Consider the following 72,089-nt stretch of genomic DNA (forward strand, 5'->3'; position numbering starts at 1 on the left):
AACTGTTAAATTTAAGATATTTGACACAATTAGAGCGGCTGCTGATAAGCCACACATAACGCCAGTAAACGCCAAACGACGCCTCGCTTGGTATAAGGAGCGTAAGCATTGGACGACTGAACAGTGGAAAAATGTTGTGTGGAGTGACAAATCACGGTACACAATGTGTCGATCCGATGGCAGGATGTGGTTATGGCGAATCCCGGTGAACGTTATCTGCCAGCGTGTGTAGTGCCAACAGTAAAATTCGGAGGCGGTGGTGTTATGATGTAGTCGTGTTTTCCATGGAGGGGGCTTGCACCCCTTGTTGTTTTGCGTGGCTCTATCACGGCGCAGGCCTAGATTGATGTTTTAAGCACCTTCTTGCTTCTCACTGTTGAAGAGCAATTTGGGGATGGCGATTGCATCTTTCAACACGATCGAGCACCTGTTCATAATGTATGGCCCGTGGCGGAGTGGTTACACGACAATAGCATCCCTATGATGGACTGGCCTGCACAGAGTCCTGACCTGAATCCTATAGGACACCGTTGGGATGTTTTGGAACGCCAACTTCGTGCTAGGCCTCATCGACCGACAACGTTATCTCTCCTCAGTGCAGCACTCCGTGAACAATGGGCTGCCATTCCACAAGAAACCTTCCAGCCCCTGATTGAACGTATGCCTGCCAGAGTGGAAGCTGTCATCAAGGCAAAGGGTGGGCCAACACCATATTGAATTCCATCATTACCGATGGAGGGCGCTTCGAACTTGTAAGAAATTTTCAGCCAGGTGTCCGGATACTTTTGATCACATAGTGTATATGATTCCCTGTACAAACTAAACTTTTATTTAATTCGCCAGGAATGCTCAGAAAATGATTGTTAAATACTGTAAGTATATCTGATTTGTCAGTAACAGAAGTATTTTTGCTACGAACTGACTTTATATCGGCGACGTTGTGCTACTGACCAAACACTTCCTTCACAACTGACCATATGGTTTTAATTTTATCCTGTGAATTAGCTATTCTATTTGCATACCACATACTCTTTGTCTTCCTAATAAAATTTTTAAGCATCTTACAGTGCTGTTTGTAATGAGCTACTGTAGCTAGATTGTGACTGCTTCTAACATTTTGATATAATTCCCACTTTGTTCTACGTGATATCATTATCCCACTAGTCAGCCACCTGGGCTGCCTTTTACTACTAGTACCCCGTATAGAATGTTCCAATGGAAAGCAACTCTAAAAGTGCATGAGAAATGTGTTAAGGAAAGCATTGTATTTGTCATCTATGCTATCGGCACTATAAACAACCTGCCATTCTTGTTCTTTGACGAGGTTTAAAAAACTCTCTATTGCTGTTGGATTAACTTTCCTACATAGTTTGTAATTATATGTGACGTTTGTTTGAGTACAAAAGCCTTTTAGTGTTAAAATTTGTGCATCATGGTCTGAAAGGCCATTCCCCCTTTTACTAACAGAATGCCCATCTAGTAATGAAGAATGAATAAAATTAGCCGCGCGGTATTAGCCAAGCGGTCTAGGGCGCTGCAGTCATGGACTGTGCGGCTGATCCCAGCGGAAGTACAAGTCCTCCCTTGGGCATGGGTGTGTGTGTTTGTCTTTAGGATAATTTAGGTTAAGAAGTGTGTAAGCTTAGGGACTGATGACCTTAGCAGTTAAGTCCCATAACATTTCACATACATTTGAACATTTTTGAATAAAAGTATTGTCTGTGGCTGTGCTACTGTTCCCCTACAACTTAGTTGGGAAGAAACACAGTCTGAATCAGATCATACGAATTTAGGAGTCCTCCCAACATCCTTTTTCTTGCACCTTCATGTATAATTTAATTGAAGTCACCACATATAGCTAATTTCTTGTAATTCCTATAAAGTGAATCAAGGACCCTCTTTAGCTTGAGCAGAAATGCTCTAAAGTCACAGTTGGGGACCTATAAACAATAACAATTAGAAGTTTAGTTTCACTAAATGCCCTGATACGTCTACGGACTCAAATGAGATACTGTTTTCTATATACTTGGTCACTTCCCCCCCCCTCCACCCCCCCAACTACTACAGGAATTTTTCCATGAAGAGCTCTACTCGATCTACTGATAGAAAACTCGATCTACTGATAGACTCATCTAGCATCACTGAAATGTGACTCATGCACTCTGCCTTCAGTGCCCTCTCCAGCCCTATGTTAATGCGCCTAACAGCCGCACTAAGATGATGCCGATCTTGACGCTGAAACAGTTGCACGAAACACACACTAGTACCACCAGTTTGGGTAGCTATCTTTGCCTACATCATATTCCCCATCCCTAGCAAGACTGTTCCCTGCTCCACCCACTGTCACTATCTGATCCTCTTTCGTAAGATTCCTACATAACTCCCCTATGCTGCCAGTCATCTGAGCCAACCCTGCAGTAGGCTTCACAATGCTGGTGACCTGATACTCACTCCCCAACACTTCCCGCAACTGCTGGCCCACACCTCTACCATGCGAACTACCTAGCAGCAGAACCTTCTTCTTTCTGTTAGATTTAGCAACTGAACTAAGTCTCCTAAATGCTGAGGACTGCTGTATGTTCCCTACACCTACAGCTACAATAAGTTCCTCTCCACTCAACTCTCACAGTTGGTAAAATCTATTGCATATATGTAAAGTATAACTATCTGAATACCTCCTCCTCCTAGTTGCCTTCTTGCCAACTGCCAGTTCCAGTTCCGCAACACCCTTCATCTCCCTCAACCTATCTACACTCCTGGAAATTGAAATAAGAACACCGTGAATTCATTGTCCCAGGAAGGGGAAACTTTATTGACACATTCCTGGGGTCAGATACATCACATGATCACACTGACAGAACCACAGGCACATAGACACAGGCAACAGAGCATGCACAATGTCGGCACTAGTACAGTGTATATCCACCTTTCGCAGCAATGCAGGCTGCTATTCTCCCATGGAGACGATCGTAGAGATGCTGGATGTAGTCCTGTGGAACGGCTTGCCATGCCATTTCCACCTGGCGCCTCAGTTGGACCAGCGTTCGTGCTGGACGTGCAGACCGCGTGAGACGACGCTTCATCCAGTCCCAAACATGCTCAATGGGGGACAGATCCGGAGATCTTGCTGGCCAGGGTAGTTGACTTACACCTTCTAGAGCACGTTGGGTGGCACGGGATACATGCGGACGTGCATTGTCCTGTTGGAACAGCAAGTTCCCTTGCCGGTCTAGGAATGGTAGAACGATGGGTTCGATGACGGTTTGGATGTATCGTGCACTATTCAGTGTCCCCTCGACGATCACCAGTGGTGTACGGCCAGTGTAGGAGATCGCTCCCCACACCATGATGCCGGGTGTTGGCCCTGTGTGCCTCGGTCGTATGCAGTCCTGATTGTGGCGCTCACCTGCACGGCGCCAAACACGCATACGACCATCATTGGCACCAAGGCAGAAGCGACTCTCATCGCTGAAGACGACACGTCTCCATTCGTCCCTCCATTCACGCCTGTCGCGACACCACTAGAGGCGGGCTGCACGATGTTGGGGCGTGAGCGGAAGACGGCCTAACGGTGTGCGGGACCGTAGCCCAGCTTCATGGAGACGGTTGCGAATGGTCTTCGCCGATACCCCAGGAGCAATAGTGTCCCTAATTTGCTGGGAAGTGGCGGTGCGGTCGCCTACGGCACTGTGTAGGATCCTACGGTCTTGGCGTGCATCCGTGCGTCGCTGCGGTCCGGTCCCAGGTCGACGGGCACGTGCACCTTCCGCCGACCACTGGCGACAACATCGATGTACTGTGGAGACCTCACGCCCCACGTGTTGAGCAATTCGGCGGTACGTCCACCCGGCCTCCCGCATGCCCACTATACGCCCTCGCTCAAAGTCCGTCAACTGCACATACGGTTCACGTCCACGCTGTCGCGGCATGCTACCAGTGTTAAAGACTGCGATGGAGCTCCGTATGCCACGGCAAACTGGCTGACACTGACGGCGGCGATGCACAAATGCTGCGCAGCTAGCGCCATTCGACGGCCAACACCGCGGTTCCTGGTGTGTCCGCTGTGCCGTGCGTGTGATCATTGCTTGTACAGCCCTCTCGCAGTGTCCGGAGCAAGTATGGTGGGTCTGACACACCGGTGTCAATGTGTTCTTTTTTCCATTTCCAGGAGTGTAGTTCATCCTTTGCGTGTTTGTTGTGTACATAGTTCTGCGTAGTCAGCACGTACACAACTTTCCCACTAGAGCGCGCCACGCTAAGCACAACAGTGCAGGTGCAGTGCTCGACCGTCTCCGCACTACGAGATGGCGCTGTCTTAGAGACGGAGCAAATTCTGCTTCCGCCGATCCGCGTATTAATACGTAACGCAGCCAATGAGATTGCTACTAACGTAGAACCTTTTCTCCTCGCGGATCACACTCGCGTAGTGATACCTGAACGCGCTAGGTATTATAACGAGTGTACAGACCTCCGATTAGTCAGTCTGCATCAGTCTGCATTAGTCTGCATTTGTCTGTAGTCAAGTTTCAGTCTGCACCTAACAAGATTATCATACTCCTGTACATAGTCGTGAAGAGAAATGTATAGACACTTTGTCAAGTATCAGAGATATGTGAGAATAAGATTAACGTACCAAGACCAAAGGAACTTCAGATTGTCAATTGTAAACAGCATCCAGAATCAAGTTACGTAATATCTATGATTTTTATTATTTTAATAAATGTGTGTGAAAATTAATCAAGTTCTGTTTAAAGTTGGTCGCCGTCAATCCGCTACTCTAAGCGTGCAAGTGGCATTTCTATCGTCTGACCTAACGGCAGAAGATAAACACGCCACGATAAGACCACGAGACATATTGCTGACACTCGCCTACTTCGCCAGAGCGACAAGTCAAATAACCTGATGGTGTGTGTTCTGAAGGTCTTACAGTACGCACACCACAGTGTTCTAACTGCACCTGAAGGGCACAGAACTTAGGCTCCTGCTCCTCTATCAACTTATTTCTACTACAGATTCTGCATTCCCAGGAGAGGATCTCTCTAGAATGTCCACTGGCTTCCCCACTGCATTCCTCCCAATGAAAACACTTTGAACAAATCCCACACTGTAATCCACTACTCACAAATCTACAACGTAATAATTTTATTTTAAATCTAGATTTAAAATGTTACGTAAACTGCCTTACAAATAATTTTAAAGAGATTAGACAGAAGACATAATGGCAGTATGGCACATGTATCGATTTTTTAAAATGTTATTTAAATTGTCTTAAAAATAATTTTAATGGGATTGGAGAGAAGACATAATAGCAGTGTGGCACATGTATCGAAATTGATCGATTATCGGGCACCACTGTGTAAACAAAGGTATACTCACTTACCTGTAAAAATATTACAATAGCCAAGTCGCCACTGCAGCGTCTAGCAAATAGCGAATAGCGAATAGCGTGTGTGGTATTTTATTTGTGAAACGCTGATGTTCTTTTTCGCTTATTACAATATGACGCAACATCATTGTATGACTTTCAGTGTATGTTACAAGGTACGTCCTAATGTTGCATTAGTGTACGCAGTGATTATTTGAAATCCTATATGTTCGAACCGACTTCACTTGGTACAGCGTAGATCTGTCGAAACCGGTAGTAGTAATAAAAAGAATTACTACTGATTATTAGGAAACTTGATTCTTCAAGAATAATATAACTTTCAGATCGTCCCCAACGATCGGTACAATGTCAAACATATATGGGGTGAATCACCTATAACTGCACCGCAAATACTGCGGAAATGGAAAAGGGTTATTGACGTAGGGTTTCGATAGAATGGGTCGATAGTCAGGGTCTAGTAACGTCAGCCAATCAACAGTCTGCAATAATACTTAGGTGTATTTTTGTGCAAACATACATTTTTTTTAAACTGAAAAATTCCTGTTGACATCAACAGACTGATAGTAAGGTAAATTAGAATGTCAGCGGTGTTTGTTGCCGGAGTCTAGTTTGAGTCGTTTAGGAGACGTCGTATTTTGAAAAGTTTTCACACCGACAGTTGTTTTGCCGTTCAACCTGCATTGTTGCTATGTACGATGTTGTTATGTTTGCTTACAGTGTCCTCGTGTGTTCCTTAAGCGCAATGCGACTTGCTAGTAGGTTAGTGTGTGACAGTCCAAGCAGTAGGCTGTGACTGGATGATGGGATTTACCACTTCAGAAAAAGCCGACATGCTCATGGTGTATGGAGAGTGTAGGAAGAATGCAGTTCGTCCTTGAACGGTGTATACGGCGAGGCATCCCAATAGACTTTAACCAAGTCGGCAATTATTTATCAACATCTTCACCCAGTTATGTGAAAGTGGTGTTGTAACACCTAGATAACGTAACAAAAAGAAACAAGTGACGACAGAAGAACGGGAAATTAATGATCTTGCTGCCGTTGCAGTTGATCCACATTTTAGCTCCCGCGCAATTGCACGATAAAATGGAATGAGTCAGGCATGTGTCCTAAACACTTCCCATCGTCATAGGTTCCAGCCCTATCACATTTTGTTTCATCAAGAGCTGCGTGGAAGCGACTAAGAGAATCGTGCTAACTTCTGTACAAGGGCATTAACGCTCGATATTCCAGATGTATCACGTATCTTGTTAAGTGACAAAGCCACATTTACCAATCATGCTCAGTTAGACCGCCGAAATGCGCACTGTTGGTCTTTTGACAATCCCCCTTGGCTTCGTTAGGTGGACCGTCAAGAGTTCATTGAATGTAAGCGTGTGGTGTGGGATAGTGAACCGAGTTCATAGGCCTGTTTTTCATAGACGCCACACTGAACGTGTTCAAGTATCGTAGTCTTCCAACAGATCATCTTCCGCGGATGCCAGAAGACGTTCCTCTGCAGACTAGGAGGAACCTGTGGCACCAAAATGATGGCCGTCCACCCCAGAGAACATGAAATACCACAAGTCCACGAATTGTTTCAAAATCGTTGGAATGGATTGGATGCAGGGGACCTGTACCTTAGCCGGCCCATTTTCCGGATTTGACGCCTGTTGACTTTTTCTGTGGGGAAAGCTGAAAGACGCTGTCCATAGGGACATACAAACTATACCGGATGATACGCAAAAACGTATTGCTGCAGCCTTCTCAGACATCTCCACTGAAATACTAGTACGTGTGTAGCAGTCGTTCCATGCAAGACTGGAAGCGTGTTTTGCCGCTGCCGGTGGTCGTTTTGAACACAACCCGTGATTGTCCATTGCCTCATTACTGGTCAGCATCCACATAACTAGTGTACGCAGTTGCGTTGTTCTATAGTGTGTGCTACCACAGGTATTGTACAATTGTCAGTTTGGGAACTTTTCAGAATACGATATTTCGTAAACGAGTCGCACAAGAGTCCTGCAACAAACATCACTGACATTCTAATTTACACTTTTAGTTTATTAATATCAATAAGCGTTGTTCCATTTAAAAAAAGTGCATGTTTGCACAAAATTACACTTTCTAAGCCTATTGATTGGCTAACAATACGAGCCACTGACTACCAATCCATTCTGTGAAAAGCGCACATCAATAGCACTTTCCATTTATGCAATATTTGCGGTGAAACTTTTTGGTGATTCATCCTGTACGTCGGTTTAGTATCAGAAAGTATTTTCGGAAGATATTTGTCTGGAGTGTAGCGTCTTACAAAGTGAAATGTGGGAGGTAAGCATTTCAGAACAGAAGAGATTAGAAGCTCTTGAAATAAGCTGCTACAGAAGACTGCTGAAAATTAGATGAGTAGATAGAATACCTAATGGCGAAGTGCTGAATCGAATTCTGGAAGAAAAAAATTTATGCCATAACTTGACCAAAAGAAGGGAACAGTTGATAGCACACATAGCATTGAGGTATCAAGGAATATTCAGTTTGATAATTGGAGAATGTGTGTGAGGGAAAAATTTTGGAGAGAGAAATTTAGAGAGATACTTTGGTGTGAATTCAGTAAAAATGTTCAGGTGGACGAAGTTCGCAGTAGTTATTTTCAGATGAGGAGGTCTCCACAGGATAAACTAGCATGGAGAGCTGTATCAAGCCAATATTCGGAGTGCAGACCACAAAAACAACATATCTTTGTATCACAATGTTCTGAAATTTATCATCTTCCAATAACACGCCGCAAAAACAGTGTGGTTTCTAAAGTTCCTGTTCTTGACCGTTTTCCAAACATTTGGTGCAGCCGCTAGAGTCGCCATTGCGTGAGATTCCACGATCCACTGCTACCTCTTAATCCTACCAAAAACAGGACTACAGATGTAAGAGGAAATAGCACCTGGATGTACAAAGCTATCAATGATACATAAGCAGCCAGGGCTGAAAAAATTGTGGAAACTCGTGAGTAGTGCGCAATTTTGGAGCATTTAGGGTCGCAACATTCATCATTGGTCTGAGTGATTCGGAATCTCGGAGCATATATCAGTGCCACTTTGCGTGCTGATCACAAACAAAAAAAGTCTTAATTCCAGTATTGCCATTTTGAAGTCAGCCTGTGCGTCTTCTAATGCATTCAAGTATATATAGTGGAATTCACTGAATCTCAATGATGTTTTCGGGGGCGGTTTGTGAGCAGCCCATTCACATTTCTTCTCTACATAGATATTCGTTGAGATGGTTATCTTATGGGTACTAACAACTGAGTAGCATGAGTTAAAATTCTGTATAGATGCTGAAATCATCATATACTTCAGGCCCGTTCTAAGACAGAAATAATTGCTTGTAAATGATGCTTGTACGGGGAACTCTGCCATCAACTAATCTTTATTTGTGACAGAAAATAGGATATATACAGTGTATTACTTAAAAACATCACTGCCGTTAAAGCAAGGCGAATTGTATCTCTGCTAATTTACTGAATATTGCTCGTTCATATTCATTACGTTTTACAAAATCTAAGGTAGTTTGCATTTAATCCTGTACGTATCGTACTAGACACAGTAAGTTAGTTGGGGTCAAGAGTAGGGTGCCAACAGCGCTGCTAAATTGTTATTTCCAGGCAAAGTGTAAACACACAATAAGGAGCTCAGTACTGTTCAGTGAAGATATTCAAATAAATTAAAGCAGTTATAATATACTAATCCATCTCAGAATCCTGGAATTGGATTTTGGGGAAATTATCTGGAATCTTACACTACATTACTATTTTCTTCTTCTTCTTCTTCTACACTTCTTGGATTAGACATTGAGATTTTTATGTGTTCACAGTATGTCTGTCTGTCTTTTCTTGGTCTTCCAACATATCTTCTTTCTTTCATTGATTGGCGACTCCATGTTGTCTTGTGCACTACGACCAGGTAATAGGTATACTTGAAAAAAGAGACAGCATTGGTCGTATATTTTTCTATTGCAAAATCGATTTTCTGTCACTGAGTGACCATCTTCAGTGCTATATTGTATAACAAATTGGGATGCACCGTTGTCACTAAGCTTACGGCAATCACATAGACTGTTTGTAATCTAAGGCTAATTTGCAAAGTAGTTTACTGTCCATCCTTTGCACGCGTTGGCAAAAGATGTTGGGGTGTTTGGTTATTCTGCTCTCAGTTCGCTCTTCTTTAAGTTCTTGTCGCACTGATTCGTTTTTTGCGTGGTCTGTTTTAGAGTAGACTCTTGTTGTTCCTAGAAATTTCATTTCTATGTTTTGTATTTTAGCTAATGTTGTTTTAGTAGGTACCCACATTTACTCCCATAAAGAAGAGCTGGAAGAGCTATAGTTCTATAAAATTTTACTATCATTCATTTTCTGTTCTTATTTCTAAATACACTATGAAAGTTGCCACATTTATTTCTAACATAATTCCAGCCAGTTTTACATTTAGACCTTTATATTACTATTTGGGCCAATTTGACGTCCCATATAAGTGACAGACGATACTTTTCCTAAAATCACATTATCCACACTGATTTTTGTATCAGTACGGACTTTTGCCCCAGAAAGTCATCACTCTAGTCTTGGTTTTAGAACTCTCAATATCGAATTGTTTGCAAAGATAATTCAGATTGAAAAGTACATGTTGTTAGTCGTCTTCTTTTTCTTGCGATATCAAGATATCGTCTACATAGAATAAAATATTTAACGTCGTCTCTTTTGATACTTTAATAACTTTTCATATGTGTTGTCTCAATTTAAGATAATGTAATTAACATAAAGATTAAGGAGAGTGGTCATATGTGTACTCTTGTCGTGCTCCTTATTTATTAAAATTTCTTCTGTTCTTGTGGTGGTAGTGGCTTTCACAGAGAAATCAACTATTCTTCTTTACAGGTTTGCAAGTCTGTATTACTTTTGATAAGGATATTACATCACAATAAAACAGCAGCGAGTACAGAAGCAGATACATCCATTTTTAATCCTCCTTGAAATTTCGAAGAATGGCGAAGAATGAGTAAGAGAGGTTTAGGATCTGAAAAAGAAGATATAGCTTGTAAGCATCTATTATAAACAAATAAATCACATTTCACCGCTTGACAGTTGTCTGTATTTTACTGTATCACACAAAACATACACATATAAGCATTAAATTAGTCACATGTGTCCTCACATAACAGCCTGATAACAGTGCTGATTCATCGTGGCCCAAATTTTACAAACCTCTAAAAACGGTACAGATTTATAAATTTATGTTTTTTACAGCCTGTTGCTAACGTCTACTTTTCATGCTAGTTGGGCAGCTGATACATCAACATAAATGTTTATTAAATCAGTTCTTATTCGGTATCACAATGTTGAGTGCACCTCTTCTACACCTTACATCAGAGGCTCTGTGAAAGTATTTCACATGTGTTACAGCACAAACTTCGAGCGGATTTCTATTGGCGACTTGACTCTTATGCACTGGTTACGAGCTCAAGGTGCAACCGTAGAAAGACATCTCACGTTATAGAAAGAGTAGACATAGAGTTTTTGTATCCTTTTTCACTATCTTATTTCTCTCATTTATGAACAAGGTGTACAACTTTGCTTCCGCCGTTTTTTTCCGCAGCATTTGAGGCTTTAATGAAACAAATTGGTTACACATGTATCATTCAAAGTATTTCCCGTTGCTGGCCACTACTGTCTCTCATCTTTCGGGCAGTGTACGAATCCCGCGTCGAAAAAAAATGTTCATCCTTTGAAGCGATCCACGAATCGATCCAATTTGTGACTTCTTCATGAGATCGGAAGTGTTGGTCAGCCAGACCATGCGCCATTGATCTAAACAGGTGATAGTCAGAGGGAGCAATGTCTGGAGAATACGGCGGGTTGGGTAGGACTTCCCATTCTAACGTTTCCAATTACGTTTTGACCTCTTTTGCAACGTGGGGTCGAACGTTGTCGTGCTGCAAAGTCACTTTATCGTGCCTCTCGCTGTATTGCAGTCGTTTGTCTTTTAATGCTCTGCTCAGACGCATTAATTGCTTTCGGTAACGAGCACCTGTGATTGTTTCACTTGGTTTTAACACCTCATAGTACACGACGCCGAGCTGGTCCCACCAAATGCGGAGCATGATCTTGGAACCGTGAATATTCGGTTTGGCCGTCGACGTGGAGGCATGGCCGGGATATCCCCATGATTTTTTACGTTTAGGGTTATCGTAATGAACCCATTTTCTCGTCTCCGGTCACAATGCGATGCAGAAATCCCTTCCGTGTTTGCTTCTGGAGCAACCGTTCACAAAGACACAAACGCCGCTCAACGTCTCTTGGTTTCAGATCACACGGGACCCAAGTTACTTCTTCTGAATCATGCCCATAACCTTGAAACGTTTTGAAATGGCTTGCTGTGTCACCCCCACTAATCATGCCAATTCTTCTTGACTTTGACGCGAGGTTTCTCCAATTCTGCATCTTCGAAAACACTCTCTTCCACCACTATGTCGGTTTATGACGTTAAAATCGTCGTTCTTGAAGCGTTGAAACCACTCACGACATGTTCTTTCACTAATAGCGTTCTTACCATACGTACTTGATAACATTCGATAAGACTCAGCCGCTGTTTTCTTCATACTGAAATAAAACAGTAACATCTCCCGCAAATGACGAGAATTATGCTCGTAAACTGACATTTTCAATCAAGAACAACTTTATGATGCAGACACAAATCGACTAATGTTTGAATGAGGTTTGTTCACCGAGGTCCAAGCTAACTGCCTGACGTCTGCGATCTGTTTCTTTCGACCGCTACTTCCGTTGTTTCCACCTATCGGCAAACGGCGGAAGCAGAGTTGTACACCTTGTAATTAAATGGTTTAACATGATTAGTTTGAGAATTCAAAATGGATGACTTTCAGGTTAAGACACAACAGAACGTAATGTCAGACGTTGACTTTCTTTTATGAACATGAACACATATTAACAGGTAAGATATGTACATTTCGTTACTGGAAGGAATGCGTTCCGTTAAGTCTCTGTGTGTAAATTTGTAAGATCATAATGCTTATCTCGCCATCGTGGACAACGAATAAAACACCTGAAGATTCGATTACTACTGATCAAAGATCTGAAATTCGTACTATAAACAGATTCTCGACTGGGTTTTAATATGCAGAGTTTTGTGCCCATGGAAGTACGATAAACTCATCCTGGTGCTTTTCGAACCACGCACGTGCACTGCGAGCTGTGTACGAATTGCACTGTCCTGCTGGAAGACGCCATCGTGCCGACGAAAAACAAACTGCATTTAGAGATAGATATGGACCCCTCGGAGGGATGCATACTTGTGTTGTTCTATTGTGCCTTCCAAAATGACGAGATCACTCACAGAATGCCACGAAAACATTCCCCAGACCTTAACGCTCCCTCCTTTGACCTGGACCCTTCCGGCCATCATTGCAGGGCGTTTACTTTCAGCCGGCCATCTGTCCGATGGAGCATAAAATGTGATTCTCTGTAAAGTCCATCTGTCGCCACTCAGTGGGAGCGCAGCTGCGGTATCGGCATGCAAATTCCAGCCTTCGTCGCTGATGAACAGCAGTCAGCATGGGTGCATGGACCAGACTCCTGCTGCAGAGGCCCGTGTACAGGCAGCAACGTCCGCTGGACGGTCGTTGGGGAGACACTGTCGGTGTCCCCTTGGCTCTTTTGGGCGTTCAGTTGCTCAGCTGTTTCATGTCTATTAGCCTGTACGCAGCTCCTCAACCGTCGTCCACCCCTGTCATCTGTGGTCCGTGGTGCTCAACAATTGACGCTGGTTTTGGATAGCGCCATTTTGTCATCCGCGGTATTCTTCAACCATGACGGCGCGCGAAGTCTTAACCGTTATGAAATTCTTCCACCTATGGCCCGAAAGCCAATGATCATGCACTTGTATACGGCACATAAATAGTTCCACTTCCACTTTATGACAACGATAGCACTGTTTCCCGCGCCTCAACACGCATTATGTACCCACCACTCCTAGTGCTGTGCTGCCGACTGAGTGATGTTTGCACATTGACGTCGAGCGTAGGCAGTTGTCTCGTTAATGTGACTTGACCATCTATGAATTTAACATTATTATTCACCAACAACCGTTCTATTTCTCTGCTCCGTGAATCGACCTGTTAAAACGGCTAGACTATGCAAAAATCGCACTCCCTGTTGGGGAATGATTCCTGCAGCAACACTACAAACGATTTCAAAAGATGCCATTTCGCTGTGTCTCCCTGTAGTGGCGCACAACTAATTCTATAACATTTGTGTGGTTGTACACACGAAGAAATATGCTCACCGCCACGAAGGACTCCCTGGAGAGAGGGAAGAATCCGGCGGCACTGATGCACAGCGGCCGCTGAGACCTCAGCATGAGCAGCAGCAGCGACCGTTTGATGGATGTGGAGCATTCGTGTAGTGACGTAGCCGCATCGTATACCGCCAGCGTCAGATTCTCGCACTGAAGCACCAGACCAGCGCTTACAATTATCTCTTCCGTAGAGAAAGAATAACCACATACGACAATAACACTATGCATAAAAATACTTTAAGTATATCCATCTACATGTAGACGCAGAAAGCCACCTTACGGTGTGTAGCGAAGAGTACTCTATGCACGCTGGCCGCTGTGGAGGAGCAGTTCTAGGCGCTTCAGTCCGGAACCGCGCTGCTGCTACGGTGGCAGGTTCGAATCATGCCTCGGGCATGGATGTGTGTGATGTCCTTAGGTTAGTTAGGTTTAAGTAGTTCTAAATCTAGGGGACTGATGAGCTCAGATGTTAAGTCCCATAGTGCTTAGAGCCATTTGAACCATTTTGAACTCTATGTACCACATTTCCTGTTTCAGTCGCGAATGGTCCGCGAGAAGAACAGTGGTTGGTAAGCTTCTGCATCAGCTCGAACCTCTCTCATTTTGCACTCGTGGGCCTTTCGCGAGCTATACGTAGCAGGAAGCAATACATTGGTTGACTCTTCTAGGAATGTACGTTCTGGGAATTTAACAGGAAAGCACACCGTGGTACAGAACGTGCCCTCCGGGAAATTAAGAGGACACCACACTGTGAAACAGAACGCCTCTGTCGTTTCCGATCTCTCACAGCGTGTGCCACTGGAGTTAGCTTAGCACCTACGTGACGAGTTCGCCGTTACTAAATGAAACTGTAACGGAACGCGCTGCTCTTCTTAGGTTCCTCTCACTTCCTCTACCAATTCTACCTGGTACGGATCCCAGACTGTCGTCCAATTTCAAATATCAGTCGAATGAGGGTTTTGTAAGCTTTTTCGTTTCTGCGTGGACGACTCTTTGAGCGTTCTTCCAATTAATCTCAGTCTAGCATCTACTTTACCTGAAGCTACTTTCATATGATCGTTCTACTTTAAATTGTTCTGTATGCGTACTGCTAGATATTTAATGGAGATTACTGCCTCCGGTGATTCCTTTGCAATTGTGTAATCTCACAATAAATGCCCTTTCTACCTATCTATCGCAGGACAAATATATCTTCTGAGTGAAATTCGTGTTGCCAGATTCTAGCAAGATACATCGCGTTCTAAAGAATATCTCCAGCAATTGGAGCAACGACAACTCGCTTCGGTCATTTCACGTTTCTGTATCCCTGAGTATTACACTTTCAGTCTGGAGGACCAGTGATTCATCCGAATCATGTATTGTGGTGTCAGTGCTTTCTGGGTTCGAATTCCGGTCTGGCACAAACTTCAACTTTGCCCATTGAATTACATCAGTGCCCACTGGCAGCCAATGTCTGGAATTCCTTTGCATTTGAGTCACCTCGGTTCAGCAGGTGTCCTGTTGCCTCGTAGGTACAGGTCCGCCATGGGATCTGAAAACTTGTTCCACGTGTGATGACATCGACGCGCATCAGGCGCAAATGGCGTGCTGTGGCACAGCCATCCATGCTGCATTCATCTGGATCCAAAGTTTATCTGTGGTGGTTGGCACTGCACCCGTCGCTTCACCATATCCACACATTTTCGATTGGTGACAAGTCAGGGGACCTGGCCGGCCAGGGCAAAAGGCTGATATCCTCTGGCACCAAGAACTTGCGTAATCGTGCAGTACATGTGATCGTGCATTGTCTTGCTGAACAGTGGCTCCTGGGGTGTCGTGCAGAAAGGATATACCTACGGGTCGCAGGATATCATTCACTTAGGTGACATTGGTCACAGTGCCCAGGACATTCACCAACTGTGATTTGAGGTTTTACCCAGTAGCAGCCGACATATAAGGCCTTGAGTTGGCGCTCTATGTTTTGTGCGAATGCAGTCACTGTGATGCCGCTCCCCCTGTCTGTGGCAAATCAAAATGCATCAATCATTTTCACACCAATAGTACCTGGATTGGTCCGAAAATACTACCTGATGTCATTCCTGTCCTCAGTGACATCGTTCCACATACCGTTCCCGTTTCTTACTCCTGCACTTACATGCTTTGTGACCTACTTGTCCACTATCGTAGCATTTCGGCTGAGGACAATGTTGTTGGACGCGGCCCCTACATTTAATAACTATTGTTAACCCAATTTTTACCAGAAGAAGCGAGTGTTGTTCTGCTTATGATTTTGCTGTCGTGACCCCTCAGCTAGCTGTTTGAATTTTAGTGCATTCCGAAAGATCTCATGGTAAGTAACGTACGCCTTAGTCTCTCCAGTCAACCGCAAATTGGTCATTGAAAGCAAGTTTCGACAGACCAATCGCCCAACTAAGCTGCAGCTGACACTTCGTTGACAAACGCATTTGTGACCTCTGTTGCCTTGCCAGAAGAAGGTGACATCAAGTTCGATGCTGCAGTCTCGATGGAAGGAGAACATACTCTCGGTATAGACGTAACGTCGTCAAGTTGGCCTAGTACATGTTGCTCCTCAGCATGCAGTACCTCTGCGTGGTCCTTGTAATGTTTTAATTCCCCAGCTTTCTGTTCAAATTCTGCTTGTAGCCTAACAATCTGCTCCATCACAGCGGCAATACAATCACTCGTAATAGCGATGTGTTTTTCTGTCGACATACTGTACTGCTCAAACTATAGAGAAATACACAATACGAAAGGGAATGGCACCATGTTCACACTATAAAGTACACAAACACAACACTAGTTCTCACAGTGTATCATAGTCTACTTACATTCACTATAATATGCCAAATGAGCCCAACATTGATAAGTGAAACATGTTACTGGAACAGCCTACGTGTATGGCAACTTGTGCCCAGAAAGACGGCAAAATGCGGTTAACATAACATCCGACAGTTACCATTTAAGTAGACAAGTGATGAGGTTACCACAGGTGTGTAACGGGTACTTTTAGATTAGAAGAATGTTCCCACAGTCCACCATGCTCAACAAATTACACAATGAAAACGGCCAGTTACAAGGTAAACAAAATGTTTCCCACACATCGTCCTGCATTCTACGGGATGTGGCTGCAAGATGAGTGAACCTGCCGTGGTGATGACGGTGATACAGAAACTGGCGGCAGGCGTAGCTGTGTCAACTGTAAAACCGGTGGTGTGAGACTAATTTGAGGCAACCAGGTGTCACATCGATCAGCCACTTCTGATACTAGCTGTAGCGTCGGCATGAGCCCCGCTTCTTGACATCTGCTGTAGTGGTCACCCCTCGGATCAGGGCTTTTAATAGGCATGGGGGCTGAGCAGTTGAGGAGATAACGCTAGTGGTGCAGGAGGTTGAAATCAAGAGCTGGTTTGGGTGGTTATCATATTCTCTACGCTGTCACTGAAACAGCGTTAACTGGAATCGAATTTACACTACTGGCCATTAAAATTGCTACACCACGAAGATGACGTGCTACAGACGCGAAATTTAACCGACAGGAAGAAGATGCTATGATATGCAAATGATTAGCTTTTCAGAGCATTCACACAAGGTTGGCGCCGGTGGCGACACCTACAACGTGCTGACATGAGGAAAGTTTCCAACCGATTTCTCATACACAAACAGCAGTTGACCAGCGTTGCCTGGTGAACCGTTGTTGTAATGTATAAGGAGACGAAATGCGTCCCATCACGTTTCCGACTTTGATAAAGGTCGGATTGTAGCCTATCGCGATTGCGGTTTATCGTATCGCGACATTGCTGCTCGCGTTGGTCGAGATCCAATGACTGTTAGCAGAATAAGGAATCGGTGTGTTCAGGAGGGTAATACGGAACGCCGTGCTGGATCCCAACGGCCTCGTACCACTAGCAATCGAGATGACAGGCATCTTATCCGCATGGCTGTAACGGATCGTGCAACCATGTCTCTATCCCTGAGTCAACAGAGGGGGACGTTTGCAAGACAACAACCGTCTGCACGAACAGTTCGACGACGTTTGCAGCAGCATGGACTATCGGCTCGGAGACCATGTTTGCGGTTACCCTTGACGCTCCATCACAGACAGGAGCGCCTGCGATGGTGTACTCAACGACGAACCTGGGTGCACGAATGACAAAATGTCATTTTTTCGAATGAATACAAGTTCTGTTTACAGCATCAAGATGGTCGCATCCGTGTTTGGTGACATCGCGGTGAACGCACATTGGAAGCGTGTATTCGTCATCGCCATACGGGCGTATCACCCGGCGCATTGGTATGGGGTGGCAATGGTTACACGTCTCAGTCACCTCTTGTTCGCATTGACGGCACTTTGAACAGTGGGCGTTACATTTCAGATGTGTTACGACCCGTGGCTCTACCCTTCATTCGATCCGTGCGAAACCCTACATTTCAGCAGGATAAGGCACGACCGTATGTAGCAGGTCCTGTACGGGCCTTTCTGGATACAGAAATTGTTCGACTGCTGCTCTGGCCAGCACATTCTCCGGATCTCTCACCAATTGAAAATGTCTGATCAATGGTGGCCGAGCAACTGGCTCGTCACAATACGCCAGTCACTACTCTTGATAAACTGTGGTATTGTCTTGAAGCTGCATGGGCAGCTGTACCTGTACACGCCATCCAGCTCTGACTCAATGCCCAGGCGTATCAAGGCCGTTATTACGGCCAGAGGTTGTTGTTCTGGGTACTGATTTCTCAGGATCTATGCACCCAAATTACGTGAAAATGTAACCATATGTCAGTTCTAGTATAATATATTTGTCCAATGAATACCCGTTTATCATCTGCATTTCTTCTTGGTGCAGCAATTTTAATGGCCAGTAGTGTATTATTTGTATTTTTACAGTATACACGGACTGTCTTCTGTGGCATAGTCAAAGGCGTGTTGATTCATACACTCGACTGTGAAAAGCAAAGTGGACTCAGCGCTACGTTGTCTGCGGCCGTTGTGCAGGTCAGTACCCAGTGGCGATGTAGCGCACGTAGCAGGAACAGGAATATGTAGGAGCAAGTATGCTGTGGCTCACCGGCAGCTGTTGCGGCCAATTCCAGCTTTCTCAAAGACTGACGTGCCTGTAAGCAGCGGCCAACAGCATATCACGGACGGCGGGTGTGGTGAAGGTGGAGGCCCAGGACCCACATCAGCAACACAGTGTACAGCCAGGCACGCAATACTACAGCCAGGGGACGGCACTCAAACGTCTCAGCCAACAGTTTGTAGACAGGTTTGCAGTCACTTCGTGCGGCCCTTTACCAGGGGAAGGCTCAGATTCGTCCACATCTTTAATGACGGGGGTGACAAAACAACTGTGGCAGCTTGTAGTGGCTAATTCCAATCCAGCCGGTTGGCTAAGGTTTCGGAGGTGTTGTCTTCTCACGGCAGCAGACAGCACATCACGATTCGCCAACCGATTTATCCCATAACTAGCCTCAGTGTCATTCCGTCAGAATCTGAGATGCAGCCGGGATGATAAGACACCAAGACTAAGGCTTCTAAAACGGTTGTAATTAAGCTGGACATAACGTCATGCGGTGATTTACCCTCATTATCCAGAGGTGTCAGCATACTTGCCTCCACCGTCGTGTTGCAGTTATTGACAGTTCCCCTTACCCTCACACTTTCCATCGTGATTGTTTTACTTAAGGTATACAGTAAGCAGTACCTTACGTGTAAACCTTTAATTTACCTTTAGGGTAATCTATCATGCATCGTCAGTGTGAGAGAAAAACAAAAAGATCTTCAAAGTCAGATGCTTCTGTCGTACTGGCTGCACGAAATGTTAACAGTAGGAAGATGTCCTTGTGCGATGCATCGAAACTCTACCACCTACTGTACAGAAACCTAAAGGGAGAATGGAAAATAAAAATTTAACCTAACAGCGATCACGCCCCACATGTAAGAATATATCATAAAATCAACAGTGGCACCAACTTTGTCGTTACTGCAGATGCTGGAATTTTAGAAACAATGAAATACTAATCCTAATTCATATTGCAAATTTCTGCTGAAGACCTTGCTGATGAAAATGAAAACAAACTTTTCTCCTACATCCGACGACTGCAAGACGCTGGATGTCCACCATCGCCAAAATTGGCGTAGTGATTTGCGGAGAAAAAGGAATACCTAACCGATTCAATAAAGAAAGCAAGATGGTAAGCTGTGACTGGTTGAATCTATTCTTGCAAAGGCGTCCCACTGTTGCTGTAAGGAACGCCCCCAGGATATATCCATAGTAAGAGGGTTGGGAATGTATCGAGAAAAGGCTGAGATCTGTTTTTCCCTCTTGTTTCACACCTACCTGGAGAACAAGTTGTTTCAGTAGCCTGCGCAAATTTATCTCATGGATGAATGTGGACATCAGCTGAACAATGAACCTGGGAAAGTTCTAGCAGTGATAGGTTCCAAAGACGTCCATCACGTAACGTCCGCAGGAAAAGGCGAAACCATATCCCTAATTGCTCTCTGCAGTGCCGAAGCGAAATTCTTTCTACCCTACTGCATATTTAAAGGGAAAGGAAGAAACCTGAATTTTTAAGACCGCATGCCTCCAGGTTCCCACATCGAAATGTGCGACACGTCTACAAATGTGAATACCGATGTGTGGCTCAACAGTCACTTAATTTCTGGGAGGGAATCTGACAAAACGTTGCTAATTTTTCTGACATCAGTCTTCTTGATTTTGCAGGTGAGAATAAGATTATTCTCTTCTGCCTACCTAGCCGTACTACGCAATACTTGCAACCCCTAGATCGTGCTTCTTCAGTTTCTTCAAGTTTTTAAAATCATTTTGGCAAAAGGCTATCAACAATTCGGTTCACAACCGTTCAAGTTGTACACTTAACTTGTCTGCCGTCTGTTCAAGTATTGAGTTCTGCATGGCATCGTACTGCAGCTGTGGATAATGGCGTTTCTTGATTTTCGGCCTATGGGCTTTATCCACATGACCCATCCAAAATCCCAGACCACGTTTTTCCAATACCCCGCAGATCAATTGGCGAGACCAGTAATGCTGCAAGACCATCCAGAACACGTGGAGAACAATGAAATAATTCCTATTTTCATGACAAAAGTCATGTTTATTAAGCTCCAGCAGCTAGGCCGACCAAGAGGAAAACGCAAATTTCAGAAGACTCTAACGAACACTCCAAAAAGACAGAAGATGAAGGACAAAGCACAAAAGAGTTGATCAAAACGCCATATTCTGTAAAGGAGGAAGCTGAGATCACCAAGCAACTCATCTTCAAGCAATGAGGAATCTTTACATTTGAGTAACACAAATGGAGAGAATGACAGAGACGACAATATTTGTCTTGCCTGTATGGCTCCTTTTATAACAATAAAGGACCCAAGTGTTGCTGGATCTGATACATTCGATGTAAGAAATGATTGCTTCAGGAGTGTGGAAATGGCAGTGACTACTGCAATATTTTTAATCCATGAATCAGGTAATCCTGAATAACAAAGGAAAGCCTTAATCCAGCGATAACTAACTGATGATTGCCAAATTATTCTTGTTCGTACTTTCATAATCAAAATAGATTTGTTACGTTGCGTTATACTTAACTGATTCACAGATTTTGTTTCTTCCACACAGATGCGTCTTCCCCTATTATAGGTGGCATCTTACCCGGCCACCACGGGAAGATAACACCTGTACAATGCTTTCAGTGTCACATTTTATCTATCATTTATTCAAATATTTACCTGTTATATTTTCAGCGTAGCTAAATACAGGATCATATCTTAACGAAATTTCCAGCTTTTTGGACGGGTAGTTCAACCGTTTCGGAAGACTGTGGCATTCCCCCCCCCCCCCCTCCCCCCTGCCGGCCGCGGTGGTCTAGCGGTTCTAGGCGCTCAGTCCGGAACCGCGCGACTGCTACGGTCGCAGGTTCGAATCCTGCCTCGGGCATGGATGTGTGTGATGTCCTTGGGTTAGTTAGGTTTAAGTAGTTCTAAGTTCTAGGGGACTGATGACCACAGATGTTAAGTCCCATAGTGCTCAGAGCCATTTGAGCCCCCCCCCCCCCAAAAAAAAAACGAGACAGACGGAAAAAAGTAAACAAACTGTTTATTATTTAAAAAATAATCCCTATAATTGTTGATACATTTACGCCTTCACGGAAAAATATTTGTGATTGTGTACTCAACCATGATCGTAACAAGCCGTGCACCTCTTCGAAGTGAATCGATGGTCGCGAATGTCTTTCTTGAGGGGTCCAAATTATGGAAATTGCATGGGGACAGATAGGGAGTGTATGGAGGATGTGTAGCAAGACGTCTGCAACATAGTCGAAACAACCTTGGCAACATATGGTTAAGCATTATCCTGTAACAGAAGGATGCCGTCAATCAACATTCCTTGGTGTTTGGACTTGATGGAGTGCTAAATTTTTGCTACATATCCGCGTAGCGCTGTGCGTTAAATGCGACACTGTGTTCCAGAAAATCAACGAACAGCCGGTTGACGGATGACATCATTCTGTTGCAGGATAATGCCTGCCCACGTGTTACCCAGGTAGTCGTCTCGACTACGTTCTAGTCGTGTACGACTGATCATAATCATGGTTCCGCAGGCAACTGCAAACATTATTTCGTGGAGGCTTTGACCGTTTTGTCACACGGTGGGATAGATGCATTAACTGTTACGGCGATTACTTTTGAAATAATAAAAAGTTCACGTACTTTTTTACATCTGTCTCGTTTTCATTTCACTGCCCATTATACAGGGTGTTACAAAAAGGTACGGAAACATTCCTCACACACAAAGAAAGAAAATTTGTTATGTGGACATGTGTCCGGAAACGCTTACTTTCCATCTTAGAGCTCATTTTATTACTTCTCTTCAAATCACATTAATCATGGAATGGAAACACACAGCAACAGAACGTACCAGCGTGACTTCAAACACTTTGTTACAGGAAATGTTCAAAATGTCGTCCGTTAGCGAGGATACATGCATCCACCCTCCGTCGCATGGAATCCCTGATGCGCTGATGCAGCCCTGGAGAATGGCGTATTGTATCACAGCCGTCCACAATACGAGCACGAAGAGGCTCCACATTTGTTACCGGGGTTGCGTAGACAAGAGCTTTCAAATGCCCCCATAAATGAAAGTCAAGAGGGTTGAGGTCAGGAGAGCGTGGAGGCCATGGAATTGGTCCGCCTCTACCAGTCCATCGGTCACCGAATCTGATGTTGAGAAGCGTACGAACACTTCGACTTAAATGTGCAGGAGCTCCATCGTGCATGAACCACATGTTGTGTCGTACTTGTAAAGGCACATGTTCTAGCAGCACTGGTAGAGTATCTCGTATGAAATCATGATAACGTGCTCCATTGAGCGTAGGTGGGAGAACAAGGGGCCCAATCAAGACATCACCAACAACTCCTGCCCAAACGTTCGCAGAAAATCTGTGTTGATGACGTGATTGCACAATTGCGTGCGGATTCACGTCAGCCCACACATGTTGATTGTGAAAATTTACAATTTGATCACGTTGGAATGAAGCCTCATCCATAAAGAGAACATTTGCACTGAAATGAAGATTGACACATTGTTGGATGAACCATTCGCAGAAGTGTACCCGTGGAGGCCAATCAGCTGCTGATAGTGCCTGCACACGCTGTACATGGTACGGAAACAACTGGTTCTCCCGTAGCACTCTCCATACAGTGACGTGGTCAACGTTACCTTGTACAGCAGCAACTTCTCTGGAGCTGACATTAGGGTTATCGTCAACTGCACGAAGAATTGTCTCGTCCATTGCAGGTGTCCTCGTCGTTCTAGGTCTTCCCCAGTTGCGAGTCATAGGCTGGAATGTTCCGTGCTCCCTAAGACGTCGATCAATTGCTTCGAACGTCTTCTTGTCGGGACACCTTCGTTCTGGAAATCTGTCTCGATACAAACGTATCGCGCCACGGCTATTTCCCCGTGCTAATCCGTACATCAAATGGGCATCTGCCAACTCCGCATTTGTAAACATTGCACTGACTGCAAAACCACGTTCGTGATAAACACTAACCTGCTGATGCTACGTACTGATGTGCTTGATGCTAGTACTGTAGAGCAATGAGTCGCATGTCAACACAAGCACCGAAGTCAACATTACCTTCCTTCAATTGGGGCAACTGGCGGTGAAACGAGGAAGTACAGTACATACTGGCGAAACTAAAATGAGCTCTAACATGGAAATTAAGCGTTTACGGACACATGTCCACATAACATCTTTTCTTTATTTGTGTGTGAGGAAAGTTTCGTGAAAGTTTGGCCGTACCCTTTTGTAACACCCTGCATATCACCATTGTTACTTTTGAACTACAATGGGTTAACTACAACACACTTAATGAGGGAAAAATAAGCTGGGAATCAGGTGTCATAATACCTGACTGTCAATAAATATCTACAACTGATTGTGACTGAGCATCACATGTTATTCTTACAGAATGTTGACCAATGAAAACTTTCCATCTAAAGGATTAGTTACCCAGAACATCATTTCATACGATATTATTGAACAAAAATAAGTTATCCTACTGGTTTTAAGAGTCTATCTGCATCAACAGCAAACAGTAAAATGTCATCAGCAAAGTTAGGATTGTTCAGATATGTAGTGTTACCGCACAATTATTCTTCTTTTCTCAGATTTGGGGATCTCGATTATTAGCCTACTCGATGGCTGCTGAAATTACTTTTGGTTAAGGGGAATTTCCTTACCTGACCTCTCAATTACGAACCTCTAATGTCTTGCCTCTCGTGGGCTACAACTATAGGGATTGTTAAGAGTGTGTCAAAATATATCTCAAAATCTATTAATCCTAGGCAATTTGATAATTTATATCACAACTCGATTGTAAAATTTCCTTACGGAATTGCAAACGGTCCATTGTCCTGCGTCGTTTTTTAAAGGCAATTTGTACCTTTGTGTAGTTAAAATTCAATTCTTTTTCTTCCGTACGATTATTGATAAACGTAGTGATTGATGACTCAAAATCTTTTCAAAAAATTAAAACCACCCAAGCCACCTTTTTACCCTTATATCCCGCAAATATAATTAATATGGCATGGTAGACATGTAGACCAGCTCTGCTCTCTTTGTCGAAGACCATACCCTGTGGCCTCTTCCAGTCGCCAACAGCTTTCTGCTTACAAAGTCTGTGGTAAATCAGTAACCGCTCAGTGAAGAGATGATTCCTTGAATTATCTTCAAGCAGACTTGCACGGGATACATCTAGAAGGTTGTGATATATATTCCTTGGCTTTATAGATTATCTGTGGCTTCAACTCAGAATCCTACTGAGTCTCTAAATTCACTCATACGGAAACGATGACCTAAAACCATACTTTCATCTGCTACAGTTGTCAGAATTGCAACTTATGGTTCCGTTCTTGTATTTAATGATAAAATGGTAGGGCGGATGAAGGTATTACAAAGTATGGGCTTTAAGATAGGAAATTTCACTCGAGAGATCTCGAGAAAAATATATTTACAGCATCTCTCTGCATTTAAAAAGTCAGTTAAAGATCTGTTAATGGAAAGAAGGTACGAAATAAGAAACTAGAAGAGAAACCTTGAAGGATAAGAGGATCCTGAGTACAAATCTGGGGCCTTCTGAAGACAATTTTAAATTGTATTTCTCGAAACTTACGTTTTTAAAGTTTAAGTATCTTTTCTCAGAATATATGAATGCTAGAATTATGAAACTTTGTACACTTATGTAAGCCCAGATAATGTTGTCTCAAGAGCAAATTTTGAATTTATGAGTGTAAGATGAGATATGGAGCAAAGATTTTGGTTTTTGCATGAATTTTAAATTATATGTATAGAATTATGATTAAAAATTATTAAAATTCTCTTCTTCGATATATTCAAAACACTTCATGAGTGAAACTGACTATATGAAAAGAGATTAAACAGAGAAAATATTGTAGAAATCTTTTGAATAGTTTGTGAGAAAAAGAGCCACATATTACTTTTTGAAAATAAAATTCTTAAATTACACATAAAGTTATTTATAATCCAAGGAACTAAATAGTAAATTTGTTAATTTCATGTACAGTATGGCACAAAATTTCATTGCCGTATCTTTAAAATTGTGGATTTGGTGGGTGCAGCTTTTAAATAGTGTGTATTTTTTATGAATGTCCGCTGTATAGAAAAAGTTTCATATTTCACAATGTATGTTTACTGCAGGTTTTTACTTTTGACGGTGCCCAATCACATAGAAGTTCTAAGGTATGTTATAATATGGAGTACATAAATATTTGCTTAGTTGTCAGTATGTGTAGTATCACAAGGTACTGATTTGTTTCTTGTTTAATAGCACTTGATAATTAAATAACATAGTCCCGAAAGATGTTGTGGTAAATACTTTGTATAAGCTACTGCAAGTTTGAGACACTTTGTTGTTTCTTTATGATTTCATTCCTGTGCCACATATGGGCAGGGGAGGGCTGGCAGCGGCACAGTTCACCACTCTTCAGCCGAGTGATACAGTTAATAAAACAGAGGAAGCATGAGGCATATAAAAGGCGAGAAAGGGGGACATGAGAACTTAGTAAGGGGAGACATGGGGGGTTAAAGTATATACATACACAGAGACTGCCATTTGGGTCAGTTAAAGAAAGTACCCATAAAGTTAAAAAACACAGTGAGCTGTATGCATAGCACATAAAAGAACACTGAAGTCACATGCACAAGTTAAATGTTGGCCACAGAATAAAACCACTCCAGAAGGACAACGCTTAAAAACTGCTGTAGGAGACGGTGCATACACGGCGAAGAGTAAAACCTGCCAGGGCTGGAGGGGGAGGGATGAAAAGAAAGAGAGCGTTGGGGGCGCACCAAGGGGTAGGAGACAGGCGGCACTCTTTGTTGGCAGTTTTCTTACTTCAGGGTTTAGAAGTACAGATAGTAGTTCTGAGTGTGACCTGCGTAGCGTTTCTCTCTTAAGAGTTACATTTATTGTCATTTAACAAGAGTTCTGTCAGTCCTGTCGGTCACACAGACAACATCTAAGTGATAATCTAATCTAAGCCATGAAGTACCTGCAGTCACTGACACAAAGCCAGTAGTGATGCAAATTTTGAATTCCAGAATTGGTTTTGACAAAGGGGGCCCATAATCGAGGTCTTTGACTTAATCTTGTAAAAGGAAACCCACAGGAGTTAGCTATGGAAAGTCAGGTAGCCAAGAGCGGAACACAGTATCATCACGCCCAGTACAATCTGACAGCTCTGAAGATGTCAACTCAAAATTGTGCTGGTCAAACTTTTGAACTTTCTTTTACATTCTCTGTCATTTTTATTGACTATGCATTTAATAATTATAGCCATTTGTAATTGTTATATTGGTACTGAATCGCCCTTTATTCATTTTTCAAAACAACAAATTGACGAATTTAAATACTTGATGGTGACAGATCACATGGAAGGAGACAAAACATCAGGCAGAAAATTACGTTCAAAACCTAACAGTCATCACTGAGGAAATAAGCAATGGCCATGAAAAGATTCATAGTACATGCAAGAATAAAAAGTAAGTCTTTGACAACAAGGCAGTTCAGCATCTCTAAGAACCATTCTCCCCCTTCACCTAATGACTCCACTCTGCGAGAGAGAAACTTGACATATAGAGACTGTGCTCTGGGCTACCTCTTTGATGATTCCTACTTTCCTCTGACTGAAGAATGTGCCCAGTTTTTCACTTAGATACAAACAATCCAAATAAAATGGGAGATTCACATTATGTGCATTCTCTTCATAACTAGTCACTTACAAGGATGAAGTAACTTACAACTTAAACACTCCATTACTTGAGTTGACTCCTCCCGAATGGTTAAAATCATCTCCCTGCTATGGACTTCGACACGAGAAAGCGACAGGTACTAACTTGCTACAGACTCTTTAAGTTGGTTTTCAAAGCGCTGTTGGACAGCTCAAAAGGATAAGTACTGTCCACACAATGACAGAATCTTTATCCAAGTCCAACAATGGCATACATTCTTAACAGATCAAGAGTGTATTGAAATATCCTTCTATGTCAGAACAGCAGCAAATCATTCTGTGAAAACAGTTCCATTTCTTCTAAATAACCCCTTACGCCTTCCTTACACATACAGCTACAGTGAGAGTCTTTACTTTGCTTTAAATGCACCGCTGTCTCATTCCTAAGGACTCTGCAGTTCTCAAGGGCGTACTGCTAATAACAACCTGAAATATCAAAGCCACTGAAGTTCCTCGTAAAGAAAAGCTGTACTCAAAGATCATATTTTGTACATGGTGAGAGTAAGATAACCACAGGTGCTGATTATGTCCATCTGCTTAGTTTTGGTGTCAGTTTTAAACACCTTGTATTTGTAAGGAGGTATTTCTCCAAGCAGCCTAGAAGCTTCAACTGGTTAAAGGTAAGATAAGCAATAGAAATGAAACATTAAATGAAACTCATTAAATAATTCCACACGAACTGTTGCAGGCTTATATCATTCATAAATATAAAACTAGCAGAAAAATATAAAACTAGCAGTTACCTATTTATTGAGAGACTTTGACTGAAAATTGAGGTACCAGATACCTCATTCTCCCTTTCCCAGCATCTTCAAAAATTTTTGAATGCAAACATATTCTCGCTGCTTCTAGCATGCAACTCACCTGTCACTCCCACAAGCTCCCCTAAGTGGACCTCGCTCACTCGCACTAGTCCATCGCTTTAAGTCGCTTATATCCATACAATCCCACTTCCCCATTCTCACTCACTCATTCATCCCAACTCATTGTCATTATCTCTCTTTTTCTCTGTAGCTTTGAGTGTCCCTTGTTTCACAGCTACAGTCTCGTTAGTTCTGTCCTGCTAACACTATCCCCTCTCACTGTCTCTGTCTCCCTGTTGCTCTCTTTTACTGATGCTATGTCATTCACTGCTCACCACTGCTGCTGTCTCTTCTCACTGTTAGATACTGGTCTCTCATTACTGGCTCTCATCCACATCCACTTTCTCATTCTCTTTCCCTTCTGCCAATAGCACTATCTCCTTCATCTTTTCCTAGTACTGTTTCGTCACTGTCGACTATGTGCACTATCATTGTGTCCCTCTTTTTCTCTCACACAGCTATCATCTCCCTCCCTCTTTCCATACAACTACTGTCTACTGTCTTCCAGCATTTACTACTTTTCCGTCCTTTTCCCACACACACTGTCTCGTGTCTCTCATCATAAAAAAGAGCAAATATGCTCGCATGCCAAAATTGTGAAAATTTTTAAAGGTACTGAAGAGGGTAGAATGAGGCAGCTGGTACCCGATTTTCAGTCATTTTAATGTACAGGCGCATATTTGCATTTTTTGTACTCCAATAGGAGTATTTTTCCGCCAGTTACATTCTTTTCCCAGCTATAGCAAGGTATGACACTCATATGAAATGAACTTCATAGGTCAGTAAAATTTTAATAGTTTACTTAGTGAAATTTAAATAACGCAAAATATAATCATAAATCCCAGACTGGATTTTATGTGGACAAACATTTTACATGTGCTTCAGTACTATAGCAATACGAAGTTCCCAGAACCGTGCTGATAATAACGGAAATACTTTGCAACACTTTTCTCTGTGCCAGGTCACTTTATAAACTACGCTTTCGTCTGACATCGGCTGTTACGTGCGTATTTTACAAGTACAAGTGTGACAACTTTGAGCCTCTGTATCTCGGAAATGGATGAAGAAACCAAGAAAATTCTCAACGTTGTTCGAGATCCGTTTCTTAGGTAAAAATTACAGCCATTTCCTGTGCACAACCGTCTTGGAATCTGCTGTCCGCTTCGATGCCCAAAAACATGCTTTTAGAGCGTTTCTCGATAACGTACAAATATTTTCATTTGCCTAAGATGAAGGAAGTGTGTGATATTCAAATTTTGATCCTGTGCAGTAAGATACGAGGGTGAGTCAAATGAAAACGTTAAATTTGTGATAACAAATCGATATTTCGCACCATTATCCTGTAAGTTGGTAAGTGTGCTACAAACAGCGTACAGAGTGGCCTTTAGGTGGCAGCATAGTGCAGATGTACATATACCGTTGCAGTATCAATATAAAGATGGCCGCCCCACTTGCGACTTGCACCAGGAAGAACAGCGTTCTGTTATTCGGTTTTTACGCAGTGAAGGTGTGAAACCTATTGAAATTCATCGACGAATGAAGGTTCAGTACGGTGATGCATGCTTGTCACAGCAGCAAGTCTACGAATGAAGTAGGAAGTTCGCAAATGGTGTGACTTCAGTGGAAGATGCTCCTCGTCCAGGTCAGGCACAATGAGTTGTCACTCCACAGAACATTGCAGCAGTTGAAGCCATAGTGAAGGAAAAGCGCCGAGTGACACTGAATGACATTGCAACATGTTTACAGATTAGTCATGGGTCAGCACACCACATTGTGCATGATGTGCTACAGTTTCACAAAGTGTCTGCAAGATGGGTGCCATGGCAGCTGACTCCTAAAATGAGAGAATGATGTGTTGATGCTTGTGAAGAACTTCTTCAGCGCTTTGAATGAGAAGGCGATGGCTTCCTTGCAAGAATCGTTACTGGGGGCGAAACCTGGGTTCACTTCCACCGACCGGAAACGAAGAGAGCGAGCAAGTAATGGCGCCATTCCTCATCACCAAAACCAAAGAAGTTTCTAACAGAACCATCAGCAGGGAAGGTTATGTTGACTCTCTTTTGGGACGAAAAAGGCGTCATTTTGGAGCATTACACGCCTAGAGGGACCACTGTCACCAGTGCATCATACCCAGATCTCCTAAAAAATCATCTGCGGCCTGCAATCAAATCAAAGCGACGAGGATTGCTGTCAGCAGACGTCCTTTTGCAACATGACAATGCAAGGCCCCACACTGCCCGTACAACAGTTGCAACAATCACAGACCTGCATTTTGAGTGTATCCCTCATCCACCATACTCACTAGACCTTGCCCCAAGTGATTTCCATATGTCTGGACCACTCAAAGACGCAATGGGAGGAAAGAAGTTCCGTTCTGATGAAGAGGTACGCCACGCTGTGCATGAGTGGTTGCGTGGACTACCAAAAGAATTTTTTTCTAAAGGAGTTTATGCACTTTGTAAGCGCTGGAGGACTTGCATTGAGCGTGGGGGAGATTATGTTGAAAAGTGATACAGCTTTGTACCACTTCTGGACAATAAATAATATTAAAACATTTTTTTCAGGTTTTCATTTGACTCACCCCCGCACTTACAGTAAGACGATCCTTCTGTCGGATACACAAAATAGTCTCTAGCCCAAGGGCTATCCAAAACGCTTGACCCTACCTTCCTCTCATCGATAAAACCTGAGGTATGAGCCTCAGAAAAATCTCTTTATCTATGCGGGGCGTTTTGGAACGTAGGTACAGTATGATGACACATACGTATCTATACAAAAACAGTTCCCCGTAATTATAAAGACCTTTATAATTTTCAAATTCCTAAAGAAGTTTCATTTAAATTAAAACTGGTTGCATAAACTAAGGACATCTGACTGGTAGGAGCTGTGTTTGCAATCAGAAAGAACGAAGTATTCACTCAGCAATGACATCGCTGTAACAGGAGTAAATGGAGCGCTCCTTTTCTGCATCACAGGATAAGAACTACTGAACTTCCCCTTATTGACTTTCCATTTATTCCTTTTACTTTACTTCAGCTTCCATTTTAATTTTTCTGTGTGTCTTTGTGGTGAAGTAAATAGCTACCGATATAGATTTTATCTTCCTCATTATGTACGGCTTTCACTACATAAACTATTCGCACAGCACAAAACTGTCGTCGTACTCCTTTACTCAACTTTCAGTTTTAGGTAAAATATTGACATGTAAAAATGTGGATTTCAATATCCTAGTACTACCTAACATTATATTCAAGCAAATCTTCACCTGTTTAAAGAGCTACAAATTCAAACCCACGTATGAAATATATTAAATAAACTGGAATTAGAACGGACATAATAGATAACACAAGCTTTTTTTTTTTTTAGGTAAACGACACGATGGGCAGCATTGCAGGAAAGAATCAAAGGGGGGAGGACGTGGAACCAGAAAAGAAAGGAACAACATGCTCGAAGGATGAAGTCTGGGCGCAAAGAAAATCAAACACAAAGAGGCTTGACAATATTGATTTAACGCGTCCTCCAAAAGGGTAACTGGAATAAACAAATAAATATTTTATTTAATAGGCATTTCTTTATGACTCTTTCATTACTTTAAAAATGTTGATTAAAAACTGAAAACTTCTGTAATTACTTCACACAATTTAAAACTGAGTTCTCTATGAGCGGACAAAAGTGCGAAAGGTGTTATATTGGACGTAATTAAAAAAATTCCTACGGCGTACTACATGAACTACACATTACATAAACCCAAAAAGGCACAAATGTAGTTTTTACTGAAACCAAGATGAAAGAATGATACAAATGACTTGTGATGTTGTTGCAAAGTAGCTTAAAGGCATAAATCAACTTACCTCTGACATTAGTTTGTCTCCGAACCAACAGTAGAGCAAGAGCTCCCCAAATATTGCAAACATGTAGCCGCACAACTTTCCAGTTTCTCGTGCTCCTTGTGCGCTCTGCAACATAGACACAATCAGACATCAAAACCGGAAAATTATATGAAAAATATGCAGATACACAGGCAGTGGCTGAATTATTCTCTTGCAGAGTGATGCCGATAAGCGAACAGAAGAAACCAGAAATCCAACTGTACCCTATTTTCAAGAAAGTTTCACTCCTGACGACACTGTGTCATAAATGAAGAGGTGAAACCAACAAACTCTCTTATCCGGATCTGAGAAAGCCACACAGAACGTCCATAATTTTTAATTTTTATCTGCTACATGTTAGTGATACTTTGTAGTTGTAGTATGCATATTTCTTTATATTTCAATCCAATGATGTGGTAGATAACACTATAATTCTTCTCTTATAATTAGTACTACATAACATGTGACATTTTGTTTGTTAAGAAAAATCGAGATGAAGTGAAACTGTTTTTTTTTCGAAAGGTCAATGTTATTACCACGTTAATAATCGACTGATGACGATGGAACTACGGAGTAGCCAGTTAGGTGCTTTGCTGACCGTTAGTTAGGCGACGATTGTTTTAGTCACCGTCCTGCCCTGCCAGCAAATTTAACAGTTGCTGGGCGCCAGAAAGCTGAATGCAACAACGATAAAATTATTGAATTTGGAAACAGACTGTAGGAAAATCGGCTAATAAGTAACTGTATACACTAACGGGAAAAAATCGTAGCACCAAGAAGGAGCTGTACGACATAAACAAAAGTTGTTTGTCGTGTTACTACATCTGGTATTCGCAACAGTAGCATAAGAGAGGCACTATTAGCGCCACTATAAGGATGCAAATCACGTTTGCTTTAAATACACACTGTAACGGTCATGAGCGTTTGATTGAAATTGAAAGTGGCGAGTTGATGTTAGTCAAGAATGCCTCCAAGGCGACAAAGACATCATTATCAACACCGCACCGAGTTTGAAAGAGGTTGCGTAATAGAGCTACGAGAAGCTGGATGTTCTTTCTGTGATACTGCAGAAATACTTGGCAAGAATGTAGCCGCTATACGTGAGTGCTGGCAGCAGTGGTCACCAGAATGTATGGTCGGAAGAAGGCCGGGCTCCGAACGTTCACGTGGCGCTACCGAGAGGGAAGACCATCGTGTTCAACATATGGCTCTGGCGCATCCTACTACATCTGCAGCGGCAACTGGAGCAGCAGTTGGCACCACAGTGACACAATGAATTGTTAGGTATGGGTTACTTCAAGGAAAGCTCCAAACCAGACCTCTCGCAGCGTGTATCTCACTGACCCCAAACCACCGCGATCAACGCGGAGTTCACTGGAGGGCAGGGTGGAATCCTGTTTTGTTTTCTGGCGAAACTGGTTCTGCCTCGGTGCCAGTGATGCGCGTGTGGTGGTTAGGAGTCATGTTCCGGGTCTGAAATCAATCTGTCTACGTGTTAGACACACTGCGCCTACACTTGGGATTGTGGTCTGGCTGCGATTTCGTATGACAGCAGGAGCTCTCTCGTGGTTATCCCACACATCCTGACTGTAAATCTGGACGTCAGTTTGGTGATTCGACCTGTTGTGCAACCATCCATGAACAGCATTCCAGGGAATGCTTTGCAACACGATAATGCCTCGTCCACATACCGCTATTGAAAAACAACATGCTCTACAGAAAGTCGACACGTTACCTTGGCCTGCTCGATCACCAGATCAGTCTCCAGTCTAGCACATTTGGGACATCATCGGTCAACAATTGGAGCATCGAATAAAATTTTCTCGGGTTTCCAACCACGTAAATTGCTTAAAACGACACGAGCTTTCGGACAAGCACTCCTTGGCCATTGTCAAGTGGTGTGACTGCCAGTGGGCTGTTGGTGAGCCCTTATATACGCTAGCTGCCGGCTGAGACGTCACTGGTGCCCGTGACATTGCCGTATATGGGCATGTTTTGAGTCGGCGTCCGATGTGCCCTCTTCAACCGCGCGATCGATGGAACCCACGCAGCGCTGAGCTGCAAACCACCGTCTCTATTCACGGTGTTTGCGGCAATTTTTATTTCAATAGTTTATTAAACTGTCCCAGAAGCCGTTAGTGCGAGCCACGACAGAGGTATTGTCAAATTTTATGTGGCGACCGTTTTCTAACGCATGCTCAGCTAACGCAGATTTCTCTGGATAGCGTAGGCGATAATGGTTCAAATGGCTCTGAGCACTATGGGACTTAACAGCTATGGTCATCAGTCCCCTAGAACTTAGAACTACTTAAACCTAACTAACCTAAGGACATCACACAACACCCAGTCATCACGAGGCAGAGAAAATCCCTGACCCCGCCGGGAATCGAACCCGGGAACCCGGGCGTGGGAAGCGAGAACGCTACCGCACGACCACGAGCTGCGGACGTAGGCGATAATACTTCTCATGTTCTTTCTTGCGTTGTTCCACAGTGCGCAGTGTTTGTCCGATGTACTTCTAGCCACACTCACACGGTATTTCGTAGACTCCAGGTGTTCTGAGAGCCTACGCTATCCAGAGAAATCTGTGTTAGCTGAGCATGCGTTAGAAAACGGTTACCACATAAAATTTGACAATACCCCTGTCGTGGCTCGCACTAACGGCTTCTGGGACAGTTTAATAAAGGAAGCTGTTGAAATAAAAATTACCGCAAACACCTTGAATAGAGACGGTGGCTTGCAGGTCAGCGCTACGTGGCATCCAGCTGATCGCGCGGTTGAAGTGGGCACATCGAACGCCGACTTAGAACATGCCCATATATGGCAATGTCACGGGCACCAGTGATGTCACAGCCGGGAGCTAGCGTATATAAGGGCGCACCAATAGCCCACTGGCAGTCATACCACTTGACAATGACCAAGGAGTGCTTGGCCGAAAGCTCGTGTAGTTTTAAGCAATTGACGCGGTTGGAAACCCGAGAACATTTTATTCAAAGTTATCGCTGCGCGACTCTGCATTCATAGAACTGGAGCGTCGTTTACAACCAGCATTAACCGTCCCTGTACTGACCGACCAAGTGCAACAGGCATGGAACTCCATCTCACGAACTGACATACTGCACCTTACAACAGAATTCGTGCACGTTTGTATCCTTGCAGTCAACATTCTGGCGGTTACACCAGTTGTTAATGTACCAGCATTTCACATTTGCAATAGCTTATCTCGCGCATACATTAACCTGTGATCTTGCAATGTTAATCACTTAAATATGTTACTTAGACAAACGTATTTCGAAACTTCGTTACTCTACATTAACAATTTATTGGTGCTGAAATTTTTTTCGGCTAGTGTATATTAAAACAAATATTTGCTTGATTAATGTTGTGTACATAGTTCTGCATAGTCAGCCCGTACACAACTTTCCCACTAGAGCGCGCCCCGCTAAGCACAACAGCGCAGGCGCAGCACTCGTCCGTCTCCGCACTATGAGATGGCGCTGCCATAGGGACGGACCAAATTCTGCTTCTGCCAATCTGCATATTAATATGTAACGCAGCCAATGAGATTGCTGCTAACGTAGAACCTTTTCTCCTCGCAGATCACACTCGCGCAGTGATACCTGAACGCGTGAGGTATTATAACGAGTGTACAGACCTCTGATTAGTCAGTCTGCATTAGTCTGTACCAGTCTGCATTTGTCTGCACCAGTCTGTACCAGTCTACATTAGTCTGTACCAATTTATACTCAAGTTTCAGTCTGCACCTAAGAAGATTATCATATTCCTGTACATAGCCGTGAAGATAAATGTATAGACACTTTGTCAAGTATCAGAGATATGTGAGAATAAGATTAACGTACCAAGACCAAAGGAACTTCAGATTGTCAATTGTAAACAGCATCCAGAATCAAGTTACGTAATGTCTATGCTTTTTATTATTTTAATAAATGTGTGTGAAAATTAATCAAGTCCTGTTTAAAGTTGGTCACCGTCAATCTGCTACTCTAAGCGTGCAAGTGGCATTTGTATCGTCTGACCTAACGGCAGCAGATAGACACGCCACGATAAGACCACGAGACATATTGCTGACACTCGCCTACTTCGCCAGAGCGACAAGTCAAATAATCTGATGGTGTTTGTACCGAAGGTCTTACAGTACGCACACCACAATTAACTAGTATTTTTAGTTAAACAGAGGAGTTAAACGAATTACCCGGTACATGTCCGAGCACTTTGCCTGGGTGAATAATAAGTAGTGTTCATGTTATGCGGTTCTGTATGCGCTTGTATACATGTTTGTTTACATTAAAAATGCCTGTCGATGAGGTCAGTGAGGCGTAGCATAAAATTCACAGTTCGCCTCATCTCTGTGTTGACGGTCTCAGCTGCAAACATGTCGGACAGAGGTTTGTCAGCAGCTCGCGGTCTTAGGGCAGTGCGTGTCTGTCGGGGGTGACTTTCTGTGAAAGTCTCAGAAGATCCACGACGTTCTCATATTGCAACCGGTCTTGTAACTTATTCTGTATGCAACCTTTTTAACTGTTTGGGTGTCCCTCCATTTATACGTCTGGGAATGGCGGTTTTCGTCTGTTTCCAGCCATTGGCCAGAAGAAATATTTTACGCCACCAATTATCGTACCTTTTATTTAAGGTCTTTCCAGTTTGTTGGAGATTCTCTTCCACCCCAACAGTTTGTTGTACCTCAGCTAACCGTCTACAAATACACTCCAAGTGATTGCAACTTATTACCACGCATCATATCTTGCATATGAAACATAGGCTACGTATAGTATCATTTCAGATAATATGACAGAGCACAGGATGTACTAAAAAACGAATTAGTCGTTTCCCTGTGACTGCTACCACTGAAACCGGTTGTTAGAGGATACGGAATGCAGCAGATATTCCGACTGCATTGGAACAAGACAGAGTGAGGTGGCCAGATATCGACGAAAGAACTATTTTTATGTCTGCTCTTTGAAAGAGTGACCACCTTGATTCAGATAGGCGTTACACAAGGCAGGCCACGCACCACAACGTAGGGTCTATTAATGAACACCCTTCGCGTAAATTGCTGTATGTTCTCTCTGATTACTTTTGGTTTTGTCATTTTCCCTTATTTACAGCGTACAATTTCATACTGCTTAACCACTGTATACACTCCTGGAAATTGAAATAAGAACACCGTGAATTCATTGTCCCAGGAAGGGGAAACTTTATTGACACATTCCTGGGGTCAGATACATCACATGATCACACTGACAGAACCACAGGCACATAGACACAGGCAACAGAGCATGCACAATGTCGGCACTAGTACAGTGTATATCCACCTTTCGCAGCAATGCAGGCTGCTATTCTCCCATGGAGACGATCGTAGAGGTGCTGGATGTAGTCCTGTGGAACGGCTTGCCATGCCATTTCCACCTGGCGCCTCAGTTGGACCAGCGTTCGTGCTGGACGTGCAGACCGCGTGAGACGACGCTTCATCCAGTCCCAAACATGCTCAGTGGGGGACAGATCCGGAGATCTTGCTGGCCAGGGTAGTTGACTTACACCTTCTAGAGCACGTTGGGTGGCACGGGATACATGCGGACGTGCATTGTCCTGTTGGAACAGCAAGTTCCCTTGCCGGTATAGGAATGGTAGAACGATGGGTTCGATGACGGTTTGGATGTACCGTGCACTATTCAGTGTCCCCTCGACGATCACCAGTGGTGTACGGCCAGTGTAGGAGATCGCTCCCCACACCATGATGCCGGGTGTTGGCCCTGTGTGCCTCGGTCGTATGCAGTCCTGATTGTGGCGCTCACCTGCACGGCGCCAAACACGCATACGACCATCATTGGCACCAAGGCAGAAGCGACTCTCATCGCTGAAGACGACACGTCTCCATTCGTCCCTCCATTCACGCCTGTCGCGACACCACTGGAGGCGGACTGCACGATGTTGGGGCGTGAGCGGAAGACGGCCTAACGGTGTGCGGGACCGTAGCCCAGCTTCATGGAGACGGTTGCGAATGGTCCTCGCCGATACCCCAGGAGCAACAGTGTCCCTAATTTGCTGGGAAGTGGCGGTGCGGTCCCCTATGGCACTGCGTAGGATCCTACGGTCTTGGCGTGCATCCGTGTGTCGCTGCGGTCCGGTCCCAGGTCGACGGGCACGTGCACCTTCCGCCGACCACTGGCGACAACATCGATGTACTGTGGAGACCTCACGCCCCACGTGTTGAGCAATTCGGCGGTACGTCCACCCGGCCTCCCGCATGCCCACTATACGCCCTCGCTCAACGTCCGTCAACTGCACATACGGTTCACGTCCACGCTGTCGCGGCATGCTATCAGTGTTAAAGACTGCGATGGAGCTCCGTATGCTACGGCAAACTGGCTGACACTGACGGCGGCGGTGCACAAATGCTGCGCAGCTAGCGCCATTCGACGGCCAACACCGCGGTTCCTGGTGTGTCCGCTGTGCCGTGCGTGTGATCATTGCTTGTACAGCCCTCTCGCAGTGTTCGGAGCAAGTATGGTGGGTCTGACACACTGGTGTCAATGTGTTCTTTTTTCCATTTCCAGGAGTGTATATGAACTACACTTTGTTAGTTGTTCCGTGTTTTCATAATGCTTTTCATTATCTTTCATAATGAAAAAACTCAAGTCAGTAAAAATATTTTGTGCGACTCCTCTAATAAATTAGTTTCATTATATTAATCGTGCTTCATAAAGCAATAATTTGATAGTTCTCTGTCTGACACCAGTCTGTCTCAGTGAGAATCGTTAGTTTCTCATTCTCCAGTAACACATTTGCATTACAAAACTGAACCCTTTTTCCACTTAGATTAGCCGGCCGCGGTGGCCGTGCGGTTCTAGGCGCAGCAATCCGGAACCGCGGGACTGCTACGGTCGCAGGTTCGAATCCTGCCTCGGGCATGGATGTGTGTGATGTCCTTAGGTTAGTTAGGTTTAAGTAGTTCTAAGTTCTAGAGGACTGATGACCTAAGATGTTAAGTCCCATAGTGCTCAGAGCCATTTTGAACCACTTAGATTATGTTTCTTCTGAAGTCTCACTTACACGTCAATAAAATATAGACTATAGTGAGAAAGGAAATTTTAAATATTTTACTGAGAGTAAATCTCTACTGAAGCGCCATAGAAGCTGGTATAGGCATGCGTATTCAAACTCAGAGACATGTAAACAGACAGTTTGAACGTGGTGCCGTAGCCGCGCACGAGCGATGGACACAGCATTTCCAAGGTAGCGATGAAGTGGGGATTTTCCCGTACGACCATTTTCACGAGTGTACCACGAATATCAGAAAATCCGGTAAAACATCATATCTCTGACATCGCTGCGGCCGGAAAAAGATCCTGCAAGAACGGTTCCAACGATGACTGAAGAGAATCGTTCAGCGTGACAGAAGTGCAACCCTTCCGAAAAATGTTGCATATTTCAGTGCTGGGCCATCAACAAGTGTCAGCGTGCGAACCAATCAACGAAACATCACCGATACGGGCTTTCGGGGCCGAGGACCCACTCGTGTATCCTTGATGACTGCACGACACGAAGTGTTACGCCTCGCCTGGGCCCGACAACACCGACATTGGACTGTTGATACTGGAAACATGTTGCCTGGTCGAACGAGACTCGTTTCAAATTGTATCGGGTTGATGGGCGTGTACGGGTATGGAGATAACCTCATGAATCCATAGACACTGCATATCAGCAGGGGACTGTTCAAGCTGGTGATGGAGGCTCTGTAATGGTGTGGGACGTGTGCAGTTGGAGTGATGTTGGACTCCTGGTACGTCTAGGTACGACTCTGACAGGTGACCGTGTCTGATCATCTGCAACCATTCATATCCACTGTGCATTCCAAAGGACTTCACAACTCCAACAGGACAATGCGACACCCCACATGTCCATAATTGCTACAGAGTGGCTCCAGGAACACTGTTCTGAGTTTGAACACTTCCGCTGGCCACCGAACTCCCCAGATATGAACATTACTGAGCATATCTGGGATGCCTTGCAACATGCAGTTCAGAAGAGATCTCCATCCCCTCGTACTCTTACGGATTTATCAACACCCCTGCAGGATTCCTGGTGTCCATTTCCTTCAGCATTACTTCAGATATTAGTCTAGTCCATGCCACGTCATGTTGCGGAACATCTGCGTGTTCGCCTATACGATATTAGGCTGGTATACCAGTTTCTTTGGCTCTTCAGTGTAATTCTGAGTTAATCGAAAACAATGTTTCTCGCTTAAGTGCTGTCAGATTGTCTATATTTTTTGAAGTGACTTATTGGCGTGCACGACTTACCAGAGCTATCTGGACCAACACAATGCAGAGAATAGAACCGAGGGAGGCACTCTGGATCAGTAGCATGTTGCCGATGCAGTCCTGGAGTGTCACAACGTTCCTGATAACAAGACACAGGGGAAAAAAAAACAGTGTAATATATGATGAAGCATGTATCTGTTAAATTCCGATTGAGAACAGGCTGAGTATGGGATCATTCGTCCATAAAACTGCCACTGTAGATATTATTCATTAACTTTAATCACAAAAGAGAGCCTTTGGAAATGAAATATGATAAGAAATGTGCTGTTCCGTAACGATGGTTCAATGAAATAATTTTTGCAGAGAAGTTTATCATAATTGTTGAAATACAGCATAGCACTGACTAGTTACAAGAATTAATATAAGGACGCTGGACAATATAAATGTAATATGTACAACTGAGGTGAAGGAAATTGTTTAAAAGAGCGTATGTGCAGGACGTAAAGCACTTGGAACTGAAGTTCCAGAGTCCAAAATCACATTGGTGTTATGTAAAAACCAAGTTACCTCTGTCTCATAGTTAGCAACAAGAACGACGCCCCAGGATAGCCGAGAGCGCTAACGTGCTGCTTCCTGGACTTGGGTTCGCGCGCCAGCCCCGGATCGAATCCGCCCAGCGGATTAACGACAAGGGCCGACGTGCCAGCCAGCCTGGACGTGGTTTTTAGGCGGTTTTCCGCATCCTGCTAGGTGAATACCGGGCTAGTCCCCATGTTCCGCCTCAGTTACACAGTTCGCAGACCTCTGCACACATTCGCACTATTCCATGGATTACACTCGAAACAGACAGCTGGGGTACACTGATTCCGTCCTGGGGGGTACGGGGTGGCGGCAAGAAGGGCATCCGGCCACCCCTTAATCATTAACATGCCAAATCCGATTACGATGGCTGACACTGCGGGACAAGGCTCAAGCGATAGATAGTGGAGCAAAAAGAACATGGAAAATATGATTTGTATAATACAGCAAATTGATACCAACAATGTTTAACTTTGCCTGGTTCCGACAACGAATACGAGTGTCTTCATCAGAAAAAAATTACCTGTGTTTAAAATTTTCTTTCTCACTTCTGTAAATTTGGAGATAGTCTTGGATACATGGGCTGGTAAAAATGCTACAATTTTAAACACGGCTGTAAGCTAGCAACCATACAAGAATATTTGTGTAATGTAGCCAACGAGGAACATATTTAATATATTAAACAAGTGTCTTAAACATTTGCTGAAACATGTGTTCGAATTTGCCCTAGTACAACATCTATGTACAAATGTTTGATATTCCTTGAAACAGTTGACGAACAGTGATCTGATCGATACTGCCTCCTGTGGTGTGTCGGGTTTTGTTTCCCTGTGTTGTCGTTTCTTACCGACTGCGCCAGAAGGTTTTGTAGAGTACTTTGATTAATATCCAGAAAATAGCCTGAAACCTGATACTTGTAACCTACATTCTACTTGCTCACATTTCAGCCCGCTTTGACTAAAAGATAGTCATAGTTGCTACTTTAAAAGCAGCAAGGAAAGACTGGCGATAAATTAAAAGTTCGTTGTTTTAAGTAATTACGTATACTCAGAAAATATATTGTTTGACAGGCATGGTACCTTTTATAAAGCATAATATTTTCTGCTTCTCTAACCGCGTTTGGCACAGTTTATTCCATTTGCTGTTAATTACTGCTCTGTAAATAACAATTGGAGGTACTATTCATTGCTCAGCTAGAATTGGTAAATCTTTACACCACTTGCCACGCGGATTGATAATATCACGGGCAGTGCACAGACCTCGCTAGACCGAAACGAAAACGGTTTTTCAAACATTGCATTTCTTTTCTATCAGTTCTACAGTTCTCGGTACCACTCAAAGGTGTCCGTATACAGCCATCCGATGGCTCGCGTTCCCGGTTGCATGTTACATCGCAACACATTTTACCGCGGAGCTGACGACGACGCAGGCTGCTGGCGAAAGACTGAGTAAAAGCACCACGAATCAACCTTGGGGTTGCTTATACACTGATGAGCCAAAAGACTATGACCACCTGCTTAATAACATGTTTGTCCGTCTTTGGAACGGAGAACATCACTCACGGACGTATATAAGGGGGGAGGGGGGGGGGTCCAGGGGGTCCGGACGCCCCTCTTCCTTACTTTACATAAAAAACGCCAATATTAGAAGAATACCCGCTTTTGAAACCCCGTGCCACAAAATAGTCGCGCACTGCGCTTGGTTGCCGTAGTGACAAGCCATGGAGGAATGAGGCTGCAAACAATAGCTGTGCCTGTGGCGGGGTGTCTACCCCCACCCTCACTATGTGTGCAGTCGAAGTGAGTACAATCTTGCCAACCGTAGCGGAATTCCGCTACGCGTATTGGAGTTTTTTGGCCTTCATGGCGTAGCGGCGAAATTCTGAAATTGTTAAAAATGTAGCGGAATTCAACTTTCTTTGGCGAAATGTAAAACCCTCGTAAACTTTCACTGCCAAGTACAAAACATGTAATATATGCACGGGAATACAGATACCGAACAATCTTTCTCCATGATAACAGACATTAAAACTAAAAGACTTATTAAGCTACTCGAACACGTAGGGGTGGTCTGCTGCGATGTGCAATGAACGGTGTGCTCCGATACACTTCTGCGTGCAACAGCATTGTCCTCTTTCGGCGGAGATGCCACAGATCCTACTTCACAGAGCACACAAGCCTCGGAACACCACGTTCCGTGAAGAGTCGTGGACGTCCATTCATTTAGCGACTAGTGGTAGTTTCACAGTCTTCTACCTCGTCCGCAGTCCGCCCGCGGTAGCTGAATGGTCAGCGTGACGAATTGCCAGTCCTCTGGACCCGGGATCGATTCCCGGCTGGGTCGTGGAATTTTCTCCGCCCAGAGACTGGGTGTCGTGCTATCGTCCTCATCCACTGCACGTCGCCGAAGTGGCGTCAGATTGAAAGACCGGCACCCGGCGAACGGTCTGCCCTAATTATAATTGTTACGACGTTTTCAGTGGAATCTTCAGTGGGCGATATCCTCTTAACGGGTGACCAAATTATTTTCGGTGAAAACCGGGACACATTCACTCGGGTGCCAATGGACACCTCATTCCACAAGTACCCAGGTTTCTTAATTTTAAATATTAATGTTTTGTTGATACATTTTGCTAACCCGATTATTATAACTAACAAGAGGATACAAAAGATTGATATAATCTAGATTATCTGTTAATTAATGACATTTAATATACGTACACAGTAATAAAGAAATGTATTACGATTTTACAAAATTTTACAGCCATTCAACTTTTAATCAATTAATATTAACATGAGCTTTAATATTACTGAGCACTTGTAGATGGAATTGACTGTCCTTGGAGAAAAGGGTATTTTTCACTACCTCCAGCCTTCTTGATCATGTTTTTGTTCTTTGAGACACAGTGATAAAACTAGGCACAATCCATTTTGTAGTTGTACAGGATCTGCAGGATTGCTTCAAGAGAGTCCACCTTCATTCTGTTTCTTTCATCAGTCCACCGGATATTCATGAACGAAAATATTCTTTTCACATTGGCATTATGGGCGGGGATTGCAAATAAATACCTTGCAATTATTACCAACTCTGTGTAATGCTGAAGACACTCACAGCTTTTAAAAAAAACTCACCCACTTCTCATGACATTCCAATGGTGTTTTATTTTTCATCATTCCACTTGTGAAGACTTTCTTCAACAAAATTTGTCAGTATGCCGAACTGATCAAAGAGAATGGAATCATCGATTTCAATCTCTTTACTCTTCAAATAAGAAACTGTCTCTTCAACACTTTCCCATTTTGGCACTCTCTTCAGTAACATCCAATCAAACACCGGCGATGAGAGTAAATATGAGGCGCTCCACTTGCTGAGATATTCTACACAAGTGTCATAAAACTTGTTAACTTCTTCTCTAAAATTCCTTTCCGCTGCTTCTGATACTTCTGCTCTTTTAAGGACAGATTTAACATTAAAAGAAATGAACTGCTGTTCTCTCCTCTAAGTAACAGTTTCCAGAGTATTTTTCAAAACATCATTTACCTCTATTACACTTTTCGTACTTCCCTCAGTTTTCTTTATCCCATGCTGCACAGTGCTAAGCTGACTGGGAATGAACCATAAGTAGGCTTCACCTAAAGGGTTACTGAAAAACTGAACCAATATTTTGGGGGCTTTGTCTTCATTTAGGAAAAAATCTTTTAACGGTTCAAACAGGCGGATTATTCTTTCAACTGCTGGAAATAGTGATAACCAGCGAGTTTTCGAGTGACACATTACATTCATATATTCAGTTCCCACATAATCACACAACCCTTAAGCCTATCTGTTCTAACAGTATATATGTAAAAGTGTGAGTATACCATCATGACAATAGTTTCAACATCACAGCTTAAACTGTCAGCAGATGTCTGCATGCTATTGTGTAAAACATGTGCGGGGCACCCTATGCCTTCAATGTTTTCATACAATGTTGCCTTTAATTTGGTAAATACGTTGCATTTGCCTTGTCTCGTTAAACCACGAAAGTTTGTGTTGGTGTTGTCTCCACAAAATGCCACACATTTATTTTTCTCAAGATCAAACATTTCGATAGTATTCATACAAAATGTTGAAATTTCATTAGATGTTTCATTCGGTAGGGAACTCACCTTCAAAAGTTTGGTCTGAATTCCCTGATTAATATCGAAAAACTGAACAACAAACGGAAATATTTTAGTGGCCTTATGATTGCTGGCATCATTGGATATCCCGTAGAAAGAAGACTTTTTGATGTATTCAAGGCTTTCCTTTACACACTGGGGAGCAATAACTCCTTTCACTAAGGCTGACACTTTAGTTCTTGCTGAACTTAACTTTTTTGTAATGGAAGAATCATCAAACATAATGCTGTTAAGCGTATTAGTACAATCACTAGATCTATAAGTTTGGTGATGTTTTACCGTGTGGTAGGCTAGTGTAAGCTCGGCTGCTCGAACTGTCGTCTCTTCACTTGACTGATGTTTCACAAAATAATTTTGTAGAGTTTGACTGCAGCTCGGTGCACTGTATCTGTTAATGTGTTTCTTTGACCTGATGTGATCAACTATGTCGGAACGTCCACCATGACTTATACTAATAAAACAGTTACATACGGAACACTCTGCTTCGTAATCAAAACGACCTTTCTTAATGAAATTCCATTCCTTGGAACAACAGTCGCTGAACTTGCAGGCACGTTTCGGCATTGCGTTTCACAGTACTGCAACAATAATACCACTAATAAAAAAACTATTGCAGTTTGTCTGACAAAACATCAACTACTACACTGTTCTGACAATGAGTGTGTGAGTAAGTGGCGCGACAATCGGACGGTTCCATAGCTCTGTTACAATAATACAACTTTCTACATGTTGGCCCAAGTACCGCTCAAAGTAAATTATTGCCTGGATGTATCAATACTGATACTGTGATTACTAATATGGGACAATGGAGGTTTTAGACAAATAAGCTAAAATATATTAATTTCTTGTGTTGTATTTCCTTTAATATAGCGAAATCCCAAAAATTTGAGAAAGTTTCGCGAAATGTATTTAAAAACTGAATTCCGGGACTTTTGAGCGTCCAGAAACAAATTTTCGGGACACCGGAACACAGGGATGAAAACCGGGACAATCCCGGTTTTCCGGGACGTTTGGTCACCCTAGCATAGCATAACAGTCAGTCAATACGAAGATTCATACCTTCTACGAAGCTAAATAATCCATATCAATTATTATGCGATTTTGTTCAAATTTGGTACACAGCCTTTTGTTATTAATGGAATGATGCTGTCAAAATTTCAGATTTTTTATTCATTATAGTGCCGGAGATAAAGAAAATTACGTAAAAGTCCTAAAACCAATGCTTGTTTTATAAAACCATGTTAGGAACAAATACAGATTGACTTGCGTTATCATTTGAAGCCATTACCAATTTACCAGTGCATAAAAATCAATTAGTTAGAATTTTATTTTCAAACACGTTAGTCACTGTGCATTACGTAATACAAAAACCGGTCAAAATTATTTTTGTTGTTGTTGTGGTCTTCAGTCCTGAGACTGGTTTGATGCAGCTCTCCATGCTGCTCTATCCTGTGCAAGCTTCTTCATCTCCCAGTACCTACTGCAACCTACATCCTCCTGAATCTGCTTAGTGTATTCATCTCTTGGTCACCCCCTACGATTTTTACCCTCCACGCTGCCCTCCAATACTAAATTGGTGATCCCTTGATACCTCAGAACATGTCCTACCAACCGATCCCTTCTTCTGGTCAAGTTGTGCCACAAACTTCTCTTCTCCCCAATCCTATTCAATACTTCCTCATTAGTTATGTGATCTACCCATCTAATCTTCAGCATTCTTCTGTAGCACCACATTTCGAAAGCGTCCATACAGTAAAGTTGCATGCCCTCGGGAAAAATTACGGCCGTAGTTTCCCCTTGCTTTCAGCCGTTCGCAGTACCAGCACAGCAAGGCCGTTTTGGTTATTGTTACAAGGCCAGATCAGTCAATCATCCAGACTGTTGCCCCTGCAACTACTGAAAAGGCTGCTGCCCCTCTTCAGGAACCACACGTTTGTCTGGCCTCTCAGCAGATACCCCTCCGTTGTGGTTGCACCTACGGTACGGCTATCTGTATCGCTGAGGTCAAAATTATTATTTGATTATATTTTGCTGTGTGAGTGCGTGAGAATGATTGAGAGAGTGTATGTGGGACATACGTTAAAACTTAATATGTCATTTTTCATAAAACCTTGTACAAATATACCATGATTCAGATGACGTATGGCGGTGTGAGCTTGCGTTTGTTTAAAAACAGCCAGAATAAAAGTTAGAGACGGAATAAGTTTATTTATCAGTTTGGAGAATAATTCGTAATTCGCTTATTTTGATTAAACAATATACTAGAAATTGAAGTTTTAATGACGTTAATTACTATCAGATTATTGACTGGATAAGGCAAGTCTAATGAGTACACAGTATGGTTTGAGAGTAAATCGGAGAAAGGCGAAGGTAATGAGAAGTAGTAGAAATGAGACCGCGAGAAACTTATCAGGATTGATGGTCACGAAGTCAATGAAGTTAAGGAATTCTGCTACCTAGGCAGTAAAATAACCAATGACGGACGGAGCAAAATGGTTCAAATGGCTCTGAGTACTATGGAACTGAACTGCTAAGGTCATCAGTCCCCTAGAACTTAGAACTACTTAAACCTAACTAACCTAAGGACATCACACACATCCATGTCCGAGGCAGGATTCGAACCTGCGACCGTAGCGGTCGCGCGGTTCCAGACTGTAGCACCTAGAACCGCTCGGCCACACCGGCCGGCCGGACGGAGCAAGGAGGACATCAAAAGCAGACTCGCTATGGCAAAAAAGGCATTCTGGCCAAGAGAAGTCTACTAATATCAAATACCGGCCTTAATTTGAGGAAGAAATTTCTGAGGATGTACGTCTGGAGTACAGCATTGTATGGTAGTGAAACATGGACTGTGGGAAAACCGGAACAGAAGAGAATCGAAGCATTTGAGATGTGGTGCTATAGACGAATGTTGAAAATTGGGTGGGCTGATAAGATAAGGAATGAGGAGGTTCTACGCAGAATCGGAGAGGAAAGGAATATGTGGAAAACACTGATAAGGAGAAGGGACAGGATGATAGGACATCTGCTAAGACATGAGGGAATGACTTCCATGGTACTAGAGGGAGCTGTAGAGGGCAAAAACTGTAGAGGAAGACAGAGATTGCAATACGTCAAGCAAATAATTGAGGACGTAGGTTGCAAGTGCTACTCTGAGATGAAGAGGTTAGCACAGGAAAGGAATTCGTGGCGGGCCGCATCAAACCAGTCATTAGACTGATGACCAAAAAAAAAGGCAACTCTTGCCGCAAAAATGATCTGGAAGGAACATTCTGATTGGTCATTTAGATCAACAGCCAATCAGAATTAAGCTGTTCCCGATTGGAGAAATATAGGTTAAGTCTTCTGTTTATTGTGTTAACTTGTTCGCTAATCATTCAGTACCTTCGGAGTCAATTATCTTATCTTCTTGCAGCTAACTAAATCGCTTGCTTAATCCTTTACAGCAGAGCGTCAGGTACATAGAGACAGGATACTACTTCCCTTTCTTCGCGAGTGCACGTCACGAGACGTACATCATAAGCTATAACTCTACACATGACAGTTCTAAGAGGGGGTCATAACAATGTACTCTGACAACGTATCTCAGATATAGTCAGTGCACTCATCAATGTCGCTTGGTCTTACCTGATGACAGCTTGATGGTGAAGAATAATAGCGCGCAATCGGCTATGAATATCGTTAGAATTCGGGTGTTCAGATGACAGCCCACTTCCTTCGGTTCCTTCCTTTATAAACAAGGCATCTGTATCTTGTTGTTGGTAAATGCTCTTCTGTAGTTTACAACTGTCATGATGTATGGATAAATAGTCCCCAAGTAATAGAATCCTCTTGGAATCCTCTTGTGATGGCGAGTATTTAGTGCCTTCACTTTCGTTGCCCAATTCGTCAATGTGCTTTCTTAAAAGAATAAGTTGCATACGGAGTTGCTCCATAACGCAGATATTTAAACAGTCGATCATAGCATTGAACACCACAGCATCCGCTGAGATGTAGGCGCAAATCAGCCAACCGGTGAGCCAGCCAAACGAATGGTCCGTCTGGAAGGGCAGTATGATTATCAGAGGAAGTCCTTCGCCCCTTGTAGGGTACGTGAGCCACGCAAGAGTGTCAACTGCACCCAGTATTATGTAGATTGTCACGAAGCGCCGTAGTGAAGCAGCGAGGTCTCGCAGAACAGGGATGTCGCTAGGAGTCATGAACTCTCCGAAGTCCTCGCGCACCTGCAAGCAAAAGTGTGTCGATTACATACGCTGCATGCGGCGTCTGTTGTTCGGTACTCGACACCAGAATACTGTGTACACTGGCGGAAAAGAATCGCAGCACCAAGAAGGAGTTGTGCGACTTCATTGAAAGTTGGTAAGCGCCTTTCTACATCTGAAAGATAACGCCTGTTCAGATTTCGTGCCAGTCGCATAACAGTGGCGCTAGTAGCACCACTATGAGGATGCAAATCAGGTTCACTTTAAATACTCGCTGTAACGGTCGTGAGCGTTAGTTACTTTGGAGATTTGTTGTGGTGAGCTGATGTTAGTCAAGAATACCTTTAAGGTGACAAAGACGCCATTATCAACACCTCACTGAGTTTGAACGACGTCTTGTAATGGGGCTACGAGAAGCTGGATGTTCCTTCTGCGATACTGCAGGAAGACTTGGCAACAATTTTGCCACTATATATTATTGCTGGCAGGGGTTGTCGTGAGAATGTACAGTCGCAACACCACCTGGCTCCGGACGGCCGTGCATCACTACCGAGGTTCATCATAAGCTATAACTCTACACATGACAGTTCTATGAGGGGGTCATAATAATATAACCTGACAATGTATCTCAAATACAGTCAGTGTACTCATCAATGTCATCTGGTCTTACCTAATAATAGCTTGATGGTCAAGGATAATACCGCGCAATGGGCTATGGATATCGTTTGAATTGGTGCGTTCAGATTATAGTTGAGTTCTTTTTTTTTCTTTATTGTGATTTCATGCCCCAGCCCCATTTGGGCAGGGCACAATTTGCCGCTCTTTAGCAGATTGGCATTACAAAATATAAAAATACGTAACCATACATGAAAACAGGGCGGAAAGAAGGGAGATATAAAAAATGGAGGCAATGGAAGTTAAAATATACACTGACATTGGGACATTCATTGAGGTACAGTTAAAAGAGTCGACATAAAGTTAAAAGAATGCAGTTGACGATTTTTGGGGCACTTAAAATACACTGGAGTCACACACACAAGTTGAAGTCGGCCACAGTATTAAAAACACACAAAACGAAACACACTTAAAAAACCTCTGTAGGCTATGGAGCACACACGAAGAATAAAAACTGCCACGAGGGACCTGCCGAGGGACAGGAGGCCTGAGAGGAGGGAAAAATAAAGGAGAGGAAGGTGCAGTGGAGAAGGAGAAGCTGGAAGGAGTGGGCGGAAAGGAAGAAAAGGGGTGTCAGATGGTGCACCAAGTGGCAGGAGATTACTGGGGCAGGAGATGGAAGGCAAGTCAGGAGGGACTGCAGAGACAGAAGGGGGCATGGGAAACGGAGGGGGCATAAGAGGGAGGAAAACCAATAAGGGGAAGGAATGAGGAGGGGAGGAAGAGCCCTGAGGAGTAGGTGGGGGAAGGTGGGGTTAGAGTTGGTAGGAGGGGTACAGATCATGGCAAAGCTCATCATGTGGGAGGTGTAGGTGCTGGAAATTGTGTAGGGAAAGGAGGTGGAGGGTGTGGAGATGGAGAGAGGGCGGGACACAACGGTAAAGGAATGGCAATGGGCTGGGGGTGGAGAGCAGTGAAGACACAAGTGGTTGGGGGGGGGGGGGATCAATTCAGCAGGCAATGTACAGGGTGCAGATGTGTTCGAGCACAAGAAGAAGATGGGGGGAGGTCATAGAGGATTCACATGGGGGATGGAAGGCAGATTTGAAAAGTGAGGGGAAGTGCATGGCGTTCTAGGATTTGGAGGGCTTTATACGTTATGGGAGGGGCGGAAATCCAATCCACACTGGCGTATAAAGGATGGAGTGGTTCAAGGATTTGTAGGAGTGAAGGATGGTGGAAGGATGCAGTCCCCAGCTGGACAGGAGTTTCAGGAGGTGGAGTCTATTGTGGGCTTTGTGTTGGATTGTAAGGAGATGGGGAGTCCAGGAGAGGTTACAGTCGAGGGTAAGGTAAGCGAAAAGTTCTACTTGGAACTTCAGATCTGTAGCGGAACATCAAGGATGTTAAAATTTCAGCGTCTCTTGTAGGGTACTAGGTGGTCGGCAAATGCTGTCATAGACTTCCAAAAGTTATTTAGGGGATTTTATAGTTCAACTGTTAGCTATGAGCATGTGTGTGTAAACCATCCGTGTCTATGTTACGCAAAATTAAAGATGCTCCATCTTTTAAAATTTGCGCTAATATTGTCTTGCATTGATAATCACGAAAACTGCTGGTTCAAAGGACCACTATTTTCCTTCCATCAGTTATATCTACACAGTTATGTTCTGAAACACTCAGTAAAAAACACTCAGTGTACACAAGATCACAGCTGCTACGCCCGCAACCAGTGCATCTAGCACTTCCTACAAGTCTTCTAGGGTTTCTGACGAGATCCCTCAAACAGCCCAAACGATAAACATTTTATGGAGTTAAATGCAGAGACTGTGGTGACCTACCGAGAGGTCAATCCGCCCATCTCTCTCTCCTCTGTTGTTGCTTCGATAGAGACACTGATGGGAACTGCTAATTACATTAATCAGCCATCGAGATCAATCGAATTTTATTTGTGAATGTTCAGGGACACTTATTTCGTGATGTGGGTGGCCCAGCACACAGCTAACCTATGGAAGAAACTTCAGTCGCAGAACAAGTTTGTTTGTGTGGCCATCCTCCGCAGCAAGCTAAGGCGAAACGCGTATGGGATAAATAAAGTAGCAGCAGGAAAAGGCAGTTTTATTTACAAAACAAGTATTCAGTCGCAGAGTTTAAAATACGAGTTGGCGTTGTTCCTTGTACAATGGAACGAGCCATTTGCAGAAATTATGCTCTTATGGAGATCCTTATCTACCAACTCCCTTCTACAACCAATAGAGATGTGTAACAGGAATATACTTGGTATACCATAAGAGGTCGAAGAGGGAGTATTTCATTGTCAAACATCACAGTCTTACTTAATCATTGTCTTGATCCACATAAAAGCTACAATTCGTCTTTTTCTGTTGTTTTGTTCTTCTTTTCCAGCACTCTTTAATTTTGTCCCAATGTTGTCTTTTCCTTTCTAAGAGGCTTGTTGTTCCCGAATTCTTATTTCTTATTGAAAGCTTTCAAAATTTAGTATTTTTTTAGGTTTCTTTCTGTTATTTCCGATTCATTGACGTTTCTTTATAGTCCCTGTTTCTGTAATCCTTGCCCCTGTTGACTTCTTCTTCCAGAGTACCTAGCAATATATGTTTCGATAAACTGTTCTAATTCATCCAGAGACGTTTTCCCACTAAATCTGATAGTTCCTGTATATTATATCTCCTCATTACTTCTCATTTTCCAACAATCTCTTGCTTGTATTGCATGCATCCGTCTTTCAAGAATTTTAATTCTGTCCAGCTTATTGTTCATCGTTAAGGATTCACATATACGGGGTAATTCAGCTTCCGCTACCTATTGGTTTTATGCAACCCTCAGTGCCTTCGGCAACCGCACACGAGATTTTCATATTCTCTCGCCCACTACTCTTAAACTGTTAGTCTTATAGTAAAAATGAAAATGACCTTTTTTCTAGGAAATTTAATGTAATTAAATTTTGTTCTGAGATACGTATTCGTTAAAGGCTGTAGTTTTCGAATTATTCAAGAAAAATGTACAGAAGTGACCTTCAAGCCGGCCGGTGTGGCCGAGCGGTTCTAGGCGCTTCAGTCTGGAACCGCGCGATCGCTACGGTCGCAGGTTCGAATCCTGCCGCGGGAATGGATGTGTGTGATGTCCTTAGGTTAGTTAGGTTTAAGTAGTTCTAAGTTCTAGGGGACTGATGACCTCAGATGTTAAGTCCCATAGTGCTCAGAGCCATTTAAACCATTTTTGACTCTTCAAACGCGTTTTTCTTGATTGATTCGAAACCCGTGGCCTTCAGTGAAAACGTATCTCAGTACAAAATTTAAGGATATTAAATTTCTTACAAAAAAGATCCTGTTCATTTTTTCTGTATGACTAATAATTTGCACATAGCGAGCAAAATAATATTGAAATCTCACGCCTGGTTTCTAAGGTATTGCAAGTTGCATAAAACCAACAGTAGGGGCAGCTGAAACACCATCTACGAGGGCTGTTCAATAAAGAATGATCACAATTTTTTTTACAACATACCTTTACTCATTCTCATAATTTTGATGGTCCTTCTCAAAGCAGTCTCTCTTGAATGCGATGCACTTTTCCCAGCGTTTCTGCCAGACTTCAAATACATACTGGATACTATTTTTTTGAGGGGTCCTTCAAAATCGCCTCCGAAGCCTTCACCACTACTTCTGATTATTGATAATGCCTCCCACGAAGGCGTTTCTTCACGTTAGGGAATAGAAAAAAGTCATGGGACTAAATCCGGACTATTGGGAGGGCGAGGGATGCACTTCCCGTAGATTTTTTGCAAGATATTCGGCAACAAATGGTTCAAATGGCTCTGAGCACTATGGGACTCAACTGCTGAGGTCATTAGTCCCCTAGAACTTAGAACTAGTTAAACCTAACTAACCTAAGGACATCACAAACATCCATGCCCGAGGCAGGATTCGAACCTGCGACCGTAGCGGTCTTGCGGTTCCAGACTGCAGCGCATTTAACCGCACGGCCACTTCGGCCGGCTATTCGGCAACAACATTGGCAATATGTGACCGCGTATTATCGTGGTGCAGCATCGAGCCTGCTTCACGGAAATACAGTCTTTTGCGCCTGATGTGGACAGTTTTCTGGACATATCTGTAGTACTGTCGAGTTGATGATGTGTGTGTGCAGGTACAACATGCTGATAAATCATTCCATGAATATCAAAGAATGAAATGACCATAACTTTCCTAGCAGCAGCAACCACTTTTGCTTTTTTGGGGGTTGGGGATGGAGGAGATTTCCACACTGATCTTTGCTGTTTGCTCTCAGGATCAAAATAATGTAGCCAAGTTTCGTCAGTAGTGATTACATTTCAAAGAAACTCCGGATCTTCCTCTAACATCAACTTTAACTGCCTCCAGACCTGCACGCGAATGTCCTTTGTTCGGGAATCAACAGTCTTGGGCACAAACACTTGTCATTTGTAATTTTTCTGTCACCAACTTGTGGGTGGTACCCAATGAAATGTTCAGTATTTCAGAAAGTGACCTTAGGTAATGCATCGATACTCTCTCACAATGATAGCAGCGGTGTTGATGTTTTCTTCCGTGAGAGCAGTAACTGGAGCACCAGGTCCACCTTCCTTTGAAGTTGATTGTCTCCCTCTTTAGACATTTTAAATCACCTTCGAGCTGTCCTATAGGGAAGAACAGACTCTCCATATGCCTCCTGTAACATTGTATAGGCCTCAGCTGAAAATTTGTTGAGACAAAAGCAGAATTTCAAAGTCACATATTGTTCGTCGCGTGTTACCTCAGTTGCAGCAGGAGGCGTTACTGAACATGTCTGACCTTGTCGGCCTCTCACAGGCGGATACCAGGCGTCCCAACAATGAAACTACTACGGCGTGTTTGTTGCACATTAAGCTAACAAAATATCATAAGATTAAATTTTAGCGCGAGGAATTAGGACCATAATATTATGATCGTTCTTTATTGTACAGACCTCGTACATAAACATTCGGGTCTTATCACTACAGTACAGTGTTTTAGTTTCGTATTTCTATAAACGCCGTTCTTGTTACAGATTTTTCAGTTAAACCATGTTCTCTTTCGAGTTTATTAACTCAAGCAACAGTTAAAAATTTCTTTGAACCATTCCGTTGCATGGTTTCGCCAAGAAGTTTAAACTTACTAACTCGTACTGTTTTGCCTACTTGTATATTTGATCAATTTTTGTATTTGTCATTAATTTTGGTTTTTAAGCTAAAATTCTGAGACTATTTCTATTCGCTGTTCTTTCCAGAATATGCATTTGAGTTACTACATCCCTGAGATTGTCTGAAAGCGTTACAAAATAGCCTACAAAAGCCAAATACCAGATCCTAACATTTTTCTAAAACGTAGTTAAACTGTAAATATGATAAGTAACTCTTTTGGCTGACATTAGTTTTTACACTACTGGCCATTAAAATTGCTACACCACGAAGATGACGTGCTACAGACGCGAAATTTAACCGACAGAAAGAATGTGCTGTGATATGCAAATGATTAGCTTTTCAGAGCATTCACACAAGGTTGGCGCCGGTGGCGACACCTACAAACTGCTGACACGAGGAAAGATTCCAACCGATTTCTCAAACACAAACAGCAGTTGACCAGCGTTGCCTGTGAAACGTTGTTGTGATGCCTCGTGTAAGGAGGAGAAATGCGTACCATCAAGTTTCCGACTTTGATAAAAGGTCGGATTGTGACGCTGCTTCACAGACAGGAGCGCCTGCGATGGTGTACTCAACGATGAACCTGGGTGCATGAATGGGAAAACGTCATATCACCTCTTGTTCGCATTGACGGCACTTTGAACAGTGGACCTTACATTTCAGATGTGTCACGACCCGAGGCTCTACCCTTCATTTCTTCAGGACAATGCATGTTGCAGGTCCTTTACGGGCCTTTCTGGATACAGAAAATGATCGACTGCTGCCCTGGCCAGCACATTCTCCAGATCTCTCACTAATTGAAAACGTCTGGTCAATGGTGTCCGAGCAACTGGCTCGTCACAATACGCAAGGCACTACTCTTGATGAACTGTGGTATCGTGTTGAAGCTGCATGGGCAGTTGTACCTGTACACGCCATCCAAGCTGTGTTTGACTCAATGCCCAGGCGTATCAAGGCCGTTATTACGCCCAGAGGTGGTTGTTCTGGGTACTGATTTCTCAGGATCTATGCACCCAAATTGCGTGAAAATGTAATCAAATGTCAGTTCTAGTATAATATATTTGTCCAATGAATACCCGTTTATCATCTGCATTTCTTCTTGGTGTAGCAATTTTAATGGCCAGTAGTGTATTTCAAATGGCTGAGACATTTTTTCCTTGAATTCCACTTCGGACATCCTATTTATTAATTTCACAAATTGTTTGCTAATTTCGCTTTAACACCAAATTCTCTTATGATTTTGTTTCATTGTATACTGAATCAAATGCTGTCTTGAAATCAATAAATGATGTTATTACAAGTTAACTGGTTATAATTTATCGCACTGTCTTTTGCCACACATAGCTCTGCTTTGTTCCCAAATTCTGAACATAGATCACATATTGGTACGTCAACAGAAAACAAAGTCAAAAGTTTATAACTTTCATATTGTGAAACAGGGGATTAATTATGTGATGCTTCACATTAGAACAATGAATTTGATTTCCATGAAGGAAATCCCAGCGACCAGATTGTCGCTGCCTACGTGGCCAGGTTAATTTCTACACATCTTTTTTATTCGACAGAGAATTTAGTGGCAATAAAGTTAAAACGAACATGATGCACACAAGGCGCCACCTTAAATGTCAGAACTGACCTGTTGAGCGAGTTTCTGAAAGTCACGCTCTCGCCAGGCGATGTGGCAGCGGCGGTAGACGCACGTGCTGCCCGTTTCAAACACGCTCACTGTTAGAGTGAAACGGTCGAAATCACTTGTTCCTTCACGGTACATTGCAATTGCGTCGCAAGTGTTGGTATACGAAACAGCAGCCACTCCGAGAACTCTGAGCACGTAGGAGATGCGACACGACCACGGGCCCGCCCTGGGGTGACAGATGGCGCCCGTCCAGTGCAGCAACCAGAGCAGGTAGTCCAAGCTGGTCGCCTCCTCTGCAGCCTTGGCTATCGACGCTGCAGTCTCCATGCTGCTCAATTCAGGACCTCCTGTTCACACAAGACATATTATCACTACCATTTCTGTCACTAAACATATCTGACGGCAAACCAAAAGACGTATACACGGTGGTCCATTGATCGTGACCTGGCCAAATATCTCACGAAATAAGCGTCAAACGAAAAAACTACAAAGAACGAAACTTGTCTAGCTTGAAGGGGGAGACGAGATGGCGCTATGGTTGGCCCGCTAGATGGCGCTGCCATAGGTTAAACGAATATCAACTGAGTTTTTTAAAAGAGGAATCCCCTATTTTTTATTTCATATTCGTGTAGTACGTAAAGAAATATGAATGTCTTACTTGGACCACTTTTTTCGCTTTGTGATAGATGGCGCTGTAATAGTCACATACATATGGCTCACAATTTTAGACGAACAGGTAGGTTTTTTAAATTAAAATACAAAACGTAGGTACGTTTGAACATTTTATTTCGGTTGTTCCAGTGTGATACAAGTACCTTTGTGAACTTATCATTTCTGAGAACGCATGCTGTTACAGCGTGATTACCTGTAAATACCACATTAATGCAATAAAAGCTCAAAATGATGTCCGTCAACCTCAATGCATTTGGCAATACGTGTAATGACATTCCTCTCAACAGCGAGTAGTTCGCCTTATGTAATGTTCGCACATGCATTGACAATGCGCTGACGCATGTTGTCAGACGTTGTCGGTGGATCACGATAGCAAATACCCGTCAACTTTCCCCACAGAAAGAAATCCGGGGACGTCAGATCCGGTGAACGTGCGGGCCATGGTATGGTGCCTCGACCACCAATCCACCTGTCATAAAATATGCTATTCAATACCGCTTCAACCGCACGCGAGCTATGTGCCGGGCATCCATCATATTGGAAGTACATCGCCATTCTGTAATGCAGTGAAACATCTTGTAGTAACATCGGTAGAACATTACGTAGGAAATCAGCCATACATTTCACCATTTAGATTGCCACCGATAAAATGGGGGCCAATTATTCTTCCTCCAAGAATGCCGCACCATACATTAACCCGCCAAGGTCGCTGATGTTCCACTTGTCGCAGCCATCGTGGATTTATCGTTGCCCAATAGTGCTTATTATGCTGGTTTACGTTACCCCTGTTGGTGAATGACGCTTCGCCGCTAAATAGAATGCGTGCAATAAATCTGTCATCGTCCCGTAATTTCTCTTGTGCCGAGTGGCAGAACTGTACACGACGTTCAAAGTCGTCGCCATGCAATTCCTGGTGCATAGAAATATTGTCCTGGTGCAATCGATGTTGATATAGAATTTTCAACACCGACGTTTTTGAGATTCCCGATTCTCGCGCAATTGGTCTGCTACTGGTGTGTGGAATAGCCGCGCCAGCAGCTAAAACACCTACTTGGGCATCATCATTTGTTGCAGGTCGTGGTTGACGTTTCACATGTGGCTGAACACTTCCTGTTTCCTTAAATAACGTAACTATCCGGCGAACGGTCCGGACACTTGGATGATGTCGTCCAGGATACCGAGCAGCATACATAGCACACGCCCGTTGGGCATTTTGAACACAATAACCATACATCAACACGATACCAACCTTTTCTGTAATTGGTAAACGGTCCATTTTAACACGGGTAATGTATCACGAAACAAATAGCGCCGTCACTGCCGGAATGTTACGTGATACCGCGTACTTATACGTTTGTGACTATTACAGCGCCATCTATCACTAAGCGAAAAAAGTGGGCCAACTAAAACACTCATATTTCTTTACGTACTACACGAATATGTAATTAAAAAATCGGGGTTCCTATTTTAAAAAACGCAGTTGACATCCGTTCGACCTGTGGCAGCGCCATCTAGAAGGCCAACCATAGCGCCATGTGGTTTCCCTCTTCAAGCTGTACGAGTTTGGTTTTTATAGTTTTTTCGTTTGATGTTTATTTCGTGAGATATTTGGCCCGATCGCTATCAATGGACTACCCTGTATACTGAGGTGACAAGTCATGGAATAGATATAAGCACATATACAGATGGCGGTATTATCACGTACACAGGGTATAAAGGGCAGTGCATTTGCGGAGCTGTCATTTGTACTCAGTCGATTCATGTGAAAAAATTTCCGGTGTGATTATGGTCTCACGACAGGGATTAGCAGACTTCGGACACGCAGTGGTAGTTGGAGTTTGGCGTGTGGGACGTTCCGTTACGGAAATCTTTAGGAAACTCAAAATTCCAAGATCCATAGTGTTAAGAGGGAGCCAAGAGTACCAAATTTCCGGCATTACCTCTCACCAAGTACAACGCAGTGGCCAACGGCCTTCACGTAATGACCAAAGGGAGCAGAATTTGCGTATAGTTTGTAGTGCTAACAGGCAAGCTACACTGTACTGTATACATCAATCTGGGAAGCACGATAACCGTATCCATTAAGACATTGCAGCAAAATCTGGCGTTGATGGATTGTGGCAGCAGACGCGAATGCCTTTGCTAACAGCACATCACCTGCAGCGCCTCTCCTGGGCGCGTAACCATATCGGTTGAACCCTTGAAGACTGCAAAATAGTGGCTTGGTCAGATGAGTCCCGATTCCAATTGCTAAGAACTGATGGTAGGGTTCGAGTGTGGCACAGACGCGCGGGATTAGCCGAGCGGTCTGAGGCGCTGCAATCATGGACTGTGCGGCTGGTCGCGGCTGAGGTTCGAGTCCTCCCTCGGCCATGGGTGTGTGTGTGTGTGTGTGTGTGTGTGTGTTTGTCCTTAGGATAATTTAGGTTCAGTAGTGTGTAATATTAGGGACTGATGACCTCGGCAGTTAAGTCCCATAAGATTTCACACACATTTGAACGTTTTTATTTTATTTTTATGTTTTTTGTGGCACAGACCCCACGGTTGTCAACATGGCACTGTGCAAACTGGTGGTGGCTCCATAATGGTGTGGACTGCGTTCACGTGAAATGGACTGGTTCCTCTTATCCAACTGAACCTGTTGTTTATTGGAAATGGTTGTGTTCGACTTCTTGAGAACCATTTTCAGACAAACATGGACTTCATGTTCCTAAACAACGATGGAATTTATATGGATGACAATGGGCCATGTCGGCGCATTATGGACAATTCGAGCGAATGATTTGCCCACCCAGATCACCCGATATGAATCCCATCGAACATTTATGGGACATAACCTAGAGGTGAGTTCGTGCACAAAATCCTGCACCGATAACACTTTCGAAATTATGGATGTCTCTAAAGGCATCATGGCTCAATAGTTCTGCAGAAGTTGTAATGCTATTGTAAATATAATACTGCCTTTAATCTGTATATTTTAAAATTTTTTTATGTAATAATTTTGAAAAATTATGCAAATACTATAACGAGAGTAAGCTTTTGTTAAGTGTAGTTTACCTGTTTAAAATAACCTCTTTGACGTAGGTGGAATAAATGTATTAAAACATATTTTGTAAATAATTATGTAATATTTCAAGTACTACTGTAATTAATTATGTCAATTTTGAATGTATATGGTGTCATGCAATTGTAGATGGTTCATACTTAGGGTTTTTGTAAGCAGAAGTGTAAACTGAAAAGGTGTAGAGATCATAGGTAGAACGGAACTCCGTTCTGTGGTGGAATGGAAAAGGTGGTGGGGCGCGCGAGTGAGAATTGGCGCGCAAGTGGCATATGTAGTCGGCAGCTGCCCTGAAAGTGGTGAACACGCATTACGTTGGTCAATCACTAGAGGCCCGTTATTTACCTGCAAATGGCTCTGAGCACTATGGGACTCAACTTCTGAGGTCATCAGTCCCCTAGAACTTAGAACTACTTAAACCTAAGGACATCACACACATCCATGTCCGAGGCAGGATTCGAACCTGCGACCGTAGCGGTCTCGCGGTTCCAGACTGTAGCACCTAGAACCACACGGCCACTCCGGACGGCTATTTACCTGCAAGACTGGGTTTTGGTCTCGGACGTGTTCTACATGTTTGGCGCAGTACGGCAATAAATTAATAGCTCAGAAATTTGCAATTTTATCGTCGCCACCAAGAGGAACACAGAGCTATGTACATCAAGAGCCGTACCTGCGCAATGTTACTACGCAGCATCGCCTCACGCCACCTTCGACATCAGTAACAGGCAAAGTACTTTATTTAGAAGTGTATCACAGTATGAACAATCCATCTTCAATCAGTGGAATATTAGTGTTAAATGTACCTTTGTGTTTAACCGTGATTTTCCTATGTCATTTACCTCAGTAGGGTCCTTACCTAAATGAATTCATTCCGAGTATCCTGATGTTTATTGAAGCTTGAATAATAGTAAATGACTGGCAAGAGTACTGTTTTGGTAGTAAATTCTGATAATCATTATTAAATACTGAAGTTTGCACGTATCAGTTTAAGGGCCACCGCTTTGCATGACCATGAGGATAAGTTTTCAATAGCATTTCTGAAAGTAAAGTAACATAATTGTTTAACTGCAACCATCTTAACAGTAATTGTTTGTGTTGCTTCTCCATGTCAAAGAAAGCCAGACAAATATTGGTGTTAGTAAAACGTTAACAAATAACAGTCCTAAAGAAACGAAATTTAGTCGTGTTAAATAATAGTTTTGGTCATGTGAGTGATAGCTATGAGTTTAATATTTTTTTTGTATCCTTGTTGAAACGTATTTGTGTCTTCTTTAAATAATTACTGAAGTGTAGTGATAAATTCCATAAGTAACAGAAAGTGGGATTAATAGTACTTACTGCCAAGTGTCCGTAGTAAGTGAAAGTAGTTATTTATTCAGTGTCGAAAATTGACTTCATCTTTCTGGGTAGAAACTGTGCCCGATTTGGGCTGGCGGCCGTTTTATTAAGCGAAACAGTTTATTGCTATAACAGGCTTTGTCTGATAAAAAGTTTCCAAAAGTAATTATTCTCACTGCTTTTCCCCCAAACTGTATGATTCGGAGAAAAATAGTTCGATACTTTACCATTGGGTTGAACATGGTTAAAATCTCTCTCTGAGAGTCGATGGTTTGGAGTGGTAGTGCTGCGTGATTTTGTGGTGGTGTTCCTGCCACTAACTACACAGTTCTGACATTCCGAATCGCGGATCTTCCGTCTTTGCAGTGGTAGAACTTAAACGTTCTGCTACCGTATTGACGAGAACGCGAAAGTACCGTTGCAAAGTCTTCCAAAGACTTCTTGAGAGCATGTCACGTCGAGCACCTGCACAATGGAGGACAAAAGGAGGTCCGACACCATATTAGGAGGTATCCCATGACTTTCGTCACCTCAGTGCAAATGCCGGTGCTAGCGAATCCTGCAGGTGGCGCTCTTCTCTTTAGTGATGAAAGGCACCTGTGCGATGACACCAATAAGCTGTAAGTATCAGTCATGGTCAGAAAGTTTGCACCGTTGTTGGAAGTGCTAAGAGAATTCGACCGTAGGAAAATTGTCAGGGTTCATATGAAGGGTGCATCCGTAACCAGGATAGACGAAATGTTTGGTGTTTCAAGGGACAGCGTATCGAAGATTTTCACCGCATGCAGGAAAAGCAGGAAAACATCGTCGGCTAAGCGACAACTGAGCCAGGTGCTCATCGTTCGCGAGAATTTGAACTACCTTGCGGAGCGCTGCTGACCTCTATGGCGCACTGAGCGAAGTCGCACAGTGGTCAGGAGCTTGCACTCTCATTCGGGAGGACGAGGGTCAGATCCCTGTCTAGCCATCCTTATTTATGTTTCCCGTGATTTCCCTAACTCGCTCCAGGCAAACGCCGTTATGGTTCACATGAAAAGGGCACCCATCCTCATTCTTCCGTAATTCGACCCACCGCTCCGTCGCTAATGACCTCACTGCCGACGGGACGTTAAACTCTAATCTCTCTCCTCCTCTTTCGCTATGGCGCACATTGGCTGCCGTTTCCTCTGAGATGTGGACGGACTCTGGCAAGGAGAGGAGTTCTTCTAGCGCCGCCGAATAGAGTATACGGGGCCATCATTCATTATTACCAGCCACGTTTGCGAAGGAGTGTACTTTCTCGTTTAATTACTGACGTCAGGCGTGTTGCATGTGTATGTCGGGCTGACTGGTTTCCTGGAGACGTCGTAAGTAGAAGAGTGCAAGGTCGCTTTGCAGGGGTTGATTTGGGGGAGGAGACCAAACTGCGAGGTCATCGGTCTCATCGGATTAGGGAAGGCTGTGGAAGGAAGTCGGCCGTGCCCTTTGAAAGGAAGCATCACGGTATTTGCCAGAAACGATTTAGGGAAATTACGGAAATCCTAAATCAGGATGGCTGGACACGGGATTGAACCATTGTCCTCCCGAATGCGAGTCCAGTGTGCTAACCACTGCGCCACCTCGCTCGGTTGCGAGGTCGCAAAAAGCCAATGATGTTAACGGCATCCGACGCCCCACGTCTACCAAGCAACTGATTTCCCTAAATCGTTTCAGGCAAATGCCGTGATGGTTCATTTGAAAGGGCACGGCCGACTTCCTTCCCCATCCTAATGGCAACAGGTGGCGGGACTGTAGGCATCCGGCATGAGCACAGCATGAGGCAACGGAGCGTTGTTGAACTGCTTAGTCGACGACTAACTCACAACAGTGCTATAGTGCTGGTCGCGTTGATACAAAGCAGAGCAATGGCAACGATAAACAAAGCAAACATTGCGCTACATATACAACAGTTGTCAAAGTTCACATTCCGTCAGAAAGCGACCCAAGGAATTTGACAGAGTGAGAAAGAAGAGGCAGACCAAATATTAGCGTCGCTGCATGATGAGTCAGCGGTGTCGTATACTCTCGACTTTGCGGACAATGTACATAAGTGCAACGATGACGGTGAAAGTGGCACTGGAACAGCCACACTGTTCATCGTCCTTATCGGACAGGGAACCAGGAACGCCGTCCCCAGTGACACGTAGTAAATGATAATCGTTGTCCAAGGAGTGGTAACTTAATATAATTACGTACATGGAAGATCCACAGCACAGTAAAGAAACAATTATGAACAGATTTATAATAAGTCCGTAGCAATACGACCGTGTAGAGATCTACAAGCACGGAAATAACTTTAATAGAAAAGAAGAAGGATTAAAACTAGACAAGATATGGCGTTCGACTTTGTACCAACGAAGTGACAATCGATTACCTGTAATCGAGAGAGATGGCACTAGCCAGAGATAGTTTTAAAGTCGAAAGCACGTGACGAGTGGTGGCGCCATCTAAGCGCTCTATATAAGTGGGACCACCAGCGCCCTGCAGCCAGTCGCCGACTCACCTCAGAAGATGTTGGCCGCAGCCGGCAACGAAACGTCAGGAAGGAGAAGAAGTTTTGTATATGGACCACGGCAATTCAGCCCGGAAGTTTTAATTAATGAAGACGCCGTCCGTAAAAGCTTACATGCTATGATCTCTGTTGCAGTTGTATCGAACTGCTGGGTTCGTGACACAGGGAGATATGCTCCTTAGAGCTGTGGACCCTCTGTGTCAAAGTTGTGTCCAGGCAGGAGGTAATTCAGCTGTGGTGTGGGCTGCGCTCAAAAGTCTCAATTAGACCCCGTTGCCTAGCTGCACGAACCAATGACAGAAGCATGTTATGTGGAAGTTTATGCAGACCACCTGTTTTCGATTCTGATATAAGGATGTCTTGCTGGAGGTGCCTTGTTTCAACACGACAACGATGTTCAACGCTTTTGCTGCACTCAGATGTCTTAGAGGATACTGAATTTAAGATCGTGTCTTGGCTATGGATGTTGCTGTTGTAACTACCGATGATCAGCAGGCGCCTTTTACGGATCCACTTTTTGTGTGCTACTCCTTGTACCTCTTTCGCTACGAGTGTGCAAACGGCCCAGCATTGCAAGATAAGAGCCAGTTACTGTTTCTCCTTTCCCAAATACCCAGTTGAGTTTACACCCAACAAAGTGTGCCATAGCTTTTCCCACTGGGAATAACGCCTTTCGCTTTCAGCGGTGCGTATTTAATCTTTGTTTTTCACAGTGCAGATATGAATCCGCCGTGCAATGGTGGATCCATGTTTACTCTATTGTCACATAAGCGCCGGTTGTTCTTTGGATTAGGTTTCAATTTTTCCAAAGTCTACTTTCTTCCGCATATGCTTTTAGTGTAGGGTCGATAAAAGCGGCACAATAACGTTCTCAGCTTTTTCATATACTAAAGTTCAGCATGTTTCGTATCTGTTCGTACGAGATAGCTAGGCTAAACATTCTTACTAATCTGAGTACGATAGTCTTCTGTCAATTTACCACGGATTTTATCGAGCATTTCTTCATGTGGGACGTTAGTTGGTCAATCTGGCGTGTCGAACAGGCGTTCTGCAGCGCTCTTATGAACGAGTAAATTCGTTTGCTCAATAATAAGGCGCTGGTGTACTATCCCTATAAACATACCACAACTACGTATCTGTCACGCAGAATAATTTCTTTAAACAGATTTTATCTTTGCAAGATACTGGTCTTTACCCATTTGCACGATGCATATGACCGATTATTAAGACAGCTTCGAACAAAATAGCGTTCGTGCGAATGAACAAAACCTTTACAGGTGTAACGACTAAAAATAATCACAGAGATTGACTATATTTACGGTTATTTGGTAAATATTTACCAGACTCATCTGTCCATTTCTGTGGTTTAGTAACAAGGAATGCAGGAACTAACTAACGGAGTCCATAATACCCTACAGAATACATATATTGACTTATGAAACTGGGAGTGGTTGTCTTACTAAAGAGGCTGGTCGCAGAACTGAAAAATATATCTAAAGAGATAGTGAAAATCAATCTTTATATAGAGGTAGAAATGAAGCAGAATACATTGACAAGATGTGATAAACAGTGATATATTTAGGCAATGACAAAGAAATGGATCATATCATGCGAATGTGTTGTTAGAAATTTCTATGAGACAGGAAATGACTTAGAAACCTAAAATAATGATAGATATAGAAAGTGACGTTTCCTAGACCAGAGGTGTGTATAAGCAAGATTGGAAATGAACCGGTTGTTGATAATAATACAGTGACGACTAACTGGTATGACAGGATGTGTACATCAAGTATCCACTATGGTCTAGGGGACGACGAACTTTGAAGTAGTCACTGAGCTGAGATTTTTCGCAATACTAACGTATTGAGGAAAGATGATGTAAGTTTGAAGTTCTCTAAAGCTGTAGATACTGCGATAATGTGTACCATGCCAGGCAGTTCAGACGAAGAGAACTATACATCTCAGAAAACCGCAATTGACAGAAGTCGTACAGACAAACACAGACCCACTGTGCAGACGTAGACTATCGACGTAACGACAGGCAATCGAACCTAAAGAGGTTGGATTAGCTCATGGGACTGCCTCGCCAAACCAGCAGCTGGCAGCCGCACGGGATTAGCCGAGCGGTCTCAGGCGCTACAGTCATGGACTGTGCGTCTGGTCCCGGCGGAGGTTCGAGTCCTCCCTCGGGCATGGGTGTGTGTGTTTGTCCTTATGATAATTTAGGTTAAGTAGTGTGTAAGTTTAGGGACTGATGAGCTTAGCAGTTAAGTCTCATAAGATTTCACACACAGCAGCCGGCTCGAAGACCCGTGCGAGCACTGCCACCACTTAACTATCATATCATATGAATCCAATAACTTTAGCGTAGAGATTAGGTTTTTCGACAAGTAAACGAGTGATTTGTGAGCGACATGTATTGTGTCAGTTTCTCCCATTGTCTCAACATTCAATGTTTTTTTTTTTTTTTTTTTTTTTTTTTTTAAAAAACTATGTTAAGCTGTTTTCTGTGCCTGGAAACTCAATATTTCAAAAATAACTTTTGTCGTAACGCGTACTCGTGGACAATGAGTTTCGACATTAACATTTATTTACGAATAACTGTTTAATCGCAGGTAACACCGCTGGGAGCAACTAGTTGAACTGTAATGGAGCAAATTAAGTAGTAGAACCAGTAACAGCGGGAGCAGAGGGTTCTCACTTTATTTAAACATATGTACTTTTTTTATGAAACACTGTTGGACCGTCTTATTTTTTCACTGTGTAGAGTGTTTAAACAATTCACTGCACATGCTCATGTGGCAGACATTGCATGAACAATAAACAATGGATGCAACGACGCACGCAAGCTAACAAAAATTGGAAAAATGGTTCAAATGGCTCTGAGCACTATGGGACTCAACATCTTAGGTCATAAGTCCCCTAGAACTTAGAACTACTTAAACCTAACTAACCTAAGGACATCACACACACCCATGCCCGAGGCAGGATTCGAACCTGCGACCGTAGCAGTCCCGCGGTTCCGGACTGCAGCGCCAGAACTGCTAGACCACCGCGGCCGGCAAAAATTGGAAATTTGTGGTAAGGTCTTATGGGACCAAACTGCTGAGGTCATCGGTCTCTAACCCTACACACTACTTAATCTAACTTAAACCTACATAATCCTAAGGACAACATACACATCCATGCAAGAGGGAGGACTCGAACCTCCGACGGGGTGAGCCGCACGGACCGCGACAAGGCGCCCCAGACCGCGCCGCTACCTCGCACGCGAGCTAACAGTAACAATTATCCCACGTAACGGCCACACACACCAAAAGCTATCATAACGAAGTATTACAAAACTTATTCTGAAAGCATCTATACATCTTTTCAATGAATGGTTCTTGAAAGATATAAAGAACAAAAGGAGGCATATGAAATTTACATTTAATGGTTACTCTGAGGAAAGCTCACGTCACCGCTATAAAAAGTCACTGTCATGCCAGAACTCATATCACAGTTTTTAAATATATACTTTTACGTACTGTTAACGCAGAGCACAGACACCTACACGTTGATGGGCGAAAGATCGAAATAGAGGCCAAGGAAACGTAAGTGTGAGACACTTATTTCAACAATTTTTACCAAGTGTGCTTGCATATGTATCTTCTATACAGATGCTGCTAGCTTCCTATTAAGAGCTGTGATAGGCTGCAGTGAAAGTCGCCTAGCACAGCAGTAAATCCTGACAATGCGCAATAGCTTGGATCTCTAGGACACACGTTTGGATGCATGTGTAGCACTAGCATGAAAATTTTTGTCTTTCTTTAGGCAAAGAAACTGAAACCATGTAACTCAAAGCGTAGCATCCAGCGTTTCTTCCCTATTTACATACAAATAGCCTACCAGACTAATCAGTCCTTACATTAAGTTCTATATAAAGAGGATGACAGTGATTTTAAAAAAGATCTGGCATATAGCAGTGCTATATAGTTTCCATGCAACATGAAATACAGTTGTCATGCAACATGAAAAGAGAATTAAAATATGAGATTGCCGGCCGGGTGGCCGAGCGGTTCTAGGCGCTACAGTCTGGAACCACGCGACCGCTACGGTCGCAGGTTCGAATCCTGCCTCGGGCATGGATGTGTGTGATGTCCTTAGGTTCGTTAGGTTCAAGTAGTTCTAAATTCTAGGGGACTGATGACCACAGAAGTTAAGTCCCATAGTGCTCAGAGCCATTTGAACCAACCAAAATACGAGATTGCCTCAGGTTTTTGTAATAGCACCTAAATCTTTCGTTTCACCTTCCAAATTACAACTACGTCGGTACGTGGGCACTTTGCAAACACTGAAGCGCGCCATCAAGTCTAAATGCTCAGGAATCATTCTGTTCAACTATAATGCTCGCCCACATGTTGCCAAGATTGTTTCGACTCCACTGCAGAAGTTTCACTGGGAAGTCCTTACACGTCCTCCATATAGTCACGACCTCTCCCCATGCGATTTCCTAATTTTTGGAGCCGTGCGGAAAGACATTCGTCGTCGTCGATTTGCTTCGGACGAAAAGACGCATGCTTGGATAAAATCGTGGTTCCACAGACGACCGAAAACTTTTTCCATGAAGGCACTGATCGCCGTGTCTCACAGTCGGATAAATGTATGAACAGGTAAGATATTACTTTTGAAATAATAAACAATATACTTACTTTCTTTCCATCTGTCTCCTTCTAGATTAACTGCCACTTATAATTACGAATCCATAGTCTTCCGGGTCGCCAGGCTCATTGGTGACGATCCTCATGACGTTTCATCCCTAGCATAAAACTGTGATATATCAGCGTCTAAATATACATGTACATGGCTACCCTGCAATTCACACTTATGGATTGTCTTGCAGAGGGTTAACTGAACCATTTTCACGCTATTTATCTAGTGTTCACTCTTGAACAGCGCTCGGGAAAAACGAACACTTAAGACTTTCCTTACGAACTCTCATTTTTCTTATGTTGTTATGATGATAATTTCTCCCTACGTAGCTGGGCTTCAACAAAATATTTCCGTATTCGGAGGAGAAAGACAGAGATTGAAAATTCGTGAAAAAACCTCGCTGCGACGTAAAGCACTTTTCTTTTAATGATTGTCACCCCAACTTACGTATCACATCCGTGATACTCTTTTCTTTATTTCGAGGTAATACAAAACGAACTGTCCTTCTTTGAACTTTTCGACATCCTCCGTCAATCTCGTCTGGTAAGGATCCCACGCCGTGCAGCAGTACTTCAGCAGAGGACGGACAAGTATAACGTAGGTACCCTCCCCAGTGGATTTTTTACATCGTCTGTTTTGCCAATAAAAGGCAGTCTCTGGTAAGTTTTTCCCACAACATTATCAATGTCATCGTTCCAGTTTAAGTTGTTTGTAATTGTTATCACAAGGTACTTAGATGCATTGATAGACTTTAGATTTGCGTTATTTATCGCGTAACCGAAATTTAATGGATTCCTTTTAGTACTCATGTGGATGAGCTCTCGCTTTTCCTTATTTAGCGTCAGTTGCTATTTTTCGCAGCATATAGATATTTTATCTAAATTATTTTGCAACTGGTTTTGATCTTCTCATGATTTTACTAGGCGGAAAATGACAGCATCATCACCAAAGAATGTAAGATGGCTGCTGAGATTGTCTCTTAAACCATTTACATAGATTAGCAACAGTAGAGGTCCTACAACACTTCCTCGGGGAACGTCAGTTATCACTTCTGTTTTACTCGATGAGTTTCCGCCAGTTACTACGATTTCTGTCGGGAAACCACAAATCCAGTCGCACGATTGAGATACTCCATAGGCACGCAATTTAATTAGAAATCGCTTGTAGGGGACGTTATCAAAAGCCTTCTGGACATCTAGAAATAGGGAATCAGTTCGAGATCCCCTTTCGATAAGACCCACCACTTCACGGGAATAAACAGCAAGTGGTATTTAACAAGAACGGTATTTTATGAATCCGTGCTGACTGTGTGTCGTCTTCTTAGAGTTGATTCACAATAATAGAACATAGTATACATCCCAAATTCCTAAAGAAAATCGACGTCAGTGATGTGGGTCTGTAATTCAGAGGATTACTCCTATTTCCTTTCTTCAGTTTTGGTACGAACTGTACAGTTTTCCATTCTTTAGGCACGGGTCTTACATCGAGCGAGTTGTTATATATGATTGTGTAGCTTTCTCTCTAACGTCTGAAGTAATTTTTACGAAACTTGGTACACATCACACTTGCTGCAATAAAACTATGGCGCCAAGATACTACAAATGTCACTATGGGTGAAAGTAGAGGTGGAAAGAGGTCACAAAAAAGCGTAACCAATGAACGCCAGAAGCGGTCACAAACAAATGTGGTATTTAAATGACCTATAGTTTATATAAAAACACTGTCGGTGTAATAACATATCTTTACTCTCCTTAGTTGTGAGGGTGAGGATGAAAAGGTGTAAAACTCCAAACTGTTCGAAAACGATGTGTTGATATTTGATCCAGAACGCAGCAGACTTGAAATAGTTTAAAAGTATGAAGCCCAGTCCGTCTATTACTTGTTTTGTTCAATGAAGCAACGAGATCGCGACAATGAGCACTACAGCGAGAAAATAATTTTTTCAGCTTAATTAGGAGCTAGAGGTCATCCAAACTGATGAGTACAATAGATACGAGGGGCACTCAATAAGTAATGATGATGAGGTCCCTTATCCGAGGAGCGTAGGTGACGATGCGGGAGAACCGCACCGCTGTACTAGGCAATGTCCTAGTGGAGGTGGTTTGCCTCAGTAAGAAAAGCAACTCTTTTTTTTTAGATTAGTTTTATTCAGGACTCCAATCAATACACCATACCTTTTCCCACTATTTTGGAAAACCCTGTTTTTCAACAAAATCTCCAGTGAAATCGACGGCCTTAGGCCATCTTACCAATAAGGTGTGCATACCCGTATGGTACCACTCTACTGGTCGACGTCGGCGCCAATGTCTTGCTGCATCAGTAACTTCCCCATCATCCACGTACTGCTTCACGCGATGAGCATCCTTCATTGGGCCAAACGGATGGAAGTTGGAAGGTGCGAGATTCGGGCTGTAGTGCGGATGAGGAAGAACAGTCCAACGAAGTGCTATGTTTAAGACTCGTCTGCGCAGACTTGTGTGAGGCCTTACGTTGCCACGGAGGCGGAGTAGTTCGTTTGCATTTTTGTGGCGACGAACACTCTGAGGTCCAACATTGCAGAAGTCACAGCTGTGGGCGACCGGCTGGTACGTGGGAGACCGAATAGGTTTGCGCGGTTTTGTTGTGATGACAGACGCCACGCCCAATGACTCACAGTGCTTTTATGCACTGCCAGGTCTCGGGTAGACATTCTGCAAGCGCCTATGTAGTGATTTCCATTTGTAACCGTCCTGCCTTCCTACCTCCAATTCTTTAAACAATCGAAATGCCTTGTATAAAACAGCTTCGAACGTCTGATTCCTTTACGAATGAGTTAATGTTTCAAATATTTAATATTATA

The 72,089-nt window shown here is 43.3% G+C and overlaps 1 protein-coding gene across 1 annotated transcript; it reads right to left on the reverse strand.

Annotated features, from left to right (window-relative positions):
• Positions 1-10,302: 10,302 nt before the first annotated feature.
• Positions 10,303-57,281, reverse strand: LOC126092780 (uncharacterized). The gene is made up of 6 exons (XM_049908508.1): positions 56,955-57,281; positions 48,935-49,530; positions 40,608-40,707; positions 32,269-32,373; positions 13,717-13,878; positions 10,303-10,431 (listed from the first exon to the last, which is right to left on the reverse strand). The coding sequence occupies exons 1-6, from the start codon at positions 57,279-57,281 to the stop codon at positions 10,375-10,377; spliced, it is 1,347 nt and encodes a 448-aa protein (XP_049764465.1). The 3' UTR covers positions 10,303-10,374.
• Positions 57,282-72,089: the final 14,808 nt, after the last annotated feature.

Source organism: Schistocerca cancellata, chromosome 7 (genome assembly GCF_023864275.1).
Source record: "Schistocerca cancellata isolate TAMUIC-IGC-003103 chromosome 7, iqSchCanc2.1, whole genome shotgun sequence".
Classification (NCBI taxonomy): Eukaryota; Metazoa; Arthropoda; class Insecta; order Orthoptera; family Acrididae; genus Schistocerca; species Schistocerca cancellata.

Coding starts and splice junctions, on each gene's coding strand:
- LOC126092780 (XM_049908508.1), bottom strand. CDS start 57,281: ATGGAGACTGCAGCGTCGATAGCCAAGGCTGCAGAGGAGGCGACCAGC. Junction 13,879..32,268: donor GAGACAAACTAATGTCAGAG/GTAAGTTGATTT, acceptor CTGGTGCTTCAG/TGCGAGAATCTGACGCTGGC. Junction 10,432..13,716: donor CCAGGGAGTCCTTCGTGGCG/GTGAGCATATTT, acceptor CTTCTTTTTCAG/ATCCTAAACCTCTCTTACTC.